Source organism: Gymnoscopelus braueri, assembly GCF_963280865.1.
Source record: "Gymnoscopelus braueri genome assembly, chromosome: 23".
Classification (NCBI taxonomy): domain Eukaryota; kingdom Metazoa; phylum Chordata; class Actinopteri; order Myctophiformes; family Myctophidae; genus Gymnoscopelus; species Gymnoscopelus braueri.
In genome coordinates this window covers 14,606,633-14,672,437 of record NC_137625.1, presented here as the reverse complement: position 1 = coordinate 14,672,437, position 65,805 = coordinate 14,606,633, and the positions used below count along the sequence as shown (strand labels likewise).

General features: G+C 41.7%; 5 protein-coding genes across 5 annotated transcripts; 2 read left to right on the top strand and 3 right to left on the bottom strand.

Annotated features, from left to right (window-relative positions):
• Nucleotides 1–5,160: 5,160 nt before the first annotated feature.
• Nucleotides 5,161–34,196, bottom strand: LOC308079559 (DENN domain-containing protein 2A-like). Its single transcript, XM_080421108.1, has 23 exons — nucleotides 34,058–34,196; nucleotides 32,346–32,417; nucleotides 30,294–30,503; nucleotides 28,841–29,403; nucleotides 27,718–27,941; nucleotides 26,772–27,049; nucleotides 25,774–25,877; nucleotides 24,022–24,125; nucleotides 23,057–23,275; nucleotides 21,166–21,259; nucleotides 21,028–21,078; nucleotides 17,201–17,418; nucleotides 15,905–16,014; nucleotides 13,801–13,870; nucleotides 13,248–13,325; nucleotides 12,151–12,291; nucleotides 11,367–11,515; nucleotides 9,285–9,462; nucleotides 8,487–8,528; nucleotides 8,195–8,300; nucleotides 7,273–7,542; nucleotides 6,617–6,703; nucleotides 5,161–6,515 (listed from the first exon to the last, which is right to left on the bottom strand). Exons 1-23 carry the CDS (start codon nucleotides 34,087–34,089, stop codon nucleotides 6,484–6,486), a joined length of 3,432 nt encoding a protein of 1,143 aa, XP_080277234.1. The 5' UTR covers nucleotides 34,090–34,196; the 3' UTR covers nucleotides 5,161–6,483.
• A 9,018-nt stretch (nucleotides 34,197–43,214) lies between these two features.
• LOC308079558 (integrator complex subunit 11-like) lies at nucleotides 43,215–45,029 on the bottom strand (the record flags this gene model as incomplete). Its single annotated transcript, XM_080421107.1, has 1 exon — nucleotides 43,215–45,029. The coding sequence occupies one exon, from the start codon at nucleotides 45,027–45,029 to the stop codon at nucleotides 43,215–43,217; it is 1,815 nt and encodes a 604-aa protein (XP_080277233.1).
• A 1,199-nt stretch (nucleotides 45,030–46,228) lies between these two features.
• Nucleotides 46,229–46,558, bottom strand: LOC308079556 (CDGSH iron-sulfur domain-containing protein 1-like; the record flags this gene model as incomplete). The annotated part of the gene is made up of 1 exon (XM_080421104.1): nucleotides 46,229–46,558. The coding sequence occupies one exon, from the start codon at nucleotides 46,556–46,558 to the stop codon at nucleotides 46,229–46,231; it is 330 nt and encodes a 109-aa protein (XP_080277230.1).
• A 3,162-nt stretch (nucleotides 46,559–49,720) lies between these two features.
• Nucleotides 49,721–52,136, top strand: LOC308079555 (C-C chemokine receptor type 3-like; the record flags this gene model as incomplete). The annotated part of the gene is made up of 2 exons (XM_080421103.1): nucleotides 49,721–49,838; nucleotides 51,011–52,136. The coding sequence occupies exons 1-2, from the start codon at nucleotides 49,747–49,749 to the stop codon at nucleotides 52,134–52,136; spliced, it is 1,218 nt and encodes a 405-aa protein (XP_080277229.1). The 5' UTR covers nucleotides 49,721–49,746.
• A 3,120-nt stretch (nucleotides 52,137–55,256) lies between these two features.
• On the top strand, nucleotides 55,257–61,652 carry LOC308079554 (C-C chemokine receptor type 4-like; the record flags this gene model as incomplete). The annotated part of the gene is made up of 2 exons (XM_080421102.1): nucleotides 55,257–55,909; nucleotides 60,188–61,652. 2 exons carry the CDS (start codon nucleotides 55,257–55,259, stop codon nucleotides 61,275–61,277), a joined length of 1,743 nt encoding a protein of 580 aa, XP_080277228.1. The 3' UTR covers nucleotides 61,278–61,652.
• Nucleotides 61,653–65,805: the final 4,153 nt, after the last annotated feature.

The window sequence follows — 65,805 nt, the reverse complement described above, 5'->3', positions numbered from 1 at the left end:
CGCGCACGTCCCAGCCACCATAAATCATTCCGTCCATAAATCACGTAATTAGCGATAGCAGAGCTCCTGAGACTATGTTAGATGAGCTCGGTAACGGTTGAAACGGAGGGCGATGAAACTCCCACGACGCTTTCAGATAATCCAGCCAGTGGTTTAATGGACCCTGATATTGATTGGTGGGATTTCTTTTCCATTACTTCTGCTGAGAATAGTGTGGGGTAACACACCGTCTCGCACACGCACGCACGCACGCACGCGCGCTCGCGCACGCACGCACACACACACACACACACACACACACACACACACACACACACACACACACACACACACACACACACACACACACACACACACACACACACACACACACACACACACACACACACACACATTACCATAAGCTGAAATGGCTTTTTGCAGCCATATCTAGAAGTATTTCCTAGTGAAACAGGGCCTATAGGTGTTTCTCAAGGCCAGTTGACACCGCCAGCGTAGCGGCGCATTATTGACGTACCACCCAACTGGAACATAGCACCAACTGGAAGCGCCACGCTGCTGTGCGCTGAAGGGAGAACACCCAAAAGACACCTTAATACTTTTCCAACGTCAACGCCCGCTGCCCGGCACACGTCTATCGCTGCCGGTGTTGGGAAGGTACATTGACCATAATGGGGGGCAGCTATTTGGACGGACGCCGTTCATAGCCAGTGTGTAATGGCCTTCAGCCAATCATAGCGATGGGGTCGTTCACTGACTGAATCAGTCAGCGCAATTAACACATTCAGCCGACTGTGCCCCCCCCCCCAGGCTATGGGATTTAAACTCTGCAAGTCAAACCTTTGTTACGCACCACTGTAGCAGAGTAATTTAGAAAGAGAGTAATGACAGTAGCGTCGACTCCCATTGTAAGAATGGAATGCGGAAGTGCTCTGTCTACGTCAATGAGATAGTTCCAATGTTTGGAACTATAGCCCATAGAGGCCCTCTTTGCGGCGAGATCAAAGCGTGACGTTACTCTCTCTTCTACACTCTGCACTGTAGCAAGTCAGAGCAGAATCAGGTCTGTGTTCCTGCAACTCCAAGCGGGGTTGCAGGAACATGTGTGTTTATGTTTGTAAACAAACTTTTGAAAACATTAGTTTAGTTGAGACCTTTTGTAAACAAACACTGCATCCGCCACCTTTGATATCCTTCAACAGAGTAACACCACCCTCTAGTGGTGAAATTGGTTCGAACCTGCCGATGTAATCATGAAGGTGATGTGTATAGTATAGTATATTATGACCACAGATACATTATGTTCTAAAACTTTTTCATGTCAAGAGCCACCAAATTAATATGGAATTGGCAGGGGATCCCCATCTGAAAACAATGTGTGCCAGAAACCCCCATACAAGATGTGTGTTGTGCTTGTAGATCTGCTATTTTTGACAAATATTCGCGAATCTTTGACAAATCTTCACCTGTTACAGTATGACATGCCCAAAATAGGGACGGCTAGGGTTCAAATGGTTAAACAGATGATCTTGCAGGTGGCTTGAGTGGTGTGAGTGAGTGGCTGTTGTTTATGTGTTCTGCAGCCTTTCTCCTGGTGTAGTTTTGGCAGCTACCGCTAACCTGTTAAAAACCTGTTAAAAACCTGTCCTCTTCTAAAAATAGCTTCAAATAGACCGTTAAAGCACAATGTGTATTAATCCATGCATTCCTGCATGGGCTGTTGAACAGGTCTCTTCATTAGACATTTTCTAAAAGCACACTTATCTACTACTTAGAACAGTGGTTCTCAAAGTGGGGCCTGGGGATCCCCAGGGGTCCTTGAATCGTGTCCATTGAAATGTGTTAAATAGCATTAAGCTCAGTTCAACCACTTCAACCATATTCATCTTTAAATCCATATTTACACAAGCTCACAATGTTGTGAGCTTATAGATCTATTTAAAAAAAGAAAAGGCTGAGTCTAAAAAAAAAGAAATGTGAATATGTTTTAAACATTTTAGTGAAACAAATCTTGAATGGGGGTCCCTGGCACAGAATATTTTCATATGGGGGTCCTCGGCCAAAACTTGTACTGTAGATCACGCACACGCACAGACAGACAGACAGACAGACAGACAGACAGACACACAGACACACAGACACACAGACACACACACACACACACACACACGCACACACGCACACACACACACACACACACATACACACACACACACACACACACACACACACACACACAGAATTAGAGTCAACATGTCAGAGTGATTCTCTCAGCACATCCATCCATCACCCTCTCACCTTGGAAGCCGACCGTATAATCCATGTGTACACTCTGTACACTCTGAGGGTTAAATTCACACTCTGGATTAGCAAGAGGATTGTGATCTGTCTCTTGGCAGCTTTGTGGCACGCGTGTGCGTGTGCGTGTGCGTGTGCGTGTGTGTGTGTGTGTGTGTGTGTGTGTGTGTGTGTGTGTGTGTGTGTGTGTGTGTGTGTGTGCGTGTGCGTGTGCGTGTGTGTGCGTGCTTGTGCGTGCCTGAGTGTGTGTGTCCTTAGCCTACTCAGCTCACAGGTGTGACAGTTCGGAGTGCCTCAGAAAGGCCCTGCGGCTACCGCTGCAGAGTTCACAGTGTACTGTGTACCGTAAAGCTCAGCATGAAGACAATGTGCCACTATGCTCCTCCGGTGCACCTGTGTTATGCTTTGCTGCTGACGAAGACGTGCGCTCCCCTTTCGGCGTGAAGATCTGTTTTGTTTCCATGACTCACGGGGAACAGAAACAGCAACAGTCTGCCACCGACTGTAAACTGACTGGTCTTTGTGGTTCGAAAGGGCAGATCATTTATGACGTGAACGCTCTAGCGGGGGAAATGGGAATTAGTCTCTGGGTGAAACTGTTTACATGTAGAAGTTGTTTTGCTTCCTCTACTGGCGCTTTTTTTAGAACGCTGTGTCAATGCCTGCTGGCAGCGGTGGAGAAAGTACTCAGCCTCAATACTTGAGTCAAATTATAGATGTGTTACTCAACTACAAGTGAAAGTTGCTCATTCAATATGTACTTGAGTTAAAGTGCTGGAGGAATGGTTTTTAAAAATACTAGTATTCAAAAGTGCTTGCCTTAACTAGAGCCAAATATTTGTGTGATAGGATATTTTTTTTTACATTAACCACTTCAACCGTAGCATCCCTATTATATTTTATACGTAATGGGGGTCTCTGCTTCATCTCTCACGCAAGAGGTCCTATACATCTAAAAAATGTTGAAGAGCCCTCATATAGGCCTTAAATGGTTCAAAAGAGGCAGCCATAGTTCCTGGAGAGCAGTGGTGGAAAAAGTACTCACATGTTTTACTTAAGTAAAAGTATCAATAGTGAAATATAGAAATACTCTGTTACAAGTAAAAGTCCGGAATTCAAAATGTACTTGAGTAAAAGTACAAAAGTATTGGCATCAACATGCACTTGAAGTACCAAAAGTAACTACTCATTATGCAAAATGTCCCATTTCAAGTTCTCAAATGTATAACAATCTTTTGAAAACAGCAGATCTACAAGCTCACAGCTTGTAGATTGGCTATTTTTAAATGGCTGAAATGTATTTAGGACTGAAGTGGTTTATGTATGTTTTCAAATAATTGTAGTGGAGTAAAAGTACAATATTTGCCTCTGAGATGTAGTGGAGTAGAAGTAAAAGTATTGGAAATTGGAAACACTCAAGTAAAGTACAAATACCTCAAAATTGTACTTAAGTACAGTACTACAGTAGCAGCTGCTGGAGATGCCAAAGGTCACCGATTTCCCTGAGCAAGGCACTGAACCCCTGTTCATAATAAGCTGCATGCTGATGGCATGCTGAAGTGATACTAACTATATCATAGTTGTACACAAACATTACACACATTTTTATGTCATATTGTATTATGCACTGACAAATGCTTCATTGTTTTCTGAAAGTTGATATGTCTGCCTGATCCGTTTGTCTGTCAATCCACACACACACACACACACACACACACACACACACACACACACACACACACACACACACACACACACACACACACACACACACACACATCTGATGTCATCAATCATAATTTCTAGAGCTGTTATGTTTATACGAGGGCCTTGTAAGATATATAACAGGTTAAGCGTTTGAAGTACTCCAGAGGAAGGTTACAACATGTAATTCTGTATGTGTGATTATCAAAGGATCACATGAGATACATCGCTGAGACGGTGCCAAAGTTCTCAGGTGTAACCCAATGAAACAAGAAAGCAAACCTGAGGCGGTCGCGTGTGTAAACCGTACCGCACAGTGGTGGAAAGTAACTAAGTACATTTACTCAAGTACCGTACTCAATTCTTTTTGGACACTTTATACTGTATTTCTACTCTACTACATCTCACAGGCATATATTGTACTATTTACTCTTTATTTATATTTTTATTTAATTATTTCAAAACATTAGTTAGTTACTTTGCAGATTTAGATGACAAATCATCACCGATCTGACGCGTTGTGATCTTGTTTTTGATCACATTTTGAAAAAGTGTACTTTTTTTTGTACTGTAAGTATATTTTGATACCAATATTTTTCTACTTTTACTAAAGTAAAAGTTTGAATAAAGTAGATTGGCTATTTTCAGCACAGATATTATTTAATATTGAGTGAAAACACCAAATCCACTAGTACAGAGCCCTGAGCGACTCTGGTCAATTGATCCCATTCAAAACAAAGGCAGGGATAGCAGGTTAATTTATTCATCCATCACATGCTCAGAAGTCAGAACACTCAGAGCTGAAGCACAGCGTAAGACGGTGTTTCCCAAACATAGAAAACAGAGCTGAAGCACAGCGTTAAAATGGTGTTTCCCAAACATAGAAAACAGAGCTGAAGCAAGTTATCCTGTTTTTGTTTTTGTTTTGTTTATTTTCCAAAAAGAAACAAAATCCCAATTTCTTTCCAAAGAAATTCTACACATTTTCTGAAGTTAAAAAAGTTAAAATCTAAATGAAAAAAAAGGGGTTAATGATTTTTCTAGGCCTGGGGGCTCCGTATCCAACAGATTTTCCAAAATTAAAAAAGGAAAGAAAATCAGAAAACAGAAATAAAAATTATAATAATTGTTTTGGTAGTGGTAGTAATTCATAGTGAAAATAGTTGTTTTCAGCACTTTTGAAATAAGCTTTAAGTGATTATTTTATGTATCATGTATTTTTTTTACGTTTGTTTCACTGGGAGAGACACAGTTTTGCTTTTGGCTCTTGAGGCAAAAAGTTTGGGAAAGTTTGGCATAAGATGTGTGCCTTTAAATTTGGTCTATGATGATTATTAGTGCCATTTTGTCCAGCTAGTGAAGATATACTACTGCCCCCTGGTGGAATTAAGAAGTACTGACATAGACCTATGAAGGCTGTTGAAGGTGCTGTAAGTGATATTGTTTTGTTAAAATAAGTGTTAAAAATATCTGTCTATATTCTGTTAGTAATCATTGCTATAGAGTGTTTGTTCGGTAACATGGTTCTCCCTGTATCTCCAGCTCTTTAGCAAACATCCAGTCAGGAAAGAGAACTAATGCAGGATACTGAATAAACAAGTGAAATTGGAAGATATGGAAAACAATGATTTAAAAATAAAACATTGTTTTAACATGCAAAAAAAAAAGAAGAGCATTGGAACTAGAACAATATAAAATTTAAGCTGATAAATGGGTTCTTTCTCCTGATTGGATGAAATTGGAATTTCTGTTTAGTAGCTAGAGCGACAGGGAGACCCCTGTTACTGAACAAAGTAGCCTACTCTATATCAATATCTGCAATAGTAATAGTCATTTGATAAAGAGCTAATAGAGGAAACAAAAACCTTTGTATTTTAACCCAAAAATATCACTTACAGCAGCTTTAACTGGTGGTGAATCAACAACAACAAAAGAGAGCATGCTTGTAATTATTTGAAATACTTACATAAAGTAAATAATATACCTAAGATTGCTGTGCTTTGAACCCACACTGATTGAACAGACGTGCAGATTGTCTTCTGGAGAAGCATCTCTCTTTGTAAGAAGAGAAAGTTCAATTCTTCACTATTAGTCCAACTGCGTCTCCAGCAGAGAGGTCGTCTCAACCTCTGGAGCCACTAGCCAGCATTAGTGTGTCCATCGACAGATGTGGCTTCCTACAGTATTACGAAAGTGTCCTTGAGCAAGGCAGTTGAACCCCTGCCATCGTGCTCGCTCACTGTCAAATGTCTCGGAATTAACCACTTTTCAACCTGGCGTCCATATTTTGGAAATCCTTTGAAAATAGCCGATCTACAAGCCATTTTCGAATGGCCCAAAGTTCAAAGTAGGGCTTTAGTGGTTAACAAGTGAACGTCAAAAAAAAGGTTCCCCAGTCCCTGGAGCTTGTTTCCACGCTGACCGACCTCCGTACACGGGTTGAACGACCTTCATCTCCCTACTGGTGCAGCTGTAGTGATTTCATTTCTTGGAGAGGAACTTCATCTTGTTTCCTAAAGCGTAATGGAAAATTAAATTAAATTAAATTAAGGTTTTTATGTAAGATTGTATTCTGTTCTGACATACGCAGTGGAGGGGAACGGAGGTTCCTTACCCAGGCCTTTCAGGAACCTGTTGACCCGACGGTGCTCGTTGTCACGAATGGACTCCAAATACTCCTGTACCCTCTGCTCAAAGAGCCCTAGAGAGAGAGAGAGAGAGAGAGAGAGAGAGAGAGAGAGAGAGAGAGAGAGAGAGAGAGAGAGAGAGAGAGAGAGAGAGAGAGAGAGAGAGAGAGAGAGAGAGAGAGAGAGAGAGAGAGAGAGAGAGATGTTTAGATGTTGCAGTGATATTAATTACTTTATGTGCTGGGTAGTATAACCTATAATAATAGTACACTTAATCATTTATCAGTAAATGGATGTTTATGTTTTTGCATTAATAATATAAATCTGCAAAGTAACTAGTAACTAAAGCTAAAGAAAAAAGTACAATATTTGCCTTTTTTCTCTTTCTTCTTCCTTTTTACGGAATTCAAATGTGTTTCCTTTGCTTAATGTTTCATGTAAAGCTTTGAATTGCCTTGTTGTTGAACTGTGCTATACAAGTACATTTGCTTGGCCTTGCCTGGAGTAAAAGTATAAACAAATTGAAATACTCAAGTTAAGAAGAAGTTCAGCACTTGAACGCTGCATGAGACTCAGAGCATCTAAAACCCCCGAAGGTCTAAAAAAGACCGCTCAACGACCTCTGACCCGGGCGGTGCAGTACCTCTGACGACCCGGCGGTGGAGCTCTCTCTCCTGGATGAACCAGCTGAACATCTGGGTCTCCATGAAGACCTCCAGGAAGCGCCGCACGCTCTTGGACGACACCGACTTGCGGAAGCCCTCGCGCCGGAAGGAGCACGGCGCCGGCGAGGAGGACGAGGAGGAGTAGCCGTCCTCGCGGTCAGACACCACGAAGAGCGGGTAGTGGCCGACCAGCTCCACGAAGAAACGGACGAAGGCCTCGGATACCACGGTGCTGTCAGAGCTGGAGTCTAGGGACGTTATTTAAAAAAGAGAAACAAATATAAATCACTTAACCTCATGAACCCTAGTGTCTTTATTTTGTGAATGTCTTAATAGGTGAACAATCAACGAAAACAGATGAATAAAATAAATATATAGGGTCTTCAACAGGGGGTCCGTGACTCCTAAGGGGCCCTCAGAGTTCTACTGCAGGGGGGCCGCAAAATTTGTTAAAGGACAAGTCAGGACTAAAATAGCAGACTATGGCGGCTTGTGCGGGACAACCAAGGCATGGATGCTTGTGTAATGACAACTAATAACGGATTTATGAATGTCGATTTCCTGTTGATTTTGCTATTTTTATTAAGAAGAAAACCAGGACTGGATCTGCGGATCCGGATCTTCAAATAGTCAGAGTGCGTTTGGTGATGTTCTATATTGTCTGAATCAACTTTGTTTGTGTTTGTTTATGTGCTTAAAGAGTGACTTTAAGAGCTGTTTCACTGTACAATGTAAGTGAATGAGGAGCATATTTTGAATTATGAATTTCTAATCAATGAAGCAATTATTTTAGATTTCTTGTCCACCTTTGGGGTTGCATCATGGCAAGGTAACTACCCAACCCAAACCTCTACCAAAGTGGTCTTGCCCTTTAAGTAGCACAACGCCTATTCCCCTCACCACTGGGTGGATCTCCTCTCTCATTGGCTAGCTCCCTCCTCCTCTCCAGGACATTCTCCAGGGCTGATTGGAGCTTGGAGGGCAGGATAGTGTCTTCATCTTCTAACTGCAAACAATCACACACTTATTGTCACCATGCAGTGGTAAAAGTACTCACATGTTTTACTTAAGTAAAAGTATCAATAGGCTACTGCAATGTAGATATACTCTGTTACAAGCAGAAGTCCCGTATTCAAAATATACTTGAGTAAAAGTACAAAAGTATCGGCATCAGAGTGGAGACATTACACACCTGTCTGAGCAAGCGACTGTTTCCCAGGTCCACCACCAGAACCTGTGGAAGGAGACAAATTATTCAGCATTTATTTCCTTACCTCTGTTTTTTTTGCATAATGTATTGTATGGTATTTGAGTCTGAGGGTCTGTAAAGCACTTTGTGACCATCCGTTTTCATGAAGACATGATAAATACCTTTGAATAAGAGTGATTTTACTTGTTTTGTTTCTACTTTAAAAATGATGTTTTGTGAGGTCTTGATGTTGATCGAATGTTTTTATTTATTATATAATCGAAAACAACTATACTAATCACTAAGAAAATGATCAACAGTTGCAGCCCTATTTTACACAAACTTGCTACGAACCAAAAATGCCTCATTTCAGCACAATTTTGATGCGTAGATCAGCTATTTTCACTATTCATCATACGAGAAGTAGGGCTTAAAGGAGTAGTTCACCCCCCAAAAAATGACTTATTTTCTATCAATTATACACCCTTAGACAATTATAAGACTTTTGTCGCATTCCTGAGACAATAATTTGATGATCGGCAGAGTCTCAGAGACATTAGCATCTTTCTGCCGGTCATCAAATTATTGACTCAGGAATGCGACAGAAACAAAACAAAAAAATCCATGAATTCAAGGCTTCATGGGGAGTGTAATTGATAGAAAATAAGTCATTTTTTGGGTGAACAACTCCTTTAAGTGGTTAGCATGTTGAAAAACACGAGTGTGTGTGCGTGTGTGTGTGCGCGCATGCGCGTGCGTGTGTGTGTATATATGCATGTCAAGCCATTTGAACTCTCAGACCTCCTCCAGGGGCAGTTCAGTCAGCTGGGGCAGGGAGCTGGACAGCAGGCCCACGATGAAGGGCGTGGGGGAGCACACGATGTCCAGCATGGCCGAGGGCAGCACAGGGATGTAGGTGTGCTGCCACACGAACGGGTACAGCAGCGCCACCATGGCGTGGCAGCACTGGGACAACGTACTGCCAAGCAGAGAGCAAGAGAGAGGGGAACCCAGTGAGAGGAAAAACTAACGGAGGGGTTTCATTCTGTTGTTAGGATATTGTATGTCCAATTGTTATTATTTAACCTATTAAGACCCGGAACGCATCTGTGTCATTTTAAGATTTCTTTGGCTATTCAAAAATAGCAGATCTACAAGCTCATAGCGCGGCACCGAGTGCCGAGCTACGAGCTTGTAGATCTGCTATTTTTGAAAAATAGTGAACACTTTGTGCAAATCTTTGAATATATATTCTACAAACTGTTTTTTGAAAAAAAAAAAAGTATGTTGCTTTATCAGTGGTGCTCCAACTTTTCCATGTCAAGGACCACCCAAAATGATATGTATTTGGCCGCGGACCCCCATCTCAAAATATGTTGTTCCAGGGACCCCCCAGAAGGACAGATCAGAGTTAAAAATGTTCGCTTTAAAACGTACATAATTATATATTCAATGATTTGCCCAAAAAATCTAGATAAAAAAAAAAGCAGATCTACAAGCTCATAGCGCGGCACCGAGTGCCGCGCTATGAGCTTGTATATCTGCTTTTTTTTTTATCTGTGAAACTAGCCGATCTGCAAGCCTGTGATGAGTTGCGAGCTTGTAGATCTGCTGTTTTCACTACTTTTGTGTGACACTCTTGTATGATGAAGTAGAGTGTAAATTTACGGGGGAAAAAACAACGTTAAAAGTTGAAAGGAGATACGAGGTTTCTGCCTGACAGCAAAGATATGTATGTCTAATGCATTTTGTTGGGTAAAGTCAACCACATTAACCTATGGACTTTGTTGAACTGGGTCTATACTTGGTCCCCTTCCTTTTCCCTCCAGGCCAAATTGCTTTGCCAAAAATAGCCGTCCTACAAGTTTTCAACTTGGCATCCCTATTTTGGGCATGATGCCATGATAGGCTAAAGTTTCCAAAACATTCAGGACATTTCAAGAATAACACAAAAATCTAAAAGCTCACAACATGAGCTTGTGGATCGATGTGACACGTTGTGAGCTTGCATATCGGCTATTTTCACTTTTTGAAAGCAGGGGACAGAATGAATTTCTTACTCTTACCACGCGAGGGCGCCGTCAACTCAAATACTCCCAGTCTTTAAGACTATTCCCCATGGTATCAACATTTCCCAGGAAGGGACCCTACACACCACATAACTCTTTAACACACGTCATCCCGTTCTGCATTCCTGTCCTGGACCGCTGTGACCCCCCTCTATCTGGCTCTGTGACCCCCCTTCTATCTGGCTCCCACCGGGTTTATCCCCCCAAGAAAACAAACTAACTGACCCTGGTAAAGCTTTTCAACAGCAGGCTTCCCTCAGAATCTAACCCCCGTGGCAGATTCCCCCGGACTGAATTGGGACAGCCTTAAAACCTACTATTACAAGCAGATAAAAGAATGCAGTCAAATGTCTGGACCACCCACAGGTTTAATAACTCATGATTAACATTACATTACAGTTACATATGCATTGTTGTTTTTCTGCTTGGTAAAAAAAAGGCCACCGACCCCATTTTGATATGATTTGTATTTCTTGGACTACAACCTACACTGTACAATCCTTAGTGTTAATTTACCCCCTGGAACCAACTCAAGGACCGCCCAGACGCCCAATGGCATAAGCAGCCCCGGCTTGAACTTCCACGGAATTTGACTCCATATGTGATGCTCACACAGACACACAACAAAAAACAAAACAACCCAAAACAATATTACCGACAAACTTTATCAAAAAGATTGTGTGTGTGTGTGTGTGTGTGTGTGTGTGTGTGTGTGTGTGTGTGTGTGTGTGTGTGTGTGTGTGTGTGTGTGTGTGTGTGTGTGTGTGTGTGTGTGTGTGTGTGTGTGCGCGTGCGTGCGTGCGTGCACACCTACCTGAGCTTGTCGGCGGTGAAAATGACCCTTCGCTCCAGCAGCAGAGAGCCCAGCACCTTGAAGAGCAGCCTTAGGCTCAGACAGGAGAACAGACACTCAAAGTCCACGTGCTCCAGACGTGAGTCTGATGGACGACACAGCTCCATCGTCTAGAGAGACAGAGAGACACAGAGACAGAGACAGAGACAGAGTCAAAGAGAAAGAGACACAGAGACAACTGTTAGTTTGTCTGTCTGTCTGTCTGTCTGTCTGTCTGTCGGTGTGTCTGTGAACAGCTAATCTCTGTCACAGTGGGATTGATCAGCTTGATACTTTGCATGCATAGACACTCCTTAGGCCAAGGAAGAACCACCATCCCAGACTTTTCTATCGGCCTCATGGTGGCGCTATAACAGGCTGCTTCACGTTTTGGCCCATGCAGTAACTCTTAACTTGTAAGTTACAATTTCCCCTGTATTCCTCTGCCCATTTCCGCCTGACAAGCCATTTAGCATTTTGTTCAAAACACTCTTTTTTGCTACTACTAGATCTTGTTCAAACTCATACAAATTAACCCCAGAAGGATCCATTTGGTTACATTTGTGCATACACATGGATAAATTAATGTGGATTTCACTGTGTGTATGGCGTGTTGACAGTGATGATGAAGGGAGTTATGAGGCTTGGAAATGCATTTCAAATTGGAAATACTCCAGTAAAGTAAAAGTAAAAGTACAGTACTTGATGTACTTAGTTATTTTACACCACTGAAAAACCTTTGATAAAAGTCCCATGTGGGTTTCACCTCGGTGCCCGATCCAGGCAGGAAGGTTTTGATGGTGATGGTTTTTCCTGGAGCAGGAAACTGGGCCTCCATGATGGCTCTCATGAAGGGCTGGACCAGCGCTGGAGACAGAGCCCTGCGTCTCTCCACCTCATCCAGTACCTGGATGGAGCACACATACTGTATTAGCAAAAAATGCACGCACACACACGCAGGTCCACATCCATCTATAAATTCCACAAATCGCTGTTTTGCACATGCTTTTTGTATACCCCTCTAAAGATCTGTAATGGTGGTTTGTTTCTTGTGACCAGTGGTGGGAAAAGTACTCAATTTGAAAAGTATCAATACTGCTATGTACAAATACTCTGTTACAAGTAAAAGTCCGGAATTCAAAATGTACTTGAGTGAAAGTACAAAAGTATTGGTATCAAAATGTACTTAAAGTACCAAAAGTTAAAGTACTCATTATGCAGAAAGTCCCATTTCACGGGTTTTCAAGTGTATAAAATGTACAAAAATCGTTTGAAAATAGCCGATCTACAAGCTCACAATGCGTCGCGATCGGCTATTTTCATATAGCCAAAGTTAAGGGCTGAAGTTGTGAGTATGTTTTGTAAGCTAAACTACAAAGTAACTAGTAACTAAAATGGTCAAATAATAGTACTGGAGTAAAATTACAATATTTGCCTCTGAGATGCAAAGTACTGAAAATTGGAAATACTCCAGTAAAGTATAAGTACCTCAAAATTGGACTTAAGTACAGTACTTGAGTAAATGTACTTAGTTACTTTACACCACTGCTTGTGACATCTTCAAAGTGATCGTTTAAGCCGTTCCTTTTGGGGCTCTGTGACATGAATGGCTATAAATCTCTTTTACAAGAAATGCTTAGTTAATAACAGCCACAATTCATGCAAAGGGCTCTGACTTAAAGGGATAGTTCACCCCCAAAATTACTTTTTTTCCTATCGAGTAGTCACCCCATGGAAAAAAATATCCATGAATTCAAGTCTCCATGGGGTGACTAATCGATAGAAAAAAAGAAATGTTTTGGGTGAACTATCCCTTTAAGGGGCATCCTCATGTGGATGAAGCGTTCATCAGGTTCAGTTTACCTTGGAGAACAGGTTGAAACATCCCAGGTGGCTCACAATACAGTACACCTCTGGAAGACGCTTCCCTCTACCGCTGGGCTGAGAGGGGGAGGAATAGAAGGATGATGGTAAAGAGGAAGAAGGGGGGACAAAAAGAGAACATAAACATACAATTCCATGCCCTGCAGAACATTTTGTACCGTATAAAATTGGAGCCAATAAAACACTGATGTCACACACGGTCAAAGGCACGCGCACACACGCACACGCACACACACACACACACACACACGCACACGCACACGCACACGCACACGTGCACACGCACACGCACACGCACACCCTCCCAGTCCAGAATCTGAGACTGGCCGCATTTTCCCACAAGTGCGTCGGCTATGTGGGCTATTTTCTTTATTTATCCAGCTGACACGTACTTGGTCACTTCCTGTCCAGTAGCTCCACAGAAGAGGGGGGGGGGGGGGGTTGGGGGCGGGGGGGGGGGAGGATTGGGGAGCCACAAATAAATAAATGTACAGGAAATGTATTAACGATGTTTGTTTTCATTCTTATTTACCAGTAAACGCCGGCAGTATCCGAACCTTCTGCTCCCGTCCTCGCCAGTCAAAACAAAGGAGAACATTTCACTGCACAGAAAGAGCCAAAGCAAACACACAATGTCATCACTGTCCCCTGGAAACCTTGTAAGTCCAAAACCTTTTTCAGGAAATGGGGGAGAAAAAAAGAACCTGTGTTCTAATGGATCCAATGTAGTTATTATTAGTCACACGCTCTGGTTAATACTTTTCATTGGTTTAATATTTATAAAAACTACAGATACACTTAACCACTTTTACTTAAAAAAAAATCTAGTACGTAGTTACTTTTGCTCAACAATGTCATACCAGCATAGTTTGTCAAAGAAAAATATGGAGATACAAGGTTTCTGCCCGTCAGCAGCGAAACACATCTGTGGCTGTAATTAATAGGAATGACATACAGCAGGAGTGTCATTTGAGGCCCCAGGGGATGGTAAATGCCGCCCCCTAGCGTTCACATTTAACCTCAAAATCTGTTATTTGATGCACAGTTTCTCCACCTCACTCCAAGTCACTTTTTTGCCACCCTGTATGTTTTTGTTTAGTTTTTACCAGGTTGCCAAACCTGGTCTCTATCTACACTCCAGCTAGTAGTGACTTTTTACTCATTGGCTGGCCCTTTTGCGTGACTTTTTCCTCATTGGCTGGTCATTTAGCCAATGAGGACTCAATGTCCTCTCAGAATATGGGATCTAAAGACGACCCGCAATACTGTGTTCGGCCACTGTATGTATCTCTATGAACTGTGGCGCTGTTCCTCATTTGGCCTTTCAACGTTGCCGTGAGAGAAATAAGCAACCATGTCTAGGAAAACAAGCCCAAAAGAAGCAACTATAGGCCACGTGAGCACTTTCAACCGTCGGCTATTAGATAGATAGCTAAAATAGCCATGCCGCAACCTGGTATAATATGACTGTGTCATATCTTGTTCTCTCTGAAATGATGCCTCTGTCTCAAAGTGTCAAAATTGACCTTTAAGGCCCATATGGGCTTATAAAACCCATCATTGTAGGAGCAACACAACTACACTCCTGTTCACATAAACTCAAACACACTCACGCCTCGCACACATACATGCATACAGTAGGCTACATATTACAAGTAAGACGCGCGAACGCTGGAAGCGAACGCAGATTGACTGTGGCTGCTATATTTCAACCACACTGTAGTAGTGCACTCTGCCGCACTCTGGAGGCTGTATACAGGCAGTGCAGCTGCTGGCATTTCAGCACGGAGTTTCGAGTCACATGGGGGCGCGAGCCAATGGGAGCTAAACACAGACGGACAGAGACACACACACACAACCCAAGCACGGTGACATAGTAAGCTCCACTTGGCCGGAGGCGCGACAAACATGTTTAAATAAGCACATTCCTAAACACACACAAAACACACGTTTCTAAAGTCATATACACATGTGCATTAACACACATGCTAAATGTGCAGTTCTCATCACGTCGGAACGAGTTGTCAGCTTGTACTATATGGATGGAGCATAAATGAAAAGGTGCAATAGACAGCATTCAGCCTTTAGATGTGACACTGTCAGCATCTGTGTTGCATAAGGTTCCTTATTCCCCTGACTGAAATGATGCAGTTTGCAACGTTATGATGTGTTTCTTTAGGAAAACCTTTCCCAATGAGAACTGAAGCTCATAGAAAATGGCAGCCGACCAGCTTAACCGTTTAAGACCGGGAACGCATCTCAGATTTCATTTTAGATTTCTTTGGCTATTCAAAAATAGCAGATATACAAGCTCATAGCATGGCACCGAGTGCCGCACTATGAGCTTGTAGATCTGCTATTTTTGCAAATCTACAGTATTATGTTTTAATTAAAGCAAACATTTTTAACTCCGATCTGTCTTCTGGGGGTCCCTGGAACAACATATTTTGAGATGGGGGTCCGCGGCCAAATACATATCATTTTGGGCGTCCTTGACATGGAAAAGTTGGAGCACCACTGATATATAGACATACGTTTTTTTTTCTTTAAAAAACTGTAGAATATATATTCAAAGATTTGCACAAATTTTCTCGATTTTTCAAAAATAGCAGATCTACTACTAACATGGACCTCACCTGGGGTAGCTCTCTACAGGCTGCCAGTCTTTGGCGTCAGGGAAACAGAACTGAGGGATGATCCTCAACTGGTCTTCTGTCTCCCTCATGAACTTAAAGCTGCGTTCCAACTGCAAAACAAATACAGAAGGGATTTAGTTATCAGCCAATCTGTGGGAGAGAAAACATACCGATGTATCCAGCCACTGAAGTGCCTGCACATCCTTTACAAAAAGAACACAAACCAAAGGAAGTTAATCATTTTGTCTATTAAATATAGAGCATTGTCAGCATAATCTTTAAGCTATACCTCACATTCATAGCATGGCTAATTGTGTGCTACCAATCATTTTCTTAGAGGAGACAATTCCAGTTACTATGGTGGAAAGTAACTGAGTACATTTACTTAAGTACTGTACTTAAGGATAATTTTGAAGCATTTGTACTTAAAGATAGGGTAAGTGATATTTTTTGGTTAAAACAAAAAGTATTAATCATTGCTATAGAGTGTTTTTTCAGTAACAGATGTCTCCCTGTCTCTCCAGCTCTTTAATAAACAGAAAATAAATTTTTCGGTAGGTGTCAAAATCTCAGCCAATCAGGAGAAAGTACCAATTTTTAAGCTTAATTTGTATAGTGTTCCAGTTCCAATTTTGCATGCTCATTTCTTAGTGTCATCACTTCCAATTTCACTTGTTTAATCTGTATACTGATTGAGTTCTCTGTCCTGGTTGGATAAAATTGGAAATGAAACTGAAACTGAAACGAAAATGCATTTTCTGTTTAATAAAGAGGTGGAGAGACAAAGAGACTCCTAATACTGAACAAACACTCTATAGCAATGAGTACTATCAGAATATAGAGCTATTTAACAATTATTTTAACCAACGCAAATCACTTACCCTACCTTTAACTTGAGTATTTCCAATTTCCGATACTTTTACTTCTACTCCACTACATATTATAAACAAATATTATACTTTTACTCCAGTACAATGCGTCGCATCGTAGATCTGCTATTTTCAAAAAATATATATACATTTGAACACTTGAAATGGGACATTCTGCATAATGAGTACTTTTACTTTTGGTACTTTAAGTACATTTTGATGCCAATACTTTAGTACTTTTACTCAAGTAAATTTTGAATTCCGGACTTTTACTTGTAACAGTTTTTCTACATTGCAGTATTGATACTTTTACTTAAATAAAACATGTGAGTACTTTTCCAACCACTGGTTCAAAAGCCATTTACAGTTACAGTAGCGATGCAGAAAGCATAAAAGTATCAACACTTGTTCCTTCTCGGCTCCTCACCTTCACGGGGAACTGCTGTGTGACCTCCGGCAGGTAGGGGCCGCCAGCCTTGGGCCTGTGCAGTGACACCACCAGGAAGTACTCAAAGAGCTGCCGTTGAAGGAGCTCCTGTTTGAGTGTTTTGTCCAGAGTGCCGGGCCTGGTGTTGTTGTGGTGGACCTGGCTCTGGTTGGGCTGGCTCAGAATGGACTGGACCGACACCAGACGCTGCCGCTCTGCTGCCGGGGGCGAAAGGGAGGTGACTTTTGTAACCCCGGATCTCTTAAGATATTTCACACTTAAAGGGATAGTTCAACCCCCAAATGACTTTCTTTTCCTATCAATTAGTCACCCCATGGAGACTTGAAAAAAAATTCTCACATTTCTAAGCCAATAATTTGATGACCGGCAGCAGTGTCTCCTTTGTGTTTCCTACTGGAACCGTTGCCTACCGGTCCGCTGGTCATCAAATTATTAGTTTAGGAATGCAACAAAAACAAAAAAATATCCATGAATTCAAGTCTCCATGGGGTGACTAATCGATAGAAAAAAAATATTTATTTGGGTGAACTATGCCTTTAACCACTTAAACCCCATATGGCTGAGCGGAGTCCCTATGCTATATATGGCATAGCAGTGGTGGTGGACATCCACCGATAGAAAACACATTCATTTTTCCCATAGAGATTTCCGAAAATGTAAGTTATTTTAAGCCTGGAACCAAGCCATCCAGCATGAAACATTTGATTCTGTGCCAAAACATATTTGAAAACCGCAAAAAAAGGGTATATATAATTAAATATTAAAAAATTATAATACACAGAATCAGATGTTTCATGTTTCAAATTCACCAGGAACCTGGGGCCTGTTCCTCAAAAGGTGAATTAGAGCTAAAGCCTGGCTTTACCACCTATCCTGGCTTAATTTAGCCAGGATTAGAGCTGACTCGGTTCCTCAAAAGGTGAATTATCTTGAAGATTAGTTTAGCCAGTTCACCCTGGCTAAGTTTAGCCTTATCCGATTCCTCAAAAGAGAATTGAAGCAAGCCTAGCTTAGTTACCATGGCAATTTAGCTGTGAAGTTAGCCTGGTCAGGAGCAGGCTAACAGCCAAGCTTACTTAAGCCAGTGCCTTGTTCTTCAAGTTTTTCCACAGTTAATTCAAAACATGTGTTTGTATATGGACTCATTTTAATGACCCTGCATTCAAATAAAATGAAATCAATACAATAAGATATAATCAATGTAATTATATTACTGAAATAGTGTGTGACCATGAATCATAATTGTTTCACAATGACTCATGTGATATGTCATTGTCACTCTGTTAACACTATAGTTCATATTGTTGTTAGATGTTTGATAATATATTACCATTTTTTAAAAATATTATAAAAAATGTCTAACACATACATATACACACATATATATATATATATATATAAATATATATATATATATATATATATATATATATATATATATATATATATATATATATATATACATATATATAAATATATAATATATATATAATATATATATATATTTAAATATATATATAAATTATTAGTTACGGGTTTAAAGGAGCCTCTGTGTAAGTCAATAAGGAGCATATTTTAAATGATCAATTTCTAGTCAATGGAGAAATTGTTTTGTTTTTTATTTCTTGTCCACCTTTGGAGTTACATCATGATGGCAAGGTAACTACACAACCCAAACCTCTACCAAAGTGGTCTTGCAAATGTGGGGTTATTGCGTGTCTCGTCCCGTCCCCCGCTCATCCCGTCGGTCAACCCCTCCCCCCCCCGTCCCGTCCGTCCCGTGCGTCCCGTTGCGGACCCCGTCGCAGTACACCGCCGTCCCCCCGTCCCGTCCCCGTCCCGTCCCGTCCCGTTCCGTTGCCCGTCCGTCGCAAACACACACACACACACACACACACACACACACACACACACACACACACACACACACACACACACACACACACACACACCCACACACGCGCGCGCTCGCACACACACACACACACACACACACACACACACACACACACACACACACACACACACTCTGTGTGTCTTGCAATACTTTGCCACGCTTTCTCCCTGGATTTATTAATAACGGCCGTGTTTCCTTTTCTGTTGATAACATGTTTCACTTCCTCATATGCTTGCATGAGCTGCTGCTGTTCGGCCACAGAGAAAAACGCTGCGCGAGTTTTGTTCCCCGCTGCCATGATTGGTCAAGTTCAAGGAATCTGCGCTCGAGTTCATGGTCTTTTATAGAAATACGTCGTCGGCGAATCGCCGCCCATTCAGCCTGGCTTCATTATCCTGGCTGGACACAGCCTGGCTTGACAAGGTCTAGCTCGACAAAGTTGCTCCTTTTCAGCCTGGCTTGGCGTCTGAGGAACGGAACAAACGAGGCTTTTCGGACCCGACTTTGTCAAGCCTTGATTTGGCTTAAGGCCAGGCTTTGTTAATTCACCTTTTGAGGAACAGGCCCCTGGATGTCTTGGTTCCAGGCTTAAAATAATTAATGGTAATTTTTTTTGGAAATCTCTATATGGGAAGAATTCATGGGTTTTCTATCTGTGGCACCACAAAATGGCCATCATGGCTATGCCCTATAGTGTCTTTTCTGTTTTCGTTCTACATTAAAGAGGTGGTGCCATGGTTTTGCACTTTTTCTGTTTTTCATGTGTCTATGAGGTTGATAGAACTTCATTAAGCCCCCCGGTGGTGTTTTTATGGTGTTTTATGTCTTCTCTGACTATTTGGAGTTTCTTCCTGGAGGCTGAAACCTTGAGGGTCAAAAGTGCCAATAGAGAAACAGGGGCATTGTGACATCACAATGCCATACCCTCCCCCTCATTATCATAACACAACAGGTGTGGGCATGAGGAGGAGGAGGGACTAGGACAGGTGGGTGGTGCTAAGGTGGTGGAGGAGGTGCTAAGGTGAGAACCAGGTATACTTAATGAACTGGAGGCGTGTCCACATAAAAACAACATTTTACACTTACTGTACACTTTTTTTTTTTTTGAAAAAAATCCTTACATAATAATAATACCTTATGATCAGGTTTTAAGGTTGAAAAATATCATGGCACCCCATCTTTAAATATCTTCGCTAAAAATAGCCGCTCTACAAGCTCTCAACACGTAACGACGTGACGCGTTGAGAGCGTGTAGATCTGCTATTTACCGCGAAAGTTTCCCCTCAGAATATGGATCCTGGGGTTTAAGTGTTTAAAATGTCCGAAAATTGCTGATCTATAAGACCACAACGCGGCACATCGTGACACGTTGTGAGCTTGCAGATCGGATCAGCATATCAGATGCACCGTGACCTTGCAGTCACTTTTGTGACTTTGTTATAGGCTAGGGGTCCTTGGGGGGGTGGGGGGGGGGGGCAGCTAAATGATTGATAGTTAGGATGGGAATAGATCTGTACAAATGCAACCACAAGTTGTACAAATGGAAGGGGTCCATGACATAATGCACTGGTTCTCAAAGTGGGGTTTCCAGGGGGCCCCCAGCCAAATGGATGGATTGTTAGGAACCACATGGACCCTCGTGAGTCTATAACTCTGAGAGTGTAGAAATGGAACCAAATGGACCCTTGCGGTTCCATTTGTACACTCTCAGAGTTAACACACTGACAATTTTACATTGTAGAGTGGGGTCTCAGAGATTTAAAAATACGTTTTTGCATCAAACGGGGGGTCCGTGGCCTGATGCATATCAAACTGGGGGTCCATGAAATAAAAAAGGTTGAGAACCACTGCTAGAGCCACACCGTACAAATGTGCTCTTACGTTGTTGCAGGCATTGTCATACTAATACCTTTCGTCCTCTCCTCCACCTCGCTCTCTGAGTCACTGTTGTCATCTGTAACTGCAAAGAGACACATGGAGAATTTAGCTGGTGAAAAGACCCCACCAAACATTGAAAAAGTGATACTTATTATCACCATGTTCTCACCTCTCCCTGAGCTGGTCTCTGCATAATGGTACACTCTTCTCAGATGTTTCTTCCCAATGCGAGCCTCAAAGATACTGTTGATTTTCAGTACAACCTGTTGACAAGAGTTGATGTAAGTCGGCGGTTCTCACACTTTCTCATATCAAGGACCCCTATATGTATTTGGCTGTGGACCCCTATCTGAAAAGATGTTGTGCAGGTAACCCCATAAAAAATCATTTGTGTTGAAAATAACTGTTAACGGTGCGTTGCATCACGTTCCGTTGTGAGCTTGTAGATTGGCCATTTTCGAATAGCCGAAGTATAAAAATTGTTTGGTGGTTAAACTTATTTTGATGCTATATTAACTCATTTTGCTGGGGGCCCTCTTGGAACCTCTTCAAGGGCACAAGGGGGCACCCAGACCCCACTTTGAGAACCCCTGTTGTAAATAACTCATACACTCCATACACATAATTGATGCTGTTCTGATCCCATCACATCTGGTGTTGATTTCTGTTCTTTTATATGCCATCATAACACATACACACATACACACAGACACGCGCATGCACGCGCGCACACACACACCACACACACACACACACACACACACACACACACACACACACACACACACACACACACACACACACACACACACACACACACACACACACACACACACACACACACACACACACACACACGTATATTAGATTAACATTAATACACAAGCCCAGGTGTAGGAACATTTTGCATATTTTACAAGGACAAGTATCAACAACCTCCAGTAAATGATATCTTTTGGAGGAACTACGGTGATACTTGGAGGCCATGTTGGAGTCGGGGAAAGTTGACTGTCATGATCATATAAAAAATGTTCTGATACAGTACCAGGGATATAAATATCTCACTACCCATGATGAGTGAATGACGCGTTTGGAAGCTATACAGAGGAATCTTGGCTGACATTCTGGGTCTGGGACCAAATCCAGTGTAATTTTGTTTAGGAATGCCAAAGTCACTGCACGGTGAAATCACTGTTAATGTACCCGTGTGTAACTCCAACTTATACACTCTTGTGTTGTACACGCATGCTGCGACTCACAATGCACAGCACAATGTGTTGTTGTGAGCTTGTAGATCTGCTATTTTTGGTGCCACATCACTGCGCACAACTAAGCATGACTAGGGCATAACTCCAATCCCTAAAACTAACCTCTAAATGTCTAACCCTAACCCCAACCTGAATCTGTTCCTAATTGTAAGTCTAAAGGCGGTTACACACCGGCGAATATGCGAATATACGCAAAATTCGGACTCGTTCTGAATAATTAAAAGACGCTTTTTTTCGCTCCGCAAAACTGGTGTGGAAGCTTGCATTGACTTTATAAGGTTTTAAAAAAAAACGTATCATTCGCATGAAAAAAATCGCCCCGGTGTGTAAGGACCTTAACTCCACAAAAACATTGTAGCCATAAAACAACTAAAGTATTGCGTATTGTGCCAGGGACCCCCCATAAGAGAAGATTTGTATGGCTCGAGCAGTGATTCTCAACCATTTTAATTTCAAGGACCCCCAGTTTGACATGCATTATTAGGCTACGGACCCCCATTTAATGGCATTTCTATCTCTGTGACCCCAATTTATATTGTAAAAATCAATGTTAATTTAACTCAGAGTGTACAAATGGAACCAAATGGACCATTTGTACACTCTCAGAGTTACAGACCCATAAGGGTCAATTTGGTTCCTAACACTATCTATCATTTAGAGTGGGGACCCCCTGGATCCTGGACCTTCCCTCAAGGACCCCTGGGGGTCCCCGAACCCCACTTTGAGAACCAATGATATTACAGTAAGTACATGTACACACACACACGCACGCACACGCACACACGCACGCACCGTTGGTATCCTGCGGCATGTTCTGGTGTATGCGTCTCCGGGGAGCCAGGAGGAGGCTGTGTTTTCGGGGCTGGTGCAGGGGGTGGAAGGGGGGCTGAGCTGGGGGGGAGAGGGCAGCCCCCCGGTGCTGCGGGTGCGCTGGTGCTGGTTGACCCTGCGGAGGTCCAGCAGCTTGAAACTCCGGTTGGAGTTCTGCCTGAAGAAGCCCGGCCTGGAAGCCTGCGCACAGTCAAATCCTGAGTGTTAATATACTGTAACTCTCATTTGTACACTCTCTGAGTTACAAATGGATGAATTAATAGAATGTAGGGATCATATTGTTGCTGTCGGGCAGAAACCTCTTATCTCCATATTCTAACTTTTTGTGTTTTTTTTGTATATTAGTTCACCCAAAAAATTACTTTTCACCCCTTGGAGACTTGAATTCATGGATATTTTTTTTGTTTTTGTCACCTTCCTAAGCCAATAATTTGATGACCAGCGGACTGGTAGGCAGTGGTTCCCGTAGGAACTCTGTGGACTCTTTGTGTCTCCTGCCAAAACCGCTGCCAACCGCACGCTGACCTTAATGGTGGTGTTATAGCATGTTTAGCACGCTGACCTTAATGGTGGTGTTATAGCATGTTTAGCACGCTGACCTTAATTGTGGTGTTATAGCATGTTTAGCACGCTGACCTTAATGGTGGTGTTATAGCATGTTTAGCACGCTGACCTTAATGGTGGTGTTATAGCATGTTTAGCACACTGACCTTAATGGTGGTGTTATAGCATGTTTAGCACGCTGACCTTAATGGTGGTGTTATAGCATGTTTAGCACGCTGACCTTAATGGTGGTGTTATAGCACGTTTAGCACGCTGACCTTAATGGTGGTGTTATAGCATGTTTAGCACGCTGACCTTAATGGTGGTGTTATAGCACGTTTAGCACGCTGACCTTAATGGTGGTGTTATAGCATGTTTAGCACGCTGACCTTAATGGTGGTGTCGGCGCCAGGAGAGGAGGGCAGGGACTGCTGGGAACTCTGACTGTCCACCTCGATGTCCTCGTACGGGTTCTCTTTAGACGAGTCTGGAGAAAGACAGAGGAAGGGGCAAATATAATGTACAACTCATCGTTACTGTCGGGCAGAAACCTTGTATCTCCATACTTATGTTTTTGTGCCGTAAATTAATGCCCTACTTCGTCGTACAACAGCGTGGCGCAAAATAGCCGATCTAGAAGCTCACAACGCGCCGTGACGCGTTGTGAGCTTCTAGATCGGCTACTTTCAACGTTTTTGAAACATTTTGAAAGTGAAAGTAGGAAAGTCTATGTTTTTTTTTATAAATATTGGACAAGCAAATGGTATATATTAAAAAAGAGCTTGTAACTAAATAATAACTAAATTGGATCCATTGGATCATAAGGTTTTGTTTTTCCATTTCCTGAGAAATTACAGTTTTGGTCATACAAGGTTCCCACCCGACAGAGACGTCATGTCGTTCATGTTTTCTTTCCAATCATTGTTTATGATTGTTTTCCTGCATTTAAAACGACATATCGCTGTTCTCACAGTGGGTCTGCTGGGGGACCCCAAGGGGTCCTGGAGGATTTCCCAGGATATTTACCAAAAAAATGATGTATAGCCTACAGAAAATGATCTGCTTCTATTTTGTTTCCTCGTCAAACTGATGACAAAACTATCTATTTGTAACATCTATGTTGGGGTCCCCAGTGAAACGTTTTCAGAACACTTATAGAATACAATGCACACAATGTTTATGAGTGACATGGGCATTGTGTTAGCACTGTACATACAGTATAGAAATATAACAGCACAAGATTGTTGTGGAAAAGTAGCAAGAATAGCAGATCTACAAGCTCTGAGCTTGTGAATTGAACTGAACACAAGTGAAAGTGAAAGTGGTTAAAGAGGTGGTGCCATGGTTTTGCACTTTTTCTGTTTTTCATGTGTCTATGAGGTTGATAGAACTTCATTAAGCCCCCTGGTGATGTTTTTATGGTGTTTTATGTCTTCTCTGACTATTTTGAGTTTCTTCCTGGAGGCTGAGGGTCAAACATGCCAATAGAAAAACAGCCATTTAATGACACAGTAAAAATATACCCTCCCCCTCATTATCATAACACAACAGGTGTGGGCATGAGGAGGAGGAGGGACTAGGACAGGTGGGTGGTGCTAAGGTGGTGGAGGAGGTGCTAAGGTGAGAACCAGGTTTACTTAATGAACTGGAGGCGTGCCCACATAAAAACATAAACACTTTCTGTACACTTTTTGAAAAAAATCTTCCTCCTAGTATAACCATAATACCTGATGATTATGTTTTAGGGGGGGGGGGATCACTGAAAATCACGGCACCCCGTCTTTAACTGTGTCTGTGGGTTTTATAAATATTGAGTATCTATTCTAATTATTTAGTTACAAGCTCTTGTTAATAATTATTTAGTTACAAGCTCTTGTTAATAATATTAACAAGAGCTTGTAACTAAATAATATACAATGGAGAGCAACAAAACGAACAGAACCAAATGGACCCAATAAACGGGTCCATTTGACCCAGATGGGTGGCCCGCGAACGCTTTCGAGATTTTCAAGTGGGCCCTGACCCAGAAAAGGTTGAGAGCCGCTGTTTTAGGACAGGAGTCAAAGTAGAAGTCAGGCTTTTAAGGCTTAAGGATTTTTGCTGTGTAGCAGATAGGTTAAAGAGATGTTTCTGACCGGGTATGACTTCATAATGATGCTCCTGTGACAGTCTACGAGAGAACAGCAGACCGCTGGACGGATGATGAGACTCTGGCAGGTCTTCAGACTCGTAGGATTTCCTGACACAGTGGGCAAAAAAGGGGGAAAAAAGTATTAGCAAGGTTGGTGGACTGGGAATTAAAATGCACCTATAGCACCGACATTTATACTGCCGAGCCTGTTTTAGGCAGGGGGAGATTAGACTTTGAGCTTCAGGCAGAACTACTTGTCAACCAGTAGGTGTTCTAACCGACACCCAGTGGTGTAAAGTAACTAAGTACATTTACTCAAGTACTGTACTTAAGCACAATTTTTTGGTATTTTTATTTTACTGGAGTATTTCCAATTCTCAGTACTTTTACTTCTACTCCACTACATCTCAGAGACAAATATTGTACTTTTACTCCACTACTTTTACTAGTTACTTTATAGATTTTGATTATGATTACAAAACGTACATTAACCACTTCAGCTCTATTTAAACTTAAACTTTAAACTTATTTGAAAATCTATTTGAAAATAGCCGATCTACAAGCTCACAATGCGTCGCGATGCGACGCATTGTGAGCTTGTAGATCTGCTACTTTCAAATGCCTTGAATCTATGGATCATTTTTGTCGCATTCCTAAGCTAATAATTTGATTCCCGTCTCCTACCAGCTAATGTATCCGGTAGGAGACATAAAGTAGATTATTTGTGTCTCCTACCGGAAATACACACGGTCATCAAATTATTGTCTTAGGAATGCCACAAAAACAAAAATAAATCCATGAAATCAAGGCTTCATGGGGTGTGTAATTGATAGAAAATAAGTCATTTTTTGGGTGAACTCCTCCTTTAAGTAAAACATTTTAGTACTTTTTCCACTACTGCCCACCCAGTTCTTTACGCCTGCAACATGTGATGTGACAATAATGGGGAAACTAAATGTAACACCTTTTCACCCTCAGCATTCAGTCTCTCCCGCCGTGTACCTGTTAGTGGTGTCCCGGTAGCGGCCGCCCCGGGGTCTCTTGTAGCCCCCGGCGGGGGGCTGTGACGGGGCAGGTGGGGGCGAGATGGAGGGCAGTGGGGGGAGGTTCCTCCCGCCGGGGAGGGCGGGGTGCTGGAAGGTGCGCTGGGGCTTTGGGAGCGGGTTGATGGGTGGAGAGCCCGGCTCGGTGTAGAGGTGCTGACCCCTACGCCGGCCCTCGTCCCGGGCCTCACCGCAGGGACTGATCATGGACTCTATCTCCTTCCTCTTGGCCTCCACCTGCAGAGTAGGATTTGTTTAAAAAAATTATAATAAAAAACAGAAGAGAGGAGAGGACATTTTCTTAACTACTTAACCCATTCAATCCGGGAACGCATCTGTGTCATTTTAGATTTCTTTGGCTATTGAAAAATAGCAGATCTACAAGCTCATGAGCTTGTAGATCTGCTATTTTTGAAAGAAATCTTGAAAATGTGTGCAAACATATATTTTTAAGCGAACATTTGTAACTCAAATCTTTGCTTCTTGGGGTCCCTGGAACACCATATTTTACAAATGTTTAAAACATTTATATTCAAAGGCTTTTCAAAAATAGCAGATCTACAAGCTCATAGTGCGGCACTCGGTGCCGCCCTATGAGCTTGTATATCTGCTATTTTTTAATGGCCAAAGAAATCTTAAAATGACACAGATGCGTTCCCGGATTGAATGGGTTAAGCTCTAGTCTACTGTATACTTCTTCGTACAACAAATAGCAAAAGAATATTGATCTACAAGCTCACCACGCATCGCATCGTGACGCGTAGTGAGCTTGTAGATCGGCTATTTTCACTTTTGAATACGATTTTTTTTTTTTTCATTTTTTTTTTTCGACTAGACAATATATGAATGACCAGGGCGGGGGGATATCAAAAGCCGAGGCATATGGATCACCCCCCAGCCATCACCTGTCTGTCCCTGCTCGGTGGGCAGAAGTAGTTCCCCAGTTCGGCCGGGGTCTTGCTGTGGTTCTGTGCATTATTCTGCTCCAGTTTCCGGAACAGGGTGAACACCGCCCTCTTCTCCTGGTCGCTGCGCTCCGCCATCCTCCTGCCATCGCTCTTCTTCAACGTCCCCGTCGGCTGGTCAGCGGCCTCCACCGGCATACCGGGTCTCGGATCCACAAGATTTCCTACATTTAGGGGGTTAGTTAAAAGGATATTTTTGTGAGCCCCCCCAGACAGCTTTTAAGTTCCTTGATTCAGTATTTAGATATTTGATATTCATTGTATCAGACACGCCCTCTTCCTATACAACTTCAAACTCCATTTTAACCATGTTAGATTGGTTGATCGGAAACACCCGTCCTTGGTTCCGGGGACTGACATTGTCCTAATACGTGAGGAGACTGTTTTTTCAATTACTTTTTTCATATATTTTTCATATTTTTGGGGGAAAATGAAAATGAAATACAATACAAAAATATATAAAATAAATGAAAAAAGTAATACAAAATACACGGCCCCCTCACATATTGAGGAGGGCAGGATAAGTCACCAGAACCAAGGACGGGTGTGTTTGATGAATCTAACATGTTAAAAATGGAGTTTGAAGTTACAATGGGTTTGTATAGGAAGGGGGTGTGTCTGATAAAATGAATATCAAATATCTAAATACTGAATCAAGCAACTTAAAAACTGTCTGGGGGGCTCACAAAAGCCTGAGTAGACGATAAAATGATCCAAAATGATTTTGAAAGTGAAATATTATTTTAATCAAACAAATTGATCTGATCGTTTTTTGTTTTTTTTTCAATCAAAATAATCAATAATCGATTTGAATAGAAATGATCGACTATGATCTACAAGCTCACAACGCGTCGCATGTGGCAAGTTGATATTTTTGTGCAACACTGTTCTTAATAGGGCTAGTGGTTAATCATAATCGATTTAGTCGATTACAAAAAAATATATATATACAAATTTAACTATAAAAATACGTGCTTCTCCATTATTCAATTCATTGAAAAAGTAGTGGATAGAATAATCGCTAAGAAAAGAATGGATATACAGTAGTAGCTGCAACCCATACCTGCATTCTCCTTCCCAGGCTGCTGGTTCTCTTTGCTCTGACTGGGCTTATCGGCACGTCCCTTAAGCGTCCCCGTATGGTCCAGCTCCCCGGGCGAACAAGGCCTTGAACCCCACAGCTTCGTGACGTTCTCCTTCTCCTTTTCCTTGGGGCCCACTCTCCTGCAGTTCTCCCCTCTTTCCATATCAGAGGGTTTGCCGTCGTTGTCCATGGATTCAGCAGGTGAACAGGGCCTCGAACCCCCGACCCTTCCTACGTTCTCCCTCCCAGGATTCTGGTTCTCTTTGCAGGCTGCATTACTGCTTCTCTCTCCTTTTTGGCTCTGGCTGGGCGAACAAGGCCTTGAACCCCAGAGCTTTGAGACGTTCTCCTTCCCAAGACTTTGCGTCTCTGGGTACGTTGCCCCTCTCTGGTCCTCACGGGGGTTACTCCTGGTCTTTGTCAGTGATTCTGTCCTCCTCACAGCACTGGTTGGGCCCGGTGATGGCGATGGTGATGGTGGATGTGTGGATTCCTTGCCCTCCCACTGCGAGATCTTCTCCTTGATGTTGGCTCGCTGGGTCCTGGAGACCAGTGGTGGAAGAAGTTAGGTAAAGGTAAAAGTATAGCAACACCACAATATACTGTAGAAATACTCTGTTACAAGTAAAAGGCCTGTATTCCAAATTATTTTCATCAAAGTATTGTCATCATATTGTCAGATATACTTGAATCACCGATTATTTTCTTTCGAAAATAGACGATCTATTTAGATCGGCTTAAGTGGTTAATGTACTTTATGTTCTGTAACAATAATCCATATCTGAAAAGTGTAACTAAAGCTGTCAAATAATTGCAGTGGAGTAAAAGTGAAATACTTGTCCTCTGAGATGTAGTGGAGAAGTATAAAGTATGGAAAATTTAAAATACACAAGTAAACTAATAGCACCTTGAAATTGTACTTAAAGCTGCACTGTGTAACTTTCATGTCCTTGTTCGAACCTTGGCCTCCCATACATGTCACCATTAGTTAATAGATCATGTCTGCTTGCTTGCTCAGGGGAGATATTGAATTTTGAGCTTCAGGTATCTCTTGTCAACCAGTAGTGGTCCCACCAGACCCCCGGATCTAAATGTCTCAATAGTAGAGCAGGGAGACCAAATATAACCACCAGTTGTAAAATGTCTCTGTCGGTGGAAACCTCATTATGTCCAAAACTGTTACTTTTCAGGATTCAAAACGCGTCGCTTCACCCCACATTTCGAGCTTGTAGATCTGTTACTTTTGATGCTTTTGTGTGACGCTGTAGTATGATCAAGTACGGCATTAATTTACGGGAAAAAAACAGATTATGGAGATAAGAGGTTTCTGCCCGACAGCAACGATAAGGTATATTGTATTAACATATTATTCACTGGAAAAACATTACATAGAAAAGCTTTAACTCTAGTACTTGAGTAAATGCATAGTTACTTTCCACCGCTGCTGGAGACCTTGCTGCCCACCGGCGGGGTGTTCTCTGAGCCCTGAGGGTCCGTGGTGGTCCGCCTCCGCTGGGACATGGTGAGGTTGTCCAGAGGGCTGAAGGGCAGCTTGGGTGTCCCCTCCTCTGTCCCCCGGCCGCTGGCTTTGGGTTCGGCAGAAACGTGGCTGCGTCTCGCTCCAAAATCCCCCCTCTTGAACCTGAAGCAGATCACCAACATTACAACAGTCCAGTGTTGATTTCGTCGACTAAAACTATGACGAAAGATGTTCGTCTGAACTGACGAAAACTAAATAAAAACTAAGCTAAGACTAAATATATTGACAATTTCGTCAACAAATAAAAACTAGACTAAAATGTTATTGAGGGACTAGTGGAGAAGAGATCCAGTAGAACTAAAAGACAAGTCATTTCATGTTTGGTTGCACTCGGGTGTTGCGCTCTGAAAATAGCAGATCTACAAGCGTTGTGAGCTTGTAAATCAGCTATTTTCAGCATGCAACCAAGTGTAAAATCATCAATTTTAGTCGACTAAATCAACTGTAGATTTAGTCGACTATAATCTTATGATATTTAGTCGACTAAAACTAGACAAAACATTTCAGATGAATAAAATATGACTAAAACTAAATGCAATTTTATTCAAAAGACTATGACTAAAACTAAATCAAAATTTGCTGTCAAAATCAACACTGCAACAGCCCATTACATCAGAGGTTCTCAAAGTGGGGGTCCTTGAGGGGGTTCCATGGGGTCCCCAGCAAAAATGTTTAATATAGCATCACAATCACTTTAACCGTGCACTTTAACCTTTTTTTATACTTTGGCTATTCAAAAGTTGCCGATCTACAAGCTCACGTATATCTGCTATTTCTGAAATTTTTAAAATGTTTTAACACAAATCTTCTCTTCTGGGGGTTCCTGGCACAACATATTTTCAAACGGAGGTTCGCAGCCTAATTTGAAACTGTCTGTTGCTTTGTATACAATTCCGTAGCGAGAGCAAAAGACTGCATGCATACTAATGGAGCCCCAGTGAATTCCCAGTACAGCTGATGGGACGGCCTGTGAGGGGACATCTCAGAGCTTTTTCTGGCGTCAGTGGGAAAATCCAGGCATGGTTTTAAGTCTGGGAGTATGAAATGCCAGAGGACAGGCCTGTGACCGAACATCACTGTCTCACCGACCTCTCTACGTAAACACATAGTTGGACCGGGGCCTGCTTCATCAAACTGTCCCGTTTCAACAAATAAATGAGAGGAAATGGGAAGGCCCAAGTTCAAAGACCTTCCATGACCATGCAGCTACAGTAGCCCACTTCATGTCCAAAATATGTTTGTTGGTTCCAATGAGATAGGCACCATTTTCAAGGTGCAGTAAGTGATTTTGTTGTTGTTTGTCACAGTAATCATTGCTAGTCTAGAGTGTTTCAGTAACAGGTGTGTCCCTGTCTCTCCAGCTCTTTAGTAAACAGAAAAGGCATTTTCAGGTCAGGATACCAATTGTATACAACCAGCAGAGAGAACTCATACAGGATGCAGGATAAACAAGTGAAATTGGAAGTGATGACACAATGAAATGAACAGACAAAATTTTAACTTGAACACTGTCAAATTAAATTTGATGAACTGACCAACCCAACTGGAAGTTTATTTTGTGATGGTTAGAGAGCTGGAGAGATGAGGAGACACCCGTTATTGAGCAATCATACAGCAATAAGATAATAATATACAGCAATAATTACTGAATATAGAATAGAATAGAATATAGATATTTTACTTTTTAAACAAAAAAAACGTTTTAAGCTAAAAACATACCCTACCTTTAAAATGTATGCCTTCTGATGGATATGGAAACAATGTAGGCCTAAATACATTCAGGTATTGCAGATTACCTATAAATACTGTGTTGACAAGCTCTTAGAATTGTATCAAATGAATCCTCTGCACCGTAGAGATATTTCCCCAAAATGGAACTAGAAATGGAGTCAGAATTAGCAAATTATTTAGATCTTATTGTCCTGCTGACTGTTCAGCCCTAACCTGTTGACAGTGGAGTAGATACAGTCTTGTCCGGCGGGCATCCTGCTAGCAGCCGCCATTGTTGCTGTGCACCTGAAGGGAAGAGAAACAAGTATGTCAGACAGAAGTGTTAAGTATGAGACAGAAGTACTGGCCTACGTGAGAGAGACAGAGAGGCTGACAGAGAACGAATGAGGATGAAGGAGAAAGATGGGACACTGAACAATGTTCATCCTCGCTGTGTGTCTCAGAGTTGACTGTGTTTGGCCTGGACCGCTGGCTGGCGTAGCGGTCCAGGCACCTAGGCTCCAAAGTAGCCTGGCGTCACGGGTTCAAGTCCTGATCCCGATGATGGCCTTTGCTGCATGTCACTCCCCGTCTCTCTCTCCCCATTTCCTGTCAAACTACTATCCTATCAATAGAGGCACAAAAGCCAAAAAAAAAAATCTTTTTAAAAAAAGAGTTGAATGCGTTTCTCAGATTTGAGTCTTTTGTAGCCCTTTATTTCTTTTCATTATTGAATTCACTTCAAAGGAGAGCTTTAGTGTCAATGACCCACTGCCTTTCCACCCTTCAAAGAAGCATTTACCGTAGGTCTGGAAGAATCTAATTCACTGTTTCTCAACTATAGTGGTCCACAGGGGTTAGCTTTGATTTGTAGGCCTTCCATTCTGCATAGCACCCAACCACTTAGATTAGGAAGCAGCCTGCATTATGTTTAACCGTGATATGGATATTATATAATACCACGCTGTGATTTACCCACAGCTGGTAGCTAATGGATACATGTATTGAGGCCAGCTGGACAGACTGTTGTCTACGTCAGTGCAGCTCCCAAAAGGACTTCATCACACATTACTCCAGGGAGTAAGACTGAAGGATTACTCTGAAGATAGCAGATCGGTGTGAACTTGTAGATCTGCAATTTCCATTGCATGTCACGGGTGCGCAACAAAGTAAATCAGGCTTTACTCTGTCATCTCTGCTCTCCCACTTTATCTACTGTATTTTTTCTCCCTTAGTCTTCTCTTCTCTTCTCTTCTCTTCTCTTCTCTTCTCTTCTCTTCTCTTCTCTTCTCTTCTCTTCTCTTCTCTTCTCCTCTCCTCTCCTCTCCTCTCCTCTCCTCTTCCATCTTTCCCAGAGCTGTGTTTCAGAGTTCAGTGACCTCTAATTTGTTTCATTGATACGAAGCCATACTTATGACATGTGGCCCCTTAAAGCAGTGGTTCTCAATTTTTATTTCTAATGTTATTTCAAGGACCCCAGTTAGTAGGCCACAGACCCCCCTTAACTCTGGCAGTGTAGAAATGGAACCTAATGGGCCCCATTCATACACTCAGAGTTACACACCGGTGTGTGTCCAATTGGTTCCTAACTATCAATCATTTTGCTGGGGACCCCCTGGAACCCTGTCAAGGACACCTGGGGGTGTCAAAAAAAGAAAAGAACAAAAACTGTTGAAGAACAGCTGTGTTTTATTCTGTAGTCACAATAAATGAATAAAGGTGGAAGTATCACACGGTCTCACAAGCGCAATATATATAACAGTACAGTCATTCTGAAACTTTTTTTTTCAATTTCCCTAGTTTGATATGATTTATACCAAATCCCTAAGACCCCTGTGGGTCCCTTGACCCCATTTTAAAAGCCACAGTACATGTATACACATTTTATTTTAAATATATTTGATGTCATTGAATCTGTGTGAGGAGAGATCTACAGTATTCCTTACCTGTTTGTTTTGCCCATATCCTGTGCATTCATTGCAGGGATGGAAGCCGGTCGCCTCAGTAGAAACCTCTGAAAGAATCATATCCATTGGTGTAACTTCCAAGCAAGGTGATCCTCACTTTTGTATATGTTATTTTGTTGCGGCTTGTATCCAATCTATATTAGTAATGAAACGGTTGTGTAATGTAGCCTACTGATTTATTATAATGTGAATATTTCCATAAAGCGGTACATCAGATGTGGTCTTTCAAATGAATGAGGAGAGAGAGAGAGAGAGAGAGAGAGAGAGAGAGAGAGAGAGAGAGAGAGAGAGAGAGAGAGAGAGAGAGAGAGAGAGAGAGAGAGAGAGAGAGAGAGAGAGAGAGAGAGAGAGAGAGAGAGAGAGAGTCCCACCCCAAAGTTTACTGTTTGTATTACTATTACCCCTGCCCCCTTTCCCATCTCTCTCTCTCTCTCTCTCTCTCTCTCTCTCTCTCTCTCTCTCTCTCTCTCTCTCTCTCTCTCACTCTTCCACTGCATGAACTGACTTCCTGTCTCTGTATCTCTCCATCTTTCCCCTGATCTCTCTCTCTCTCTCTCTCTCTCTCTCTCTCTCTCTCTCTCTCTCTCTCTCTCCTCTCTCTCTCTCTCTCTCTCTCTCGTCTACATAACACAATTATGAACATGTTTTCCTCACTTGTAAGTGTTTGCCTACAAAATACAATCCGTAGTGTTCATTTTACTCTGGAGGGGTACAAATTAAACCATTTGTTAAATTAACTGGATTTTATGTATACTGGCTCATGCCAATGTGACCAGGTTGTTGCATGGCTAAGTTACTCATGTGTCTGTCTGTCTGTCTGTCTGTCTGTCTGTCTGTCTGTCTGTCTGTCTGTCTGTCTGTCTGTCTGTCTGTCTGTCTGTCTGTGTCTCTGTCTGTCTGTCTGTCTGTCTGTCTGTCTGTCTGTCTGTCTGTCTCTCAATGATTTATTCTCAAGGTTAACCAGTGGTGTAAAGTAACTAAGTACATTTACTCAAGTAGTGTACTTAAGTACAATTTTGAGGTATGTTTTACTTTACTGGAGTAGGCCTATTTCCAGTTTTCAGTACTTTTACTTCTACTCCACTACATCTCAGAGGCAAATATTGTACTTTTTACTCCACTACAATGATTTGAAAACTTGAGTTACTAGTTAGCCTACTTTGTAGATTTTGATTATTATTACAAAACGTACATTAACCACTTCAGCCCTATATACATTTCGGCAATTGAAAATAGCAGATCTGCTATTTTCAAAAGATTGTACATTTTATAGGCCTACATTTGAAAAATTGTGAAATTGGACATTCTGCATAATGAGTACTTTCTATTTTTTGGTACTAGTATATTTTGATACGAATACTTTTGTACCTTTACTCAAGCACATTTTGAATTCCGGACTTTTACTTGTAACAGAGTATTTCTACATTGCAGATTGATACTTTTACTTAAGTAAAATGTTTTAATACTTTTTCCACCACTGCTTACAACAGAGAACATTAAAGCACCGTAAGCGCTAGGACCAATGGACAAACTTGGTTTTAATACTATTCTTTGATTATTCCTTTTTGTCCTTATTGAGTTGCTTCCTTATTGTTGTTACTGTCTTATGTACCTGTACACAAGACGTAACAATAAAGAAACAGTGGACCTACAATGAAGGATTGAATATAAAACAGATTGAAATACATATCAATAGTGGTGTAATACATTCATTCAATTACCACGTTACCATGTTACATAATTTCCCTCCAAAACCCAAGCTGGAATTGACATGACAACTGTGTCTGCTCCACAGCTGTCATGTCAGCTGTCACAAACGTGCCATTAGAGGTAGGTTTAGTTTATTCAACAAACTTGTGATGTGACACTAAAGTTGATTCAATAATTAAATATCTAACGAGAGGAAAGAAATTAAACACAATGCACTGTCCAAACGGTCCAAAACTCCAATGTACAACATTTAACCACAAAAGAAAAATGGCAAATTATAATATAATATAATATATATAATATAATATAAATATAATATAATTATCACTACTACTACTACTACTATTAAAAGTAGGAAATGTGTGACCCCTCAAGACAGATAACAGACAGATAACATTGTTTAACCAATTAAGCCTTATTTCAAAATTAGCAAAAATGGCACATACTGTACAAGCTCACAAAGCTTGCAGATAGGTTGTTTTTTTTTCTTCTTTTTTTCCTTTTTTGATTTCCCATATGATGACATTCCCAAAATAGGGACAGCAGGTTTAAAGAGGTTAAAAGCCTACACTTTACCTTCAAATGGTGGTCAAGTTCAGTGGTGGATCCTTGCAGTCCAGCGAATTGTTGAATGCAGTGTGTTTGTGGTGAAGGTTTGAAGCACACTACATGTAAGACAACTTAAGACAGCCAATGGGTCGGCCTGTACAGTGGCATAGTGACAGGTGACAACTGGACAGCTGTCACCTAATAAAGGAGGGCTTCTGCTGGCCTGCTGCCACTGTCAGCTGCACGGTCAACTGTACGCTCTTGTCTGTCGTTCCACCCCTGGCCAGCCGGTGGCGGTAACACACCATTAACCAAGGGTGAAGTGATGGGGAGCATCCTATCCCATAGCCTGGATATGGTTGTTAATTAATACATCTGTAATTCAGAGAGAGTAAACATATGGGTCCCTTTGATTACAATGTACGGTTTGGGCATTTAGCTGCTCTTATCCTTTATTCTGATTAAGTGTGCAATCAGAATAGAGAGTTTGATTGATTGATTGATTGATTGATTGATTGATTGATTGATCGAATACTTACTTAATAGTTTGAAAATAGTACAGTGGTACGATTATACAATGGTGCTAAAAGGATAACCCTGAGGGCTTATTTCCATTGTGGTCCTGTGTATTCAATTCATAGAGACATTTAAAGACATATAATAATATACCAGACATCATCAACACTAGTAGCAATAAAAACATATACGTACAGTACAGTTGGGGGGGGGGGGGGTCATTTCTGGTGTTAAGCTTAGATGTTAATAGAAGTAGTAGAACAGATTTAACCCCTTGTTTGTGCCGAATCTGGGTTGAGTGAGATCAGTGGAGCTCCCTCTGTGTGTGTCTTTTACGCTATCGAAGTAGTTTGACAGGTACATGAGTAGGCCTATAATACAATCCCTGTTGTAATGCGTATCTTGTAGACCAGGACCATTGCAAGTTGCTTTTTACTCTGTCCTCTACCCTGAGCCATCCCACCTTAGCATAATGAGCAGGGAGTAGGTGAGTTCTGGGTGTGAGGCCAGGGCCGCAGGAAGGGTAGTTTTTAAGTGAACAGAATCACGTTTATTAAGAGTCCATCCCAGACATAAAAGCAGGACACATTGGCACATGGTGCTGGTGGTGGTCAGGTCAGGTGTTAGGTGTTTGGTTGATTATGTGACATAATCAACCAAACACCTTACACTTGGTGGTATTGGTAACTTGTCTTGAATTTTGAAACACACAATGTCGAGAGAACAAGATCAATGGAGGAAAAATCAGCATTTTTGGAAGAAGTACCACCATGCTCTTCTCCATCATCTTCGACCGCTCTCGTTAACGAAACAAAATCTATATGTATAAACGTATATATTTGTTTTGTTTATTTGTTTGTTTTTTGGTTTCAATGCCTTGCTGAGAGGTTAATTTGATAAATTATTTAAAAAAATCAGCGATCCGATGGCAGCCGCGGGGCCCCGCGTCGGGTCCGGGACAACCGAAAATTATGTTTTGGAGGCGGGGGAGGCTAGCAGCAGCACCGGCACAAGCAGGGCTGCCCAGCCCCAGGTGACAATGATGGTCACAACGACGAGCAGTGAAGATGAGGAGGAAGATGCAATTCATAGCAGCAGCAGCTGCAGCAGCCAGCCCAAGTTGACGGTCATCATGACGACCAGTGAAGAAGAGGCTGAGGAGCGCGAGGGCTAGGCCCCTATTCAGGAGGAGGAAGGTGCTATCCCATGTACTGTATACCCATGTATGATGATGTTGGTAATTGGCCAGTAAATCTGGACACTAAAGTTAGAGATCTGATCATTAGAAGAGGTCCCCAAAAGCTGAAACCAGGATTTTGTTATCCGAAAAACAAAGAAAATAAAAGACACTTTAGTGAGGCTTTGTTCATCAGAAAACTACCAAATGGGGAAAAATTTTAAGAAAGTGGCTTACCTATTCTCAGAAATTGGACAAAGCATTTTGCTTTTGCTGCAAACTCTTCAGCGTAAATAAGAGTAGTGTAACAACGCAACTAGCTGATAAGGGCATCAACAATTGGATTCATATAAGTGATAAACTGAAATCACACGATACATCCCCAGATCATATCTCAAATGCATTAAAATGGAGAGAAGCAACAACACGACTGCAAACAAATGCGGGCATAGATGCTTTGCAACAAAGGGAAATGGACAGAGAGCAAGCGCATTGGCAATGGCAGGCCATGTTAATTATTGTCGCAGCCACTAAAAAAAAAGGTATGGGTTTCCGAGGTTACTCAATATCTGGCACAACATAATTTGGCATTTAGAGGAAACAATTCTAAGCTTTATGACGAAAGCAATGGTAACTTTTTAGGCCTCATAGAAATGCTTGCCAAATTTGACCCAACAATGCAAGAACATGTCAGAAGAATTAAAAACAATGAAACCCATCAACATTATTTGGGATCTGAAATTCAAAACAAAATCATTGGTATCATGGCTGCAAACGTGGAAATTAATTATTTGTGTCATTAATGACACAAAGAAGGCAAAATATGTTTCCATTATTCTAGACTGCACTCCAGATATGAGCCATCAAGAGCAGATGTCGATTGTATTGCGTTTTGTGAATATGAACTCCCTAGAGGTGAGTGTGGAGGAACATTTTGTTGATTTTATTGTGACAAGTGACCAAACTGGAAGAGGACTGACAGATTCTATCCTGGCTGAACTGGAGCAGCTTGGTCTCGATATAAGCGACTGCAGAGGACAAGGGTATGATAATGGCTCAAATATGAAAGGGCAGCATAAAGGCGTCCAGGCTCACATACTCCATCTCAATCCCTGTGCCTATTTCATGCCATGCGGTTGTCACAGCCTGAATTTGATGCTACAGTAGGAGACACGGCAAAATGTTGCCCAAAAGCAATGACATTCTTTGGTGTTATACACACACTATTTGCGGCTTCAGTTAAACGTTGGGAAATATTGAAAGCGCACATTTCTCTCAATGTTAAACCACTATCTGAAACCAGGTGGGAATGTCGGGTAGAGAGTGTGAAAGCAATACGCTACCAAATTAATAATATTAAGGATGCTTTGCTTGAAGTGGCAGAGAGCTCTAATGACCCTAAAATGAAAAGTGAGGCCCAGTCTCTGGTCAACTATGAGCTGCAGAATTTTGAATTCATTCTGGCCATGGTTATATGGTATGACATGTTGTTTGCTGTGAACACTGTGAGTAAAATGCTCCAGTCTAAGGATATGCAGCTGGACGTGGCCTTGTCTCAGATTAAGGGACTGATTGAATTCATGCAGAAATACAGACATACCAGATTTACCTCTGCAAAAATAACAGCAAAAGAGATTGCTGCAGAGATGGATGTTGATGTAGTATTCATGGAGTCACGTGTGAAACGGAGAAGCACAAGATATCCCACTATCTGCAGAGCGGGTATTCGAAATTGCATATTTTAATACCATGTGGACCAAGGCCTCGGAGCATTAAGCTCCAGATTTAAACAAATGCAACAATTCGAGGACACATTTGGATTTATTTTTAACCTATCCAGACTTTGTGAAATAGATGACACTGAACTGAAAATAAATTGTTGAGCGCGTCTCTGACAGATGGAAAGTCTAAAGACATAAAAGGAGAGGACCTGTTTGCTGAGCTGCGCATATTATGCGTAACGGTTCCCGAGGGAGCGAATACTGCACTGGAAAGACTGCAGTTTCTCAAAAAGAGGAATGGGACATTCCCTAACTGCGAAGTTGCCCTTCGGATTATACTGACAATCCCTGTCACAGTTGCATCTGGGGAGCGCAGTTTCTCCAAATTAAAACTGATAAAGAACTATTTACGCACTACAATGTCCCAGGAGAGACTGTGTGGACTTTAATTGAAAAGGACGTTGTATCTACACTGGATTATAAAGACCTTATTTCTGAATTTGCTGCAAGGAAAGCCAGGAGGAGGAACATCCTCTAATTCTCTGTGCTTGTGTTTAACGTCTGAGTGCTTATTGTTGTCAATTCTGTGAAGTGGGTAGTATATACGTCACTGGGATTTCCCAGTGTGACTGTGTGCCCCTCCCCCCAGCTGTTATTGTTTAGCCTATATTTGGGAATGCGTTGTAGATGCTTTATGGGGGGATTTGGTTTTGTGTGGAATCACACTCTCCCGGGCTGCTCATGTGCGTGCATTATGTGCTCATTATTGCGTGTGAACAATGTTGTAATAAACAACCATTACTATAAAAACTGTCATGTCATGTCATGTGAAGGCTTCATTATAATAATCCAACATGTGTGTGTGTAGCAGCAGACTATATATATATATATATATTATACACACTGTATCGTGTGGAGTGTCGCTGGGCCGTCAGACAGGTAAGCTCCCCATGGGCATATAGTTCAGCACCAAGGACAGCGCAAATTCATGGTATATAGTTTACAAATTAATTCATTGGGGTTTTTTACAATTTGGCCTATATTTCATTACGTTCTGTTTATTTTAACCCAGTTAAAAATGTGGTGTTATAAATTAATATGATGATCATGCTCATGCATGCCATAATTAGTATTAAAAAGTTTAAAAGGTTGTTAAAAGGGGATAAAACATTTAAAAAGTATGTTGTATGGGTTATTGATGGTAGCTTTATTCAATTAAATTCAATTAAATTCATTGGGAGTTTTGTTAAGGAGAGCTAAACCAGCAGAATTTAATATGGGGTTAACATGACACCCGACTTAATGTTTTGAGGGAAAAAATAACTGGAAAAAACTCGGAAAAATCCGCTAACAACCGCAAAAGAATTGCGTGCGCCCGGACGACGCACGCGTGCACGTGCCCGCTGACTTCGCACAGGGTGCATTTCTCCCAGACGGCTCTGTGTGAGGCCAAGTAGTAACCTGACCAGTTTGTTTTGAGAGGTCTGCAGTTTTGTTTTGAATGCCTTTGTGGTGCTAAAGTTCCACGAGGTGCGAGGTGCATGCATAGTCGAAATGACATGTGTTCCAGCTAGTGTCCTCAGTGTGTTCCTACTGACCACGAGGAGATCCTGAATTGAAAACTTGTTCTTTGGTTGGCTAGAATACCAGGTAAACATTGAACCCGGGATCTGTCAAAACAACATGCTATCTAAATAACATTCTGTACATTTGTGGTCAGGAAAAAACAAATCTAAGTAACAAAAGCATCTATCAAAAGGTGACAAGATGGTATACAAGCTGAGAGGGGCTAGGGGGTGAGGTAGAGTGAAGAGGTGAGTGCTAGGGGGTGAGGTAGAGTGAAGAGGTGAGTGCTAGGGGGTGAGGTAGAGTGAAAATTGGGAATGAGTTTGCTATTCTGACTGCAATGGATAGTTTATTAATGGGTAGTTTATGGGTAGTTTGTTTTACATGAAAAAAATAAGTTCACCCCAGGTTTTACATCTGTAAACCTGAGATGTGACATTAAAGATTATTCTGATTATTCCAAAGTTTAGGGGCCAAGAGAGATAAGAGTCTACTCTATAGGACAGACGTCAAGTGGGAAGGGTATTGGATCATGTTTTGAAGGTATGGGGGTTGCCATGCCTTGACGGCCAACAACAGTGTTTTTGTACTCTACAAGCTCACAAACAATGTATTGTGAGCTAAGATTAGCTTAGAAATTGCCCCCACCCTCCGTTTAGTTTTTACATAATGGCACCCAGGTTCAGTGTTGCCAGATTTTGCGAGAGAAACAAGCAACCAGGTCTATGAAAACAATCCCCAAAGAAGTGACTATAGGCCACATGAACACTTTAAACCTATATACATCTATTTGAAAATAGCCTATCTACAAGCTCACAAAATTGTGAGCTTGTAGATCTGCTATTTTCAAACAAATCCTGAAAAAAAACATTTTGAATATCTTTCGAAACATTTCAACAACACAAATCTGGCAAAAAATATTTGCAGGTGGGGGGGTCTGTGGACAAATACATATTAAGTTGGGATCCTTGATTTGAAAATGTTTGAGAAGCACTGGTTTAAACAACATTAGGAACTAGGAAGCAAGCCCAGATAAGCAACCACACTCGATTGATTGATTGATTGATTGATTGATTGATTGATTGATTGGTTGGTTGGTTGGTTGGTTGGTTGGTTGGTTGGTTGGTTGGTTGGTTGAATACTTAATTAATAGTTTGCAAATAGTAGAGTCCCATTACAATCCCTCCCATTTCTCCTTGATCAAGGTCTGGTTCATTTCCTCAAAGGCCTTCAGGGACAGCTTACTTATTACTTGCGAAAAGTCAGCTCAGCTTGTTCAAGGTTTCAGGCACAAGTACTTGGAGGCCAGTCCGTCTCTGCGTCAGCACTGTGTGTTTCTGTCTATATTGGTACCCCAGCATTGCCCTGGTTATTGTGTATAGGTGAAACAGACTCTCTCAAAATAAGTTTGCAAAGCGACACATTGTCATTTGTACATCATCAGTACCTGTTGTCAGTGTTACTCAAAGGCCATTTCTGTGAATGCAGTACAGTCGTGCAAGTCTGTCTATATTGTCAGTCCATCTATGATGTCAGCACTCTATAGACAGACACACACATATTTGTCCAGACACAGACTGACAAAACAGGTATGTTCCTTATGGGTTTAGTTGTCAGCACCGTGACATCAGACATGACCATAATGTGCATATTTGTCGAGACAGACTACTCCTATCAAACAACTCTGACCCCCAGTAAAGTAACATACGGTATGATGCATATCTTATAATGAAGTTTAACCACTGAACCCCTCCAGCCTTGGTGTACTTGGACCTCTTTACACCAAATCTGTTTGGCAAAAACAGTGGCCACGCGTTGTAGATTTGCTATTTCTGGCCAATGTTCCCCACAGAATAGGGAGACTGGGGTTCAAGTGGTTAATTTCTGTTTGTTTTTTTCAATAAAGGTTTAGTGAATTTGACTTTTGTCCAGAGGGAAGTCCTTTTTCCAAGAGAGTAAAAAGATAGCTCCCGAATTCTTCATCCTGATAACTCCAGGAGAGCTTGAGCACCTTTGTGTTGCCGTCTTTAGCTGAAGTGCCCGCTTTGATGACTATGGACTTCACAGTGACCGTGTTGTCAGGGAGGTACTGGATCGTGTAACCTTTTAACACACTCTTCAGGTGTGTGTAAATTCTGTAGACGTCAGGGTCACTACGGGGGTCCTGGAGCTGCACGTCGCAGGTGAAGCGTAACTGATGTTCCTTGAGGCCCAGTTCCGCCAAGGCCTCCTCGGGCGAAACCAACTTTTGACTGTTTTCTTTCAGGATCAGCGTTCCGTGTATGGTCCGAGGTTTCTTTGGATTTGGAAGAGGCCCCCCATGACCCATTGCCCTCTTGAGCAGCTTGAGTGAGATGTCCACTGGTACACTAGGGTTGGTGGTCACAGTCACGGTTTCTCCGTTAGCTGGCATGTAGCAGTTTATGCTGAACTCCTGTTCAATCTTGCCCTTGAGGAACTCCATCTTCTGGGTCTCCCCGTGAACCAGAAGCACGTTCCGAGGCTCTGCCATGAGGATGAGCTGCATGATGCCCTTGGCGTCTGCATGGGCACTGAAGGACATGTACTCCACCTGGAGTTTCACATCCAACGTTCTGCCGTCCATCTCCAGCTTCTTCTGCCCGTTCATGATCTTGTTTCCAATTGTCCCTGGAACGCAAAACCCCGGCAGGATTATCATGTTCTTGTCATCACTGGCCCACTTCTTGAAAATGTGTAAAGACTGACCACCAGACAGCATACTCGGTGTGGATAACACCACCATAGATCCAGGATTATCCGCATAGGAGTGCTCAAAGGCCTTGATATGCTTGAAGTCAAACATGTTTCTCTGTACAAAGTTCTTGCGAATCTTCTGGTTGGTCCATGTTATGAAGAACTTGTAGTAGTGATTGGCCTTCTCTGTCATCCCAGTGCAGAAGTATATTGGGGCTTTCAGATTCATTCTCTCCCAAAATGTTTCCAATAGGATGCACAGTTCCTGTGCTTTCCCCAGGGCTGAAACGGGAATGAGAACCTTTCCTCCTCGTTCTACTGTCTTGTGCACTTTCTTCAGGAAGTCTCTCTCCCTGCATATCTTTGAATCACGGATGGTGGTGGCATATGTGGACTCTGAAATGAGGAGGTCTGGATGACACTTATCGATCCACGCAGCCCCTAAATGTGTGTCGGACGTCATGTTATAATCTCCAGTGTAGACCACAGACTCTGATCCTACTTTGATGAGTACCATGACTGCTCCGAGAACATGGCCTGCATAGTAAGCTTTGATCTCCAGCTCATCGTCTACTTGCATAGTTTGATGCAGGTATAACGGAATCACTTTCTTCATGCAATCCTTGATCATTTGCACAGTGAAAAAGTTGCCATCTCCCTTTTTGTCAACAGACATCTTCCGGAAGTCTTCCAGCAAAATAGGACAAATGGCTTTGGTGGGGAGGGTCATGTAGATGGGTCCATCGTAGCCCACCATCTCACTCATATAAGGCAGAGCACCGCAATGGTCCAAGTGGTAATGGCTGATGATCACGCAGTCCATATTCAGACGTCCGTTCTGCATTATTTGGGTGAAATCGGGGAAACGTCTATCGTCATTGTGTCCCGTTTGCATTCCACAGTCCAGCATGATGTTCTTGCCTGCAAACGACACAAGGATGCAGCTGCGACCAATGTCCTGTCCAGCACCCAATGGTGTTACTTTGATTTCAGGCATGGCGGTTCTTTGTCCAATCAATGGAAGTTAATAGATCGATGGGTGCCAAATCTATGTTGGCCAAGCAGACTGAGTTGTTTTGCACAGAATATTTTTTTACAAACAATTTCTTAATATCTTAATTTTTATGCATACAAAGTATTCCTGTTACAGGGGCTTAATCATTTTTTTTAAAGCTATTAACTATGAGCACAGCTCCCGCTATGGATTTAACTGTATGGATGTAACTGTATTAATGTGTGAGAGGGCTCACACATTTATTTATTACACACAAACTCTCCCAAATTGGTGCCTCACAGCTGCACACCGATTGGACAGAGTATCTTGAAGACATCATGGTAGCACAGAATAATGCTGTCAGGTGAAATAGCCAGTTTCATACCAATGTAGGTCAGAATTCCCCTCTTCAATCAGGGTTGCACTTGCAACTATCTTATTGGCGATTGTTCCATCGATTGCTTTTTCGATTATCCTGGTAATTCTTTTGTATCAAGGAATTGATGCAAATAGTTATTTGTAAACTAAATTGATTAGTCAGTTTAATCACTATTTTGTGGTTCGATGTTCAACGTTTTTTCACTAAAATGTGAAAACAGCTGAACTTCAAGCTCACCTTCAAGCTCACAGTGCATTGCGATGCAACACGTGCTATTTTTTTAAATGATTTCATGAAAAACAATGATTTTTCATAATCGATTAAATCGATTTGTTTAACTGTTTGGACCCCTGATCACAATACCCATCTGACTCTGTCGAAGTTCCCTTTCTTCATCCTCCCACACGCTTGAGCCTTGATTTATTTTTTCTGACTGAAGTAGAAATGCTGCATTGTATTCAAAACGGGTGTGGGTTCTGGAGGAAGGACAATACACACATTTTGATGATTATTTTAACCACTTAAATCATGCCTTAGCAGCCTTATGCACACAGCATTCCGAAAGTAGCCGATCTACAGAACACAATGGTTCTGAACATCCAGTCCCAGGACCCCCAGGGTTCCAAATGGACTGTTACAGGCCTTTAAATTAACATTGAAAAATCCATTGTACATCGAGTTCCCAGAGATGAAAAAAAAATCCTATGGAATGGGGGTCTGTGGCCAAATACATCTCAAACTGGGGGGTCCTTGAAATTCAAAAGGTTGAGAAGCTGGTTCAGGCACCGGAGCCACTCGCACTACGTTCCCCTCGGCTTAGGGTTTAGGCATGCATATTCTCTCGTCTCTTAATGATGAGCGGTCCGACGTTGTCGCCCGTTTCCTCGTTGTGCTTGTTATGGGAGCCGTCACAGTACGGGAACGTCTTGGATTTCCAACAGCGGCAGAAGACAGCCTTGGTGCCGATGTCCTCCATGTCAAAGCTGTGGACCACCTTGGGGCTGTCTTTGCTGATGCACGGGTTGACCCGCTGCAGGCCCTCCTTGTAGCCGCTGGGTCTGCCCAGGTACCGACCCACCAGGAAACCTGCCGTGGCTGCCACCAGTGCCACCGGGACTGCCACAATTAACTGCTCTTTTGATATCAACTTCATTGATATCAATTAGATTGACCTTTCTCTCCTGCTTCTTACCGTCTACCTCTACCTTCTCTCTTCCCACGAAAACTACAAAATGACAAAGGATTTCACCCACTTAACCTGTGATGTGACAATAAAGACTGATTCTGATTCCGATTGTGATTGTAGCTAAAACTTGGGTTGTCATGTACTCATGTTGTTATCCCAGGGACGACGGTTGCTGTGTCGTTGCTGACGATTCCAAACATGTAGCAGAGCAAGGTCAGCCCGGCGGTCTACGCGTTTAGTTATATATCCCAGATCCCTCCCACAGTGATGCGTCACACATACGCAGCACTGATTTGACAGAGTATAACAGTGACGTCATGGTTGCTATGGAGATTAAACAGACTAGTTTCTCTGCCTGGAGCATATAGTATAATATATATGCTCCATACAATTGAAGTGAAGCCATGATTTAAGATCAATCTAAAATGTCAGTAGGGAGTTCAGGGATTTCAGACCTGCTGGCAGAGTATTCCACTGAGTGGTGGCTGCATGACAAAAAAAAGCATTCTTACCCGTAACCGTTTTTAATTTGAGCATATCTCTGGATGAGTAGTTGAGCAAGGGTCCAGGGGCAGATGTGACTTATAGGGGCCCAAATGTGTTGTAAGAGCAGCATTCAATTTCATTGGTCCTCGTGCCTATTCAATTTCATTCCAGGGACCCTCAGGGTTCCTTGAGGGGGGCCCAAAAAGACCCTTACGGGTCTGTAACTCTGAGAGTGTCACTCATCTACATATTTGGACATTATGTCCGTATACCCTTATCAGAGTAGCCTTACTTGGGACGGCTGACCCCTTTGGTGACGTCATCAGTATTGTCATCAATATGATGTCATCAATATGATGTCATCTCCATATTTGACAAGTAACTAAGTACATTTACTCAAGTACTGTACTTAAGTACAATTTTAAGGTATTTTTACTTTACTGGAGTATTTCCAGTTTCCAGTACTTTTACTTCTACTCCACTACATCTCAGAGGCAAATATTGTACTTTTACTCCACTACAATTATTTGAAAACATTAGTTACTAGTTACGTTGTAGATTTTGAATATTATTACAAAACATACATTAACCACTTCAGCCCTATTTACATTTCGGCCATTTGAAAATAGCAGATACAAGCTCACAATGCGTCGCGATGCAGCACATTGTGAGCTTGTAGATCTGCTATTTTCAAAAGATTGTTATACATTTCATACATCTGAGAACTTGTGAAATAGGACATTCTGCATAATGAGTACTTTTACTTTTGTACTGTAAGTACATTTTGATACCATTACTTTTGTACTTTTACTCAAGTTAATTTTGGATACGGGAATTTTACTTGTAACAGAGTATATATATTATCTACATTGCAGTAATGATACTTGTACTTAAGTAAAACATTTGAGTACTTTTTCCACCACTGATATTGGCCACATTTGCGCACGGACAGACGCCTCAAGCTGAGTCAGATGCCAACACTGACAACCGGTGATCCAACAGACTTTACACTCAACTCTGCATTCTGGTTCCAATACACAAACACACGCCAAGTTTGAAGTCTATTGGTTGAACGGTTCTCTCAAGATATGTGAAAGACAATACACACTAACATTTATTTAATGTTTTTGTTGTTGTTGTTGTTACTTCATCCTGTATTATCATTATTAATCTTTGTAATCGTTACTGTCTGTTCTGCGGAGCATGCCACACCAACATTCTAAACATTTAGCTTCATGTACCTGTATAAGTGTGTGTGTGTGTGTGTGTGTGTGTGTGTGTGTGAGTCGTACTCAGGGTACAGTGATATAATGACCATGAGAGAGAGAGAGAGAGAGAGAGAGTTTGCAATTATTATTATTTAGACATAGGCCTACTCTGTAATTGTTTTGCATGTTGTCCCCATAACACTAAATAATTATAATTAGCATGATGTGTTGCATTAGCTGTGAGTTCCTAAATATATGGTGTTGATAGCCATAGTCAAATTCACTTTTTCATTTTCTTTAGGTGTAAGTGAGAGGAGGGGTACTTTCACGTGAGGTCACACTGGGGCACCACATTGTATCCAGGCCTGGGGAGGGGTGCTGTTTTAATCCGGTTTGTTTGGTATCAACTTCAAAGGAAAATGGCTCCAGGAAATGACATGAAATTTACAGGAAAGATGGGCAATGGTCCCTGGACACACACACACACACACACACACACACACACACACACACACACACACACACACACACACACACACACACACACACACACACACACACACACACACACACGTGTGGACAGAAACATCTCTGCTACAGGAGACTGGCTCACCGCTGTCTGCATCCTCCAAACAGTTCCTCAGAGGAAGTCACACAGGAACACACACACACACACGCACACGCACACGCACACGCACACGCACACGCACACGCACACGCACACGCACACGCACACGCACACGCACACACACACGCACGCACGCACAACGTGCGTGTGTGTACATGTGTGCGATGCTTATCACCCCACTTTCACTTTCACTTCAAAGGTTGGTCAAAAATGCTGCTGGGTCACTCAGAGCCTGCTGGCCTGTGTTGCTGTCCATCATCAGTGGTCCTGAACCATTCACATTATAATGCATGTAGATCAATGTGGATATTTTAATTTCCTGGACAGGGAGGTTACAACGGTGAAAATGAGTGTCGGTTTCTAATTCTCTCATGTAGGCTACTGTTGAGAGAGTGAGTTGAAACTGTCACATCACCCTGGGGATGAGAAGCGGCCATACGCCTTTCCATTCAAATATGTTTCCGTCTATTTCCTGCGTTAAGTGCCCACGCATCCTGTCCACGTAATACAGGATGGGAATTACACATTTAGACTAGAGATAGGCTGAACATAATAAGGCCTAATAATATGTGTTGTTATGCGGCCGGTGGCTTGTGAATCATAACGTTTCTAATCAGTCTGACTGTGATACCTTATTTGGTTCGATTTTTTTTTAGATGAGCCATAACGGAATTCCTTTCTGGAGTTTTTTTTTAGGGTGTGTGTGTGCCCCCACCGCCACACATACGTCTAGATACAGGTTTTTGGGTTGAATGTGACGTTATAGAATTGCACCCTCGAGTAAACCCTCAGATTGCTGTGGGAACAGCTTCATACCAGACGCTCCTTATTTAATGGGCAAATTCTTCCTCCGTTTGTGTATCTGGACGAGCATTATGGTTGACAGGAACTCGGGAAGTAATATGGATGTTGCTGTATTTAATGGGTATGACCGTCTTCTTGTTTTATGTTTATTTAAAACAATGTTTTTTAAAAATCTGTTTTGTTTCAAATTTACCATTGCACTGGATTAGTGGTTCTCGAACCTTTTAATTTCACCCCATTGTTCCATTGTTCCCAAGGAAACTCAGGAACCCTGGTGGTCCCCTGACCCCACTTTGAGAACCACTGCCCTAGATCGGATCACATAAATCTTAAGAGCTCATGTGAAATAGTGGCAAAAGTCTTCTGATTAATTTAGTAAAGAATTCTAGGCATGTCAGTCTCTCTCTCTGCTAAATAACCTTCTGTGTATTTGTTTATGTGAAAAACTTAGTTGAATGGAGATGGAGCCAGTCTTGTCTGATATGACCAAATTGTCTTTTTCTCTTGTAGCTGAGCAATATTTCATAATAATATTATGAAATTGTATCTTTTTCTCTTTGAGATTTTCTTTATATTATATGATTTTAAAGATCTGCTATTTTTGAAAGATCTTGAAGATTTGTGCAAATCGTATTATATATTTTAAAGCAAACATTTGTAACTCAAATCTTTACTTCTGGGCGTCCCTGGGACAAAACATTTTGAGATGGGGGTCCGTAGCCAAATACATAAAAATTTGGGAAGCACTGCGTTAGGCAATATATGTTTTACTTTCTTGAACTAATATTTCTTTATTTTGCAATAATTCAACTGTATGGCATGATAATGTTTTGAGACTTATTGTATTTTATTACTACCCAATAGTAAATAAATATTTCTACACAATACATACATATATGTTTTAAAATAATAACTGATCTCCAGCAGTGTGTTGCCAGATTCTGCGAGACAAATCAGCAAGCTTGTATACATGACTGAGTCATGTCTTGTTTTATTTGTTTTTATTTATTGCTCTTGAAGTGCTGAGCATGAGGTTTTACTGCTTCTTTGAATGAACCGTAAACCTAATTAACTTAAATTCTTCCTCCGTTTGCGTTTTTCTTTCTTCATATGCAGCCATACCCCATACAAGTCTCCATACAAATACTTAACTCCTTTCCTTTTTATGAGTTTAAATAGCAGTCTGTGGATGTCTGAGACTCTTGAAGCACAATCCTTCATATGTTCTACACAGCTCTATATCTTTATCTAAAATGCAACTAATACCTTTCTCTTTTCCAATTACTCTCTTAGGTCATCTACCATGACGCCAGAGGAATCCTCTACCGTCTACCACGACTACGCCGACTTCCCCGGCCCGTGTGAATATAAAGATCATGGATCCTACTTTCTACCAGTGCTCTATTCTCTCTTCTTTGTCCTGGGATTTCTAGGGAATTTGTTTGTCCTCTGGGTCAAAATATTTGGGGAGCGGATCAGTACCATGACTGACGTGTGCCTCCTCAACCTGGCCATTGCTGACCTTCTCCTAGTATGCTCCCTTCCCTTCCTAGCCCACCAAGCCCGGTGGCACCAGTGGCTGTTTGGGGATGCTATGTGCAAGGTGGTCCTCGGTGCTTACCTTATTGGCTTTTACTGCGGGATCTTTTTCATCATCCTGATGAGTGTTGACTGGTACCTGGCTATAGTGTATAATGTATTTTCTGCACCAAAAACACGAACAGGATCTGTTGGAATGACTGTAGCTGCTGTTATATGGTTTGCTGGATTTCTCGCCTCTTTTCCAGAACTGCTTTTTCATCAGGTACAGGAGTCCCCAAATTCGAACAAAACTTTATTCTGTGCTCCCTTATACACCCCTGAGAATGGTACCACACCATACGAAAGGCACTTCTGGGGTGTCTTCGGCCTTTTCAAAATGAACATTCTAGGCTTACTGATTCCGATGGCCATCATGGGTTTTTGCTACACCAGGATCATTTGTGTTCTCCGATTGAGCCAAACACCTATAAAACAAAGTGCAATCCGCTTGTCTCTTGTTGTTGTAGCTGCGTTTTTCTGCTGCTGGACGCCCTATAATGTTGCTTCCTTCTTCCAAGCTTTGGAGTTGCTTGATGTCTACACAGAATGTGAAAGCAGCAAGACAATCAGATCGACTTTAAAAATCACAGAGGCCATTGCTTACTGTCACAGCTGTCTCAACCCCCTCCTGTATTTTTGTGTAGGGGGGAGGTTCAGGAGGAACCTCCTTAAGTTGATGAACAGTGCTCCATGTAGGCTGTGTCAGGTTATGACCGCCCTTATCCCTCAGGACAGAGTCACAGAGCCTGATACTCTACAACAAACCCCCTGTGTGGGTGACAATTGTGTGGATTCAATTGCATTAAGACAAATTGAATGCATCAAATCTATAAATTAACCCATTTAGACCTGAGTCCGATTCTAAAAAAAAGCCTTGACCTAAGTTTTCTGAAAAACTTCAGGAACCCCAAAAGGGGTTGAAAGGTATAGTTACAAATAGGGTTTCTCGCCCAAAATGCGTTAACTAAATGAATTAACCAATGTACTTTCATTTTCATGACCACTGTGTTTGGCATGTCCAAAGATATGATTTTCTGTCTGGGCATTGTAACTTCATAACATCTGTGTTTCAGGCGTGGTCAGTAAACAGAAAATATATTTTCAGGTCGGGATAACAATTTCATCCAGAGAGAACTCATAGGATACAGAATAAACAAGTGAAATGGGAAGATGAAACACTGAATAAATGATCAGAAAATTGAACTGGAACTCAAGTTGATAAATTATCTTTGTGGGGTTCTTTGTCCTGATTGAATGAAATGTTTAACCCACCGGAAATTGTCTGCTAGCTAAAGAGACCCATGTTACTGAACAAACGCTAATAGCAATAATTACTATCAGAAAAATAAAAAAAACATGTTTTTAACTGTGTAACTTTTTCAATTAATCAAAAGTTTAAAAAATATATACAATCTTTCACTGGTATATTCTTAACAATAACCATTCCACATAAAAGTGTGTTTTTGTTTGTTTGTTTGTTTTATTTATTTATTTTGACTTCTTCTTTAAACACTATTAAACATTTTATTTGTGTCGGGGGCCAAAGTGACGTAGGCACAGGAAATGTATCAGACACCTATTTATTCATGTCTTTTATATATAAATACCACTTCTGAAGACCCTACAGTATTCCTTTTCCAGCGTTCCTGCCACTGAATCAGAATCATCAGAATCGTCTTTATTGTCACATCACAGGTTTACAGATTTTTAAGAAGTGTGTGAAATTAGTTTTGATACAAGCTGCATCATTTCTGTTGTTTTCAGTAAGAGAAAAAAGAAGGGGAGAGCAAGGAGAAAAGAAAGAAAAACAGAAAAACATGTTGAGGATTGGCAAAAGCAAAGAAATCTACACGCATAATCCAGCTGCTTTATGTACATGAGGTTAGACATAAGGTGCAAAAGAGTGACAGCAAATCGTACATGAGATAAAATGCGAACAGAGTGTCAGCATAATTTGTAAATTCAACCACACAGTCCAAAAGGTTAACTTTAACAGATAAAATCCACACGGTACGGTAGATTCACAGGAAAAGTCTATTGTCATGAACTGACTCAAATCCTGACAAAAGTGGGGGACGACACACAGGATTTAACTTATACGTTATTTTGTTTTAACTAAAAACAACAAACTTTACAAAAATATAAAAAGTAGTGTGAGTAGTCAGTAGTATCAGTAGTGTAGTGCATGTATGGATGTGTGAAAGTGCAAACACAACCAAACAAAACTGTTGCCTGGTAGGAGAGAGAGAGAGAGAGAATGGCCTTGGCCAGCCTGCTTAAATACTCCAGGGACGAGTGGAGTCAGGTGTGTCTCGTCCCATAGACAGACCCCTGGCAGGCTGGCCCCTCTCCTCCTACACAGGACAGAAAACAAACCATTAGGACCAAATACAACCAGAACAAACAGATGAACCCAAGCATAGTTAAGGCGGGGTCATCACACTATGCAGTGGTGTAAAGTAACTAAGTACATGTACTCAAGTACTGTACTTAAGTACAATTTTGTGGTATTTGTACCTTACTTGAGTACTTCCAATTTCCAATACTTTTACTTCTACTCCACTACATCTCAGAGGCAAATATTGTACTTTTACTCCACTACAATTAAACTTTAGTTACTTGTTACTTTGTAGATTTTGATTATTATTACAAAACATACATTAACTACTTCAGCCCTATACACATTTCGGCCATTTGAAAAGAGCCGATCTACAAGCTCGCAATGCGTCGCATCTATTTTCTAAAGATTTCTATACATTTTATACATTTGAAAACTTGTGAAATGGGACATTCTGCATAATGAGTACTTTCTACTTTAGGTACTTTAAGTACATTTTGATACGAATACTTTTGTACTTTTACTCAAGTAAATTTTTTATTCAGTTTTCCCGGTGCCCAGTCTTCTTCTCTTCTCTAGTGCCCACTCTCCTCCCACCAAAGTGCCCACTCTTCCTAGTGCCCAGTCTTATTGGTACCCACTCTTCTCTAGTGCCCACTCTTCTCCCCCCAAAGTGCCCACTCTTTCTTGTGCCCACTCTTCTCTCCCCAAAGTGCCCACTCTTCCTAGTGCCCAGTCTTCTTGGTACCCACTCTTCTCTAGTGCCCACTCTCCTCCCTCCAAAGTACCCACTCTTCCTAGTGCCCAGTCTTCTTGGAACCCACTCTTCTCTAGTGCCCACTCAAAGTGCCCACTCTTTCTGGTGCCCACTGGTGCCCAGTTTTCCCGATGCCCAGTCATCCTAGAGCAAGTGGACAATAGGTTGCTTTAGACGGATACATTTAGTATCACGACACATGCCGGTTCTCTGAATTATTATTTTTAAATAGGCTCTGTCGTGATTAATTGACGTATATGAAGTTAAACAACTAAAAGCTATCCTAAAATATCTTAAAAGTAAATTCCGTGCCACAAAAAGAGAGAGTGTTTAAGAAGTTTTAAAATACAGCGGTGAAAATAGTAATGGCCGCATTCCTAAGCCAATAATTTGATAACCGGCGGTTTCTCTCCGGTGGGAGACACAAAGAGTCTCCTTTGTGTCTCCTACCGGATACATTAGCATCTTATTATTATCATCAAATTATTGGCTCAGGAATGTGACAAAAACAAAAAAATCTCCATGAATTCAATGCTTCATGGTGTGTGTAATTGATAGAAAATAAGTACTTTTTTTGGATGAACTACTCCTTTAACATAAGCATTTAGAGATTTCTTTCTGGAGGGGTGTTTCTTGTTTGACGAGTCTGAGGTTATAGAGCTGCACCGTCGAGTAAACCCTCATTGCTGTGAGAACAGCTTCATGCCGGACGCTCCTGATTTAATGGGCTAAATCTAAATCTAAATCTTGTGTATCTGGACGAGCATTATGGTGGACGGGAACTCGGGAAGTAATATGGCTTTTGCTGTAGACCGTCTTCTTGTTAAATAAACATAAATATCAGTGGCTAATGGACGAGCATTATGGTTGACGGGAACTCGGGAAGTAATCACATCCTCAAGTTTGCCGATGACACAACCGTGGTGGGACTCATTAACAAGAACGATTGTTGTGACGAGTCTGTCTACCGGAAGGAGGTGGAACTACTAACATCATTCATGGTGCAGTTCACACAATCTCTCCCTGAATGTGGACAAAACAAAAGAGCTGGTGGTGATTTCAGGAGAACCAGGATCTGCCATCACCCACCGCTGACCATCGGTGGCGCCCCTGTGGAAAGGGTAAATAACATCAAGTTCCTGGGGGTTCATCTGGCAGACGACCTGACCTCCACTACCAACACCACGGCCATCATCAAGGAGGCCCAGCAGAGGCTACACCCCCTCCGGAGGCTTACAAAGGCAGGCCTTCCTACTCCTCTCCTCACCACCTTCTATAGAGGCACCGTTGAGTCCATCCTGACGTACAGCTTCACCTCCTGGTTCGGCAGCTGCAAGGCAGAAGAGAAACATCGGCTGAACCAGGTGGTGAAGACAGCTGGGAGGATCATTGGTGCCTCTGTTTCGTCCTTGGTGGAGCTCTACACAGAGCACTGTGCACGAAGAGCCACCAGCATCATAAAGGACCTCCATCACCCTTCCCATGGCCTGTTTGCCCTCCTACCCTCCGGGGAGAGGTACAGGAGCATTAAGGCTCGAACAAGCAGGATGCAAAAATAGCTTCTTCCCGAGTGCAGTAAGTACTGTCAATGAACTGCGCCCCCTGCCAACCCCCCCCCCCCCAGGCCTACTGACCTAAACTGAATAGACTGTGCTGGACTGGACATGATGTGTAATTGCACTTTTGAAAGGTACAACAGCACTTTACCAAGACTGTGCTGGTAACTATTTTTTAAAGGATTTACCTTTAGCACTTTACCTACTATATGTGCTGTGTTGGTAGCTTTTTTAGATGAATTTGCACGTCATACATATTGTTATTTTTTAAAATGTTTGTTTATGCTGTTTTTATGTTTCTTATGCTGTTTTTAGTCAGGGTCTTTTATGTTTTTAAATAGGCTTGATGTTTTATGTTACACTGCTAGTGACTGAGGGGGAACGATATTTCATTCTCTGTATGTAAGTACACAAATAAAGTGATTCTGATTCCGATTCTGATTCTGATATGGATTTTGCTGTATTTAAAGGGTAAGACCGTCTTCTTGTTAAATAAACATAAATATCTGTTTTATTTTCCTCCTGGGATCCCCCAGGAGGAAGTGGCTAATGTTGCTCAGGAGAGGAAAGTCTGGAGCTCTCTGCTGGAACTGTGACTCCGGATGAGCGGTTGAAGATGGATGGATCTGTTTTTTTTTTCAAATTGACCGTTGCACTGGATTAGTGGTTCTCAAACCTTTTAATTTCAAGGACCCCATAATTCTCAGAGTTAAAGACCTGTAAGGATCCACTTTCACTTTATAGTTTAAAAGGTCAAAAAATGCTGCTGGGTCATTCAGAGCGCGCTGGCTTGTCGATGTCCGTCGTCGGTGGTGCTGAACCGATCACCTTAATGCATGTAGATCAATGTGGATATTTTAATTTCCTGGACAGGGAGGTTACAACGGTGAAAATGTGTGTGGGTTTCTAATTCTCTCATGTAGGCTACTGTTGAGGCCTGCTCACTCCTCATGCATTGAAGGAAGCATGAGCTCAGTTCGGGGCTCTCCCCAGGCTGGCAGAGGGAGAGTAGCGCCCAGGATTACAGCTTAGGCAATTAGCACTGGGTAAAAAAATGGGTTACAAAAATCGTGGGATAAAAATATTTTAAATAAATAAATGTAGGCTGCTGTTGAGAGATCAAGTTGAAACTCTGTCACATCACCCTGGATGAGAAGGGGTCAGATCATACACCTTTCCACATAAATATTTTGATGGCTGGTTACTGCGTTAAGTGCCCATTCCATCCTGTCCACATAATACAGGATGGGAACTTACTCGGAGATCGGCTGAACCGATGGGTAGGGCCTAATAATTGTCATTATGCGGTCAGTTGCTTGTGAAAAATAACGTTTCTAATCAGTCTGACTGTGATACCTTATTTGGTTCGGAATTACATTTTAAAACAGTTTTTAGATGAGCCATAAGGGAATTCCTTTCTGGAGTTTTTTTTTAGGGTGTGTTCCCCCACCGCCACATACATGTAGATACTGTTTTTTTGGTTGAATGTGAGGTTATATAACAGCTCCCTCGAATAAACCCTCAGATTGCTGTGAGCATAGCTTCAGGACAGACGCTTCTAATTTAATGGGCCCATTTTTCCTCCATTTGGGTATCTGGATGAGCATTATAGTTGACGGGAACTCTGGAATTAATATGGATGCTCTATTTGACGGGTAAGACTGTCTTGTTATAAATAAACATAAAAATCGGTTTTGTTTCAAATTTACCACTCAAACCTTTTAATTGCAAGGACCCCATTATTCTTAGAGTTACAGGGTAGCACTTGCTATGCATTCCATGTGTATAACGCATTTTAAACATACTTATAAGGCATTATAATCTGATCATAATCCATTATAATCATATTCATACGAGCTCATAAATAATCATAATGCTGTATAACCATAACCGTAACACATTATAAAACGTATTATAATGACTTATAAGGTCAAGTATAAATGCATTGTAATTTGCTTATAACACGTGATAATTACACTTCTAAATATTAATAACAACGTATAATGCAATCATAACACATTATACAGCATGTTATAATGACTTAGAATGTCAAGTATTATAATACTTCATAATTGCTCCCCACTTGGTAACACACACAACCCAAAATGTATTTTCATAGTTATAATCCATTATAATCAATTGATAATGTTTTTTTTATCACCGCTATAATGCATTATAATTAATGTTATAATGCATTAATCATAAGTTATTATAAGTGTCCATTTGTTACTTTATGATCATTTAATAATGCTTTATTATAACGTCTAAAATGCCTTATACTCACTGTTATAACGCATTTTAATCACTATTATAATGCCTTATTATCACGCATTATACTGTGATTATAAGTTATTAACAGTGGCCATTTGTTACATTATGATCATTTTTATAAGGCGTTATTATCACTTTTGTAATGCAATATAATCAATGGTATAATGGGGGCGGCAGTGGCTCAGTGGCAGGATGGGAACTGCAAGGTTCCCAGTTCCATCCCGGGCTCCCCCAGACTTAGTGTCGAAGTGTCCTTGAGCAAGACACTGAACCCCTAATTGCTCCCGATGAGCAGGTTGGTTTGCCTTGCATGGTTTCCTCCGCCATCGGTGTATGAATGTGTGTGTGAATGGGTGAATGTAATGCACAATCTATGTAAAGCGCTTTGGATAAAAGCGCTATAAAAGCACCATTTACCATTTATAATGCAGGGGATTTCAACAGATTTTGACCCAGGAACACCATCCTGACTAAGAGCAACCTGGGGACCACCACTATTGTGTCGGGTGGGTCCATCATAGTAGCCTGGTAAACCCCCCTACCTCCGGAAATCTCATTTGCATTTGATTTCAGGAAGGAGGTCTGGGATTGCGCAGGGAGTAAAGCTGCCCGAACACTGCGTGTTCGAACCAATCAGCGGCTGCTAGGGGCGGGATCATCCAATCACCTGCCTAGTAGTAGCTTGAAAAAAAGAAAAACCGTCTGTCATCGATTCTGCGACCGGAGTCTCAGATGGGAAGTAGGCTGTGAAACAAATGTGTGTCGCAAGCTTCTTCCATTTGACGGTGTCAGGTTACCATCATAGACCCACCCCACACAATAGTTGTGGGGGGTTCATGCACCATTCCATTGGTTAAGATTAGTTTTGTTTTTTTCTTCTGTTCTCTCCTCCACTTCATCAGTGCCCATGATGTGGGGTTGGTGAAAGGGCCTTTCTGTGTGGAGTTTGCATGTTCTCCCCGTGTCCCCTAGGGTAGGTACCTCACAAAAAACATGCAGTAATCCTGGTCTCTATACTGCCTCCCCCTGTTGAGTCGGGGCGTCTGATGGAGGGGAAAGGAACTGGTTGGAATAACGTGTTCCTTCCACGCGCTACGTCCTATACCGGGGAAACTCACCCCTGTCAGGTGATAAGAAGCGGCTTGCTAGCTCCTCATGCATTGAGGGAGGCATGAGCTCAGTTTTGGGCTCTCCCTAGGCTGGCAGAGGGAGAGTAGCGCCCAGGATTACATAGGCAATTGGCACTGGGTGAAAAAATGGGTTACTAAATCGTGGGATAAAAAAATGTAAGAACCAGGATCAACTTCATTGGCAAGTTGCAAGTTCATCTCTAAGCACGATACCAGTATGACTCTGAACTTGCAAAATCAATGAATACGTTGTACACACGTGTATGCTGGAAACTAATTATGTGCGCATTAGCAGCGACCGGATGTTTACATCGTACGGTCACTTGACTTTTTGAAATGTTAGATTCGACTTAAGTTAATTATTCACAAACAAGAAACAAGAGTAGCAAATAAAGGTAAAATAAAAAAAAGTTAATGTGGTCCGCGGACCACTGGTTGAAAACCCCTGTCTTAGGACAGAGTTCTTAATTTCCAAAACAACACACTTGTGGGTGATTATCTTCTGACCCAGAATTATCAGGTGTGAAATGATGCAGCCGAGTCCGTCGTAGATATTCAATATAGTAATTAAGCATGAGGTTTTACTGCTTCCTCGAATAAACCGTAACCCTAATGAACTTAATTCTTCCTCCGTTTGCGTTTTTTTAATATGTTATCCATACGAGTCTCCCTGAAAACACTTCACTCCTTTCCTTTTTATCAGTTTAAACAACAGTATGTGTATGTCTGAGACTCTTAAAGCACAATCCTTCATATTTTATACATAGCTCTATGTGTTGTTTTCTTTCAAAAACTGACCCTAAAACCAATCCCTTTCTCTTTTCCAATTACTCTTAGATCATCTACCATGACCAATGAATCCTACGAGGACTACAAAGGATTCGAAGGACTGTGTGAATATGGAGATCATGGATCCTACTTTCTACCAGTGCTCTATTCTCTCTTCTTTGTCCTGGGATTTCTAGGAAATGTGTTTGTCCTCTGGGTCAAAATATTTGGGGAGCGGATCCGTAGCATGACTGATGTGGGCCTCCTCAACCTGGCCATTGCTGACCTTCTCCTAGTGTGCACCCTTCCCTTCCTAGCCCACCAAGCCCGGGACCAGTGGCTGTTTGGGGATGCTATGTGCAAGGTGGTCCTCGGTGCTTACCTTATTGGCTTTTACTGCGGGATCTTTTTCATCACCCTGATGAGTGTTGACTGGTACCTGGCTATAGTGTATAATGTATTTTCTGCACCAAAAACACGAACAGGATCTGTTGGAATGACTGTAGCTGCTGTTATATGGTTTGCTGGATTTCTCGCCTCTTTTCCAGAACTGCTTTTTCATCAGGTACAGGAGTCCCCAAATTTGAACAAAACTTTATTCTGTGCTCCCTTATACACCACTGAGAAGAATGGTACCACACCATACAGAAGGCACTTCTGGGGTATCTTCGGCCTTTTCAAAATGAACATTCTAGGCTTACTGGTTCCGATGGCCATCATGGGTTTTTGCTACACCAGGATCATTTGTGTTCTCCGATTGAGCCAAACACCTATAAAACAAAGTGCAATCCGCTTGTCTCTTGTTGTTGTAGCTGCGTTTTTCTGCTGCTGGACGCCCTATAATGTTGCTTCCTTCTTCCGAGCTTTGGAGTTGCTTGATGTCTACACAGAATGTGAAAGCAGCAAGACAATCAAATTGACTTTAGAAATCACAGAGGCCATTGCTTACTGTCACAGCTGTCTCAACCCCCTCCTGTATTTTTGTGTAGGGGGGAGGTTCAGGAGGAACCTCCTTAAGTTGATGAACAGTGCTCCATGTAGGCTGTGTCAGGTTATGACCGCCCTTATCCCTCAGGACAGAGTCACAGAGCCTGATACTCCTCAACAATTGTCACCCTCTGTGGGTGACAATTGTGTGGAATTGCATGAAATTGCATGAAAGAAAATTGCATGGAAAATTCTATAAATTATCTAAATTAATTAACCAATGTACTTACTGTGTTTTTAACAGTTTGGCATGTCCAAAGATATAGTTTTCTATCTGGGCATTGTAATTTCATAACAGCTGTGTTTCAGGAGTGGTCAGCTGTCTTATGTACATTTATTTTCCATCAGTACCTACTGTAGTTTCGTTTTGTTACTCATAATAAAAAGCCACTTTCATTTTCTCTTCTTATACCTGGAATGGATAATTCTGAATTTACCATCAGTATGGTTTTGTTTTGAGACACTTTCATTTTCTGACTCTCCTTAAGCAGCAGAGGCTCAAGAGGTATTGTATATTGTAATAATATAATATAATAAACTGCAGGCAGTGGGGAGCTAAAAAGCACAAGCCAAATTAACAGGTGTTGCCAATTAAGCATATAAAGTCACATAGAGAATTATACAGAGTGTCAGATATAATATAACTTACCAAACAACACTTTGGACCTAACATAATGTACTATATAGTTTCATGAAAGCACAAATCAAGGAACAAGTGATCAGAAAGAGCTTGCTAAACACAAGCCATTGTGCTTTTATGATCCATTTTAGAGAACCTTGTATTGTGAATTGTACTTCCATGTTCAATATGCAATCAATCAATCAATCAATCAATCAATCAATCAATCAATCAATGCTGTGTCTGACGTGCTGACCTGCGTGTGTCAAGCACGCTACTGACTAAATAGGCTCGTCAGTGGGTAATATCGTGCCCAGCCACTAGGCGTCGCTGACAGGCTTTCTTACAGTGTGTGAAATTTGTTTTTGATACAAGCTCCATCATTTCTGTTATTTCAGTAAGAGAAAAAAGAGGAACGGGAGAGCAAGGAGAAAATAAAGAAAAACTGAACAAACATGTTGAGGATTGGCAAAAGCAAAGAAATCTACACATAACATAATCTAGCTGCTATATGTACATGAGGTTAGACATAAGGTGCAAAAGAGTGTCATCATATTGTACATATAGAGAGATCAGGGCTGCCAACATTGGACTGTCAGAATCCAGGAGATTTTATTTGGGGGGGAGGGGGGCGTGGCCACTAGCCCCCCCCCCCCCCTCACCCCCAGCACCCTCACACAACCCACACAATATATAACATTGCATTGTCAATGTCAACTCTGCAAAATAAACATTATACACTTTCACTGGAAAGGGTTTACACAAAGCTTTTTTTGTGAGTTTGATACTTTAATCAGGCTTGCTGTACTAGCATTGGAAAATGATTTCACCCATTAAACCGCTAAAAGTAGGCCTACAGAAATGTATTTGATGACTGAATGTAAGACCCATCTTTAATAATAACCATTCATTACTTAAAAGTGAATATCTCTGTATGATTGAATGCACTGACCACAACCCCCAAGCGGGGGGTCTGGTCCTCCCCAGAAAAAAAAAAAAAAAAACGTTTCAACTTGTCCAACGGACAAGTACAATTTTAATGGACTTGTCCTTAATGATTTATTACTTGTCAGGACAAGTGGGACAAGCCTTACAGTAATGTCGGCCCCTGTTGTATCTGTTGTATTGTAAAATCTCCTGAGCCAATAATATATCAGTATTCTGATATTAACTTGTGGGCCGCATTAAGTGAAGGTGGGGGCCACATGTGGCCCCCGGGCTGCCAGTTGCCCATGTATGATGTAGAGCAAAATGGCCACTATGTGAAGGTATTTATGTTGACCTGAACAGCTGGAGATTAGATCTGAACTGAAGTTCTGTTTTCTTTCAAACGCTTTGTTATCAGATGACACTTAGGTCAGAGGGTTTGGCTTATTACTCTCATCATTAGTGTGGTTGCCCCAACAGGGCAACCAGACTATAGTAATAGATACACTTTTTTCTAGATAAACTTTATTTTGGCGCACTACTCCTCCCACAGTTTATTTTTCCCAATTTCGTGCTATATGTCAAAATGACCGGTCTCACCGGGAATCGATGGCTATCCATTTGCTAATAGATTGGTTACATAGTTTAATTGATATTGATTTATTAGTGCATTAAATGTCCCCATAGACTTTAATGGGAAAATGAAAAAACTCCCATTCAAGTATTTTTTTTCTCAGAAACCATAAGGGCTAGAGTTACAAGGGAGGTTCATAATTTATTGCAAAATTATTTAACAAATAATTACACCAGTCAGCCTCATGGTGGCGCTATAACAGCCCACTTTACCTTTTGGCCTATAACTCTTGAACCGTAGGTCATAGAATAATAAAATACCTTTCTACCAGTGCTCTATTCTCTCTTCTTTGTCCTGGGATTTCTAGGGAATGTGTTTGTCCTCTGGGTCAAAATATTTGGGGAGCGGATCCGTAGCATGACTGATGTGGGCCTCCTCAACCTGGCCATTGCTGACCTTCTCCTAGTGTGCTCCCTTCCCTTCCTAGCCCACCAAGCCCGGGACCAGTGGCTGTTTGGGGATGCTATGTGCAAGGTGGTCCTCGGTGCTTACCTTATTGGCTTTTACTGCGTGATCTTTTTCATCACCCTGATGAGTGTTGACTGGTACCTGGCTATAGTGTATAATGTATTTTCTGCACCAAAAACACGAACAGGATCTGTTGGAATGACTGTAGCTGCTGTTATATGGTTTGCTGGATTTCTCGCCTCTTTTCCAGAACTGCTTTTTCATCAGGTACAGGAGTCCCCAAATTCGAACAAAACTTTATTCTGTGCTCCCTTATACACCCCTGAGAATGGTACCACACCATACGAAAGGCACTTCTGGGGTATCTTCGGCCTTTTCAAAATGAACATTCTAGGCTTACTGATTCTGAATAAAATATTTTCCCTTGGATTCCTTGGGTTATGACGAAACTCCCCATATAGGACACGCCCATTTGCGTCAGGATAGATTTTCCGCCATTTAGAATTTTCTTCAAAACACACTTTTAGCTCCTCCTCCCACATATTTTGTCCAAATTTCACAAAAATCGGTAAACATGATCTCTGGACCCATGCGATAAACATCTCCGAACGGCATTTTGATAGTCCTTACCGTTCGTCCGTAATTGGCTTCCAAATTTAGAGGGAGGGGCCCGTTTTACAAAAAATGCCAAAAATCACAAACGAAACGTCCGGTCAATCCCAAATTTGAATCACATGTCAAGGGTGGTTCACTCAACGAATACCCAAAAACATTTCCTCTTTGATCCATAGGGGACGCCACAAATACGCAAAATGTAACCGTTTGATGCAAAAACATGATTTTGGGGGGGATCAAGCCTCTCAAAATGAAACGCAAGTGATCTCAGGAGTGACGTGACAATGTAATTGGCGCAGCCTCCGACGGTATTCCTCCAGGCGTATTCCTCGAGTCCCGGCGGCAGCGACCCGTGACCGGCGTCGGCGCAACCACACTTTTTGCAATTTCCCAGAATTGCGACGCGTCTAGTTGTTGTCTGTTCTTGTTTGCTGGCAGGGACGTAGCACCAAATTCTGGGCCCTGGGGACAAAGATTCACTGGGGACAAAGATTCACTGGGGACAAAGATTCCCTGGGGACAAAGATTCCCCCTATGATTGTTTTTCTTTAAAACAAAAAAAAATTAGGCCCCCCTTACCTGGGCCCTAGTAACTCAGTCCCACTTACACCCCCCCCCCTGTGACGCCCCTGTTTGCTGGAGCCCCCCACACTCAGAGCCCCCCACCTCACGTCTAAAATACACTTTTTGGCTAGAAAAATCTGGTCAATAGAAAAATTCCATTGACCAAATCTGTAGAGGGCCCAGTGGAGTAACTTTTCTTTTTTTCCCGGTGAAATATTATCTTGATAAGAACAATATACCTTCATCGTTCTTTTTGCTTATAGAATCTGCACACATGTCTGTCTTGTGTCTGTGTCTTACGTCATGTGTGTGTGTGTGTGAGAGAGAGAGAGAGAGAGAGAGAGAGAGAGAGAGAGAGAGAGAGAGAGAGAGAGAGAGAGACACAGACAGACAGACAGACAGACAGACAGACAGACAGACAGACAGACAGACAGACAGACAGACAGACAGACAGACAGACAGACAGACAGACAGACAGAGAATGGTGGTATTATTATAACAATAGATCTGCATATGAAGACTGTGAAGACAGATTGTGCAATAAACACAATCAAAGACTATTATTGATATTGCCTCCTCTTAATTAGTCATACAAGTTATAAGGAAATGTATAAATTGAATAGTCCTCTTTGTAAGCAATATGCCCCAAAGTTTAAGAACTACAATAAAGCAACAAAAATACTATTTATAAATTACACAAGGGCATGCGTTCACACACTTACTATGACCGTGGACTATCAAGGGCAAGACAACCAGATTTCTGGACAGCGTCGAATAATTCTGAGATGTGAACATTTAAATTAACTCAAATATGCACAACATTATCCTCTCTCCATAAGCAGTCGTGGGAAAGTTCATGAGATATGAGGGCCTTGAGGGCAAGGTATTTATGTTAAAGGTATTTACTGCTTGTGTTGACCTGAACACCTGGCT

Bases quoted from the DNA above. Each gene is read 5' to 3' on its own strand.
- LOC308079559 (XM_080421108.1), bottom strand. From the start codon at position 34,089: ATGAATGCACAGGATATGGGCAAAACAAACAG. The intron at 17,419-21,027 runs GTATTAGTATGA...CGCCCCCGGCAG, and splicing joins GGTGGAGGAGAGGACGAAAG to CAGAGCGGCAGCGTCTGGTG. The intron at 7,543-8,194 runs GTGAGGGGAATA...TAACGTCCCTAG, and splicing joins GAGAGGAGATCCACCCAGTG to ACTCCAGCTCTGACAGCACC.